Source organism: Pelodiscus sinensis, chromosome 12 (genome assembly GCF_052426305.1).
Source record: "Pelodiscus sinensis isolate ZL-2025 chromosome 12, ASM5242630v1, whole genome shotgun sequence".
In the NCBI taxonomy this organism is placed as follows: Eukaryota; Metazoa; Chordata; order Testudines; family Trionychidae; genus Pelodiscus; species Pelodiscus sinensis.
Window position 1 is genome coordinate 22,253,397 of NC_143063.1, and position 72,089 is coordinate 22,325,485.

Sequence of the window (72,089 nt, forward strand, 5' to 3'; positions counted from 1 at the left end):
CTCCCTGGGGCCAATCTTGGCTACCAAGTGAATCCAAAGGTTCTATCCTATATTGAAAACATTTTACAAGAAGGCAAAATTATTGCATTCTCCAGCAAGAATACCTACAGCCAATGGGAAAACTGAGGCCTGTGGATGGGGGGGGGGGGGGGGGGGGGGGGGGGGGGGGGGGGGGGGGGGGGGGCAAAGGGAGCAATTGCCCCGGGGTCCTATGATTCAAAGGGATCCGGGGCTCCAGCCACTTATGCTGCTGCCCCGGGCCTTTAAATCACTGCTGAAACACTGTGTGGGAGTGGAGGGAGGGCACACTGCCTTCAGCCCTGCTTCTTCCACTCTCAGGCCTGTGTCTTCTGGGAGCATGGAGCCACCATCAGCACCCCATCTTGCCCAGGAGCCCACAGAGACTGTCAGCTCTGCTGGGAAAACTATAGCAGTAGATATTTCCCACCTACCCTTGTTCTAACAAAATGTACCACATTACCCCCCATCGTTCCATTCAACTCAAATGGAACTACTCCTGTAAAATAAGGCTGGTGTGTGCACAATTGGGCTTGACATGCGGAGTGGACCAGGAGTTGGATTTGTCCTCTCTGACTAATAGGATCATGACTGAAAAATAATGGTGCACAATGCTCATAAGCAGACCAAATGTCAAAATGCTCTTGTAGAAAAAATACGTTGATGGAGCTTAAGTAATCTCATGATGCTCCATGCAAATAAGAAACTGGATGTGTAGGTTGGCAGACTGAGACGTTGATGTTGCTTGCTGGGCATTTTTTAAGTCGCCCCGTTCGGTCTTTTGCTTATGAATATTTCAAAAGCCTCACCCTCCCATCCTGCCAAGGCACACCAGCCTGACTCCAGGACTGATTCTCCATAGGAATAACTTCAGGTTTGATCCCAAGGACCTCTTTCTCATTTACTTTGGCCTAATTCTTACCTTAAGGCCCCTTTACACTGCTGGAGTCTGGGTTTTCATAAAGTAACGGGGCCTTAGTGTAAATACGAATCAAGCTTCATGGCACCAAGATTTTCTGCTACTGCTCAAGCAGTTTTTAATGATCACTCACTTAATATGAGAATGCTGTTGAACTCATAGTAACTAAATAATTGTTGGTAGCAAACATTACAAGGCACTTCAGAATTTTGTCATGAATGGAAACTGATACCAACTGGTAGCTTTAGCACAGATGGGGCTGAGTCCTCTAATCTTCCCTCTTATCCAATTCTAGGTCTGTTTACTTGGAAATCAAACACAGCATAGCAAAAGTGCCACCAAGCCCTTCTGATCTGATCACCACCCTGAGCCATAGATTCACAGGTTTGGTTTGAATGTCTTAACATGAACTCACAAAGTTCCTTCCCTCACTCCCTGCCATTGCTGTTTCCTTAGACACCATCTGACAAAGCCCCAATGGTCAACTGGCTCCTGGTCAACTCTTTGCACAGAAGCTGAATTGTCTACTTGGGCCAGTGAAAAATGAGTCTTTTTTTTTCTCTGCCTGATTGGTAAATAAGGAGGGTCCATATAGGAATAATTGCGTTAGTTTTAGAAGAGCATGAAAAAACTCACCAATCCCAACTCTGAGCCCTAGTCAAACTAATCAGGATCGATGTCCCAATATCCGAGTGGTGCTCTGGTAAAGTCCCATCTTTTGGTACATTAGCGATATAAAAACACTGACTCAAAAGGTAAGAAAAACAAACTTCTCCAGTACAAATTAAGTTCTAAAAACTAAAGTGATTTAAATGGTATAAATCACAGTAAGAATATGTAAATTTGGCCATAACTTCAGCAGTTTTGCATATAGCATTACACGCCACCTGCATGATTAATGAAGGAAATGCTTCCCAATTATGGATTGCTGAAGGTGCAGGGATAGCTGCATGCATATAATTATAGACCCAACTGAACAGATGGAAATTTTGCAACATCAAACCCATCTCTTATTATTTGCTGTTCCTTGCTCTGTAAATTCTAAGAGACCATGGAGTGCTATACATCTTGATATATAATTTCTAAGCAAAACATAACGAAGATAAGATAAAGCTTTGGACATGACAGAGTGACTTATCAGAGCGATGTCATTGGTGATAATCTGAAAAGGATCCAGAAAGCAATGAAACAAGGGACAGATGCTGCTTTTACAATCAGCAGTAAAGCATAGCTGCAGGGTTATGATTGTAATGACATTTCCAGATATACTGTATAATTGGTATTTAAGGCCAAAGTTAGGCTAAAAGAGCCTGGCTCCACCATTGCATTGTCATTCAAACATGCAAGTTTCCCTCCCTCTCCCACTCCATTAGATAATTTCTGCACAAATAGAAACAACTCAGACACCTTTCCAAAAATCTGAATGTCAGCCCTTTGCCTAGCAGCATGATCACAGAAGAGAGGAACTGAAGAGACTTGTGATTGGACCCCAAAGCCAGCCTCATGGGCCTAACCAATAATGCTAAAGTTGGGTCTGCCTGGTTCTAAAGCCAGGTAAAAGTGTCCTCTGTGTTAAAGTGAATGTATGTTTCACATGTTTTGTAAAAGGGTGGTAAGTTTTGACCCTGTTATGAAATATGCCTGCTGAAAGCGTTCAGTTTGCTGAATCACTCGTAGTGCTGTGTCACACACCTATATGTCTAAACTAAACCTAAGGGACAGCTAAAAATTGCATGAAGAAAGAAATTAAAATAGGAGGCAAAGGAACATTTTAGGCAGATGATAGGCCAGGCAGTTTCAACGAAACAGGGTTGCCAGATGGTTTCAACAAAAATACCGGACATCCTTGACATATTACAATCTATCTTTGGAAAATACCGGACATTTATATTTTCTCAATTTGTTTCCTGAACAGAAAGCTCAAATACTGGACTGTTCAGTTCAAAACGGGACACCTGGCAACCCTAAGGCCAGCTCTTCAGCTGGTGCAAATCGATGCAGTTGAAGATGTGGCCATAGTCTTAACTAGCTTCCAATGAACTCAAATGGGAGTTTTTCAGTTGACTCTAATCCATGTTGGATCAGAGCTTTTCTCCTCAGCATGCTGTTTGCTAACACAATTTATCTCTCTAAAATAATAAATGCTGTCATTTTTTCTGATTTGCTATCTCATTTGAATCTTTTTGCTTAGTATTTATTTTTTATATTTACTCAATAGGTCAAATATTTTCTATTCAAACATTTTTGGAGTGGAAAATAGGGTGGAAAATGGATTTTTTCAGTAAATGAATTTTTTGGGAGGATTCTTTTCATTAAATATTTTGGGGTTTTTGCCAAACCTTGCCTCCCTTTTTAAAATCAGGGTTGGTTTTTTTTTGAGTTGTGGTTGTGATAACACTGGCTGCAAATCTAGCTTTGGTCAATAGTTTGGGTCACACTTGATAGTGAAGTTTCATTTAGAGATGCTTTTTAAACGGGTTAATAAATAAACAGCTAATAGATGTTCTAAGTATTGTACCGGCATGAATTATAAGTGCATCAGTAAAAGGTGGAATAGAGGACGGTTAAACATAGCTATAAGCACCTTGTTAGACTCTGTCTATACCAATTGATTAACAATTAATATATCATTTATTAGCCCTTTATAAACTACTTACAAATGGAACCTCACTATGTAGTGCACAGTATGAAGTACTAGACTCTGTCTTTAAAACTTACCTGGCTCACATATGTCTAAGTAACTGATACCATCCAGGAAAGAAAATGAAATCACAGCATGAGAGGAATCAGTTCAGACTTGATCTGTACTGATTTGCTGTGCCAAGTCTACGTTTATACTCAGAGACTCTCTGATTCTTTGACCCATGGTCTTGAACCCCTGAAAAAATGATGGCTTAGACAATGTGAAGTTTGCCCTCCTCCTGCAGAACTCCATCATCTCTTCATCATCTTTATTACCACAGCTTCACCATCTTTTCCCCTTGTCCTCGTTTTATATTGATAGTGGAGTAGCTTCACGTGGATGAAATTTACAATTTTGCAGAAAGCTATTACAAGGCATATGCACTCTTTAAATGAGATGTATGCAGTATATCAGCCCTTGTACTGATCCTCTGCATTCATCCTCTGCAATTTTAGTACTTAAGCCTTTGACTTTTTACAGTGACTCTTGCTGCTCTAAAAACTGTAGCATAATGAGGAATAATCATAGAGTATGATAGCTCTATGTTAGTTTAAGGTTTAAGAGTTATAATATGTCAGCTGGTATTATTAGAATATCTATGTTGTAGGTTATTGAACAGAATATGATTAAAATACAATAATTTCAAGAGAGCCAATGTTTATGTACATTTAAAGGTTCAATGAAAAGTAAATTAAGAAATGATTTTTCAATGTTCACTGGATTAGAATCAGAGATACATAATTCCCCAGCTGCATCGTTGTCTTGAAATATTTCTGCAGTTTGTTACAAAGATGAATATCAAGTTCTTTGTTTAACAGCAGCTTGAAAAATGAGCTTAGATTTTATTTCCCATCCTAGACAAATTATGCCTTTTATCACATATTTTAAATGATAAGCTCTATTAATAACCCAAAGTCACCTCACAAACAGCTACAAGCTGGTACTAAAAATACAACATAATTGATTACACTTTCTTCTTTTTATAAGAAAGGTAAAGACATTAAGTAATTTTGCCCAAGTGTTTCTAATTTTCTAGCATTTGCAGGTTCCTTTACAAAGTCTTTTCTTTTTACACATTTTTTTCACATTTTCCAGTTCAGGATATCACTGGTGCCAGAAAAGGGAAATTGACACCAACCTGTTGTTTTCACATAAGAGCAGTTATAAATATAATAATCCATACCACACCTAGAGGCCCGCGGCCCAATCCTCCTACTGGATTCCTGAGGGCAAATCCATAAGCCCCACTGAGGTCTACATAAGCTCCGGGGTCAGCCTGCACAGAGCTAGTTACAGGATTGTGGCCTAAAATGGAAAATCAAGGTTGTATGCATGACACTCAAACACCAATGTGAAATGAATCAATTCACTGACTATTGTGGTTCCTATCCAATCCTAGTTGAACAAACTGAAGTTACATCATTTTTGTACCAGTGCCGAATTTGTTCTGATAGATGTAGTTGTTCTTGATGAGGGCTCTGTACAATTCTTCATATGTTGTGTCTAATAATTAAAATATATGCCGCTAAGTACTCTGCTCTCCTAGCTGTACCTGGGGAAAGTATGGCTTGGAGCTTTCTCTTGTGAATGGCAGAACTCTGAGCTTTTCCTATGTGCAATATTGTGTGAGGTACTTATGCTATGGACAGACAGTTCTCCTCCCCTCCCCCTGCCACACAGTGTGTCTAGAAATTCACTTTTTTTTCCTTCTGAGAACGAAACTGGCTGGTTAGGGAGAGATTTGTGGGGATTCATGACGTGATTTTTCACAGAGGCCATTTTATGTTGTTTTGTTCCCTCTATCACTGTCAAGCTAAAGCACGGTGTAACAACTCCACACTGGACCTGAAGGGGTTAATGAGTGCCTGTGGGCTTTATCAGCCTTAGCCTTCTTCTCCTGCAGTAGGTGTCAAGCCTGCAAGGAGGAGTTAAAAGAGCTGAAGGTGACTTGGAAGGGGGCTGACTGGGAAGGAAAGCAGAGTGTTGGCTCCACCTCAGCAGGGGAAAACTGACTTGCTGAATGTTCTGCGCTTTGGGACTAATGGGGGAAAGGGACCAGGTGAAGGAGAACTGGCTATGACCCTGCTGCTGGCCTAAGCTACAAATCCACCTCCAAGGAGGAAGCTGGTTGGAAAGGTGAAATTTGCCCCCTCCGCCCCTCTGACTTTCAAAAGATCCTAAATTATTGTCAAGAGACCAAAATATGTACAAAGTCCCCTAGTGTTAAGTAGTGGAATAGCAGCCATCCGAAGTCTTTGTCCTTTATACAAATTACAGCAACATACTGCTATAATAGTCAAATGTTAGCTTTTTGAGGAAAACTCTTAAGATCCAAATATTTCAGGAGCTTACTAGCCCCTGGATGCCCGGATGGCTGGTTATTGTTATTTTTTTCTTAAATAGCTAAAGTGTAGGGATTCCAAGATACCCTCTTGCACCTTAGTAATGGGCTCTGGCCGGGGGAGAGGAAAATGGGACAGACTGTTTAAAATAGAGCCCAGCTGCTGTCACAGAGCTTGGGAGTGGCTTTGAGGAAGCACCTCAGTAGCTATCTGAGAAGAAGCTTAGGGGCGCCATGTATCCATGGCAACATTCCCAGATCAGTGGAAGGTACTGACAAGAAAGGAAAGGCAAGTACATGTCAGAGAAGTATTTAGGGACTGAAAGAAAAGTCCTTAGCTGGATAAATAAGGTTCTTGGGCTTAGAGATGGTGGATGTGGGTTTCATTATTGCTTTCCAAACCAAGAGGAGAAGTACAATGAAAGACTGAAAGAAGACAGGAATGATAAATCTGATTGGGGTCAACAGCCTGGCACAAAAGCCATGAGACTTTGGGGTTTCCTGTGGGTTGGACTGAAAGGGATGGGACTCTAGATAACTTGGCCAGACAGCTGAGTCACAAGGGAGAAGTAGACCGCTCCAGGACTGAAACAACTGTCAACAAGGGATATAGAGGAGAGGATGCTATGCCAGCCTAGCTGCAACAGTCAAAGTAACATGCTTACCAGTGCCCATGAAGACTATGTGATTTCAGTTACCTTGGAGGAGGGGATCTTTACTTTATTAAACAGTTTTACATGCTCCTTTTTCTGCCCTAGTGAAACGTTTTGGTGTTTTGCCCAGAAGGGGCTGGAGTTTGTCCCATTCTCTCACTTGAATTTTTATAACAACCTTTTCCATGTAACAATGATATTCAAGTCACCTCTCTTGGGGGACTCCAACATGTGCTTGGGATTGTGGTATTTCCAGTGAATTTATCTGATCTATAAAGGCATATATTTGCAACATGTGTCCCCTGTAGCTGAACAATCGCTAACTGAGGCATAGCTGGGAAAAAATAACATCTTTAGAGATGAGCCCAACTTGCACATTTTCAAATCCAGGTCTGAATTTGAAACATTCAAATTCAGGAGTTTTCAGATTTGATACTTTTGTGTAAAGAGCACTTTGAATCTTTATCTAGATACCTAGTTCACAAAGTTTTTCACAGACCTAAAATTTTGATCCTGGGTTTTGATAGGGCTTTCAAAGTTTATTTGTTGGGTTGGGTTCTCTAGCATCCCCAAATTTAGGCCAGAAATAAGGTTCTAATCTGGATTCAAATCTGTATTAAATATTGTTTCTTCCCTGTATAAAACTGATTATAGAAAGTACTATGCCCATTTCAAGTTAGTTTCTTATATCTGACTATGTTTTTAAGCTAGCCCTTGGAGAGATAATATTTCTCCTTTGTAATGATTTTACTATTGAAAAAGTTCATTTTGGAAGACGCCTGAAAAACAATGGGGCCACTTGGGGAATTATTTTCTTCCTGAAGAATCTATCACTCTGTGGTAGCAGAGTCACTGAGATGTGTTATTTTGCTACATCCTATATCAATCTCTGTTTGATTATTATGTTATTGAGTTGCTTGTACCTTGAGAGATTAAAACACAGCTAGGTGAGTGAGAAGCAGAGAGCTACTGTGCACTTTGAATACAAGTCAGACATCAAAATAGTTTCTGAAGTATAGAACTACTGAGCTTTCGCTTTGTCACATGAGCAGAAGTTGCCTTAGGCAAAGAGGAAAGGAGCTATTTATTAAATCTGCTGCGGCTCTTTGCACTACCTGAAGAATCATACATTGTATGGAGCTATGGTTCAAACCCATCTTCTGCCTAAGGGCTATCAGATGTGGCGCTGAAGTGAAGAGAAAGGTTTTTCCCATTGTGAGTCTTTGTAAGCTGCGAACCTGCTGCTTGGTGCAGTAAGTCAATGGTTGGGCTGATTTAGAGCAGGACAGAGCTTTATTAATTTAGGACGATGGCAAGATTCTTCTTTCACTTTTCTCTAATTTAAGGAGGGCTGTTCTGTTCCAGGAAAATTTAGCAGAATGAGAATGAGTTGCTAATGAGCAAGGATGAAGCATCTCTCTGAAAAAAATTCTTTCTGCACAAAGCTATTCAAATCAGGGATCAGGTTAATTTAGCTTTAGAAATTTAGAAATCCCTACAATATTCTTCCCCCTCCACATTTCACTGTGATTAATTGTGGCTCTGCCATAGTATTCATACGCCATACTACTTCTGACAACTTTCTTCTCTTCTTCCCTAGGTGTAACTTCTCTTTGCAGTACCTTAAAAAGCAAGCCTCCCCCTACTCGGAGAAGAGAGCCGCAAGGAGCAGACAGCTGTTTTGAGGAGCCTGGGGATGCTGGCAGGAGGCAGGGAGCCTGCCTCAGGGTTCTGCAGGGCTGCTGGCTGGGCACCACATACGTAAGTGCCCCTCGGGCACAGCCTGCCTTTAGCACTCTCTCTCTCCCCTCAACTCCCTTCCCCAGGCCACCCCCACTCCTGCCCCAGGTCACCACCCAAATTCTCTGTACCACCCTCCCTCCTCCTCCAGGTCACAACTACCTCTCAGAACCTGCAGCCCCTCTGACATTCCTCCCGCAGGCCAGAATCCTCTCCTGCACCCCTACTCCCTCCCAGGCCCTGCATCCCAAGAACCTGCCCCAGATCACAACACCCTCCTTTACCAAAACACTGTCTCAGACTCCACACCCTCTCCTGCACCACAGTCCCCCACCCTGAGCTCCCTTCTACACTCAAAATCTGTCCCAGACTCTCCTGCTCCTACATAGAAAAATGGCCACTTACCAAAATCTTGGAGTGCCCTCTCCCCCTCCCAAAAAAACCCCTAGTGCCCACTCCTGGTATGTACAGACTGCTGCTGGGTTTTCTTGCTCTGCTTTATCTATCTGATTCTTGTCTTCCCCTTTATCTTTTTCACACAAAAACACACTCACCAGGTTGGAACAGTACCCAGTGGAATCCTCTGCCCACATAAGGCTAGTTCCTGGACAGATGCTATTAGGCCTTGTTTTAGAGGAGTCCCTTTTAACTTTCCCTTCCAACTCTCTTATGAGAGGAGTGCATTCTTACCTGAGTTTCAAAAAAACCTAACAAGGCTTAAACCAGCTCATAATAATATCAAAAGGCGTGATGTCAGAACAGAAGGTCTTAAATGAAGTAATGTAGACTATCTACAGACTTTTTAATTGCTACTAATTCATAATCTCCTATTAAGAGGTTACATTTTGCTCTTGTAACAATTTTGTTATGTTATTAAGTGTAATACTGGCAATTGGTACTATAAATATAATTGGTATCTCCTAAAAGCATGTTCACAATTTGGTTATTAACAAAATCTCCCCAACCTCTCCCACCCCCCAAAAAGCCATACCAAATAGAAGAAAAATAAATAAAAACCTATGAAAATCAAAAGTATATGACTTGAAAAGATAGAGCCTGTTTAAAGCTTCAGACTTCATTAGACAGATGTCCTCCAGGCAAACATCCTAGCATTACTTATTGTCATAGTTTAATATTAGACTCCTCAGTCTAATTCACAAATGGTTTCTGCATAAATCTCCCTACATTATAAATGTTATAGTCATGAATATCAGTAGCAAGGATAGCCAAATTCATTCAGAATTTGAACCTACTCAATTGTAGTGAGGCTAGAAGTTCATAACCAAACCACATAGGCCTGGTCTATACTAGACCCGGCAGGTCGGCTTAAGATATGCAACTCCAGCTACATAAAATGTGTAGCTAGATTCAGCTTGCCTTAAGCGGAGCCCTGGCAGTGTCCAAACAGTGGGAAGTTGACGTGAGCACATGCTCCTGTCAGCTTTCCTTACTCCTTGGAGACTGAGGAGATGCCAGTGGGGGCTGCTCTGAGCATTTGATTTATATGTCTATATTAGACCCACTAAATCGAACGCTAGACGATCAACCTCTGGAGGGTATAAGTATAGACATTCCCTTAGAGACAAAGAAAAACAGAGCAGATGAAGCGGGCTGTGTCCGTGAAAGCTCATGATACCATCTACATGTTTTGTTAATCTATAAAGTGCTACCAGACCATTTGTTATATTTGATCAGGTACTCATAATCCAAGCTCACCTACCAAATGAGGCTCTTGTCAGTGAACTTGCATAAAACACTCTGAAGCACAGGGAACACATCCCTCAACTCTTAGGCCAGTGATTAGGGTATTTTCCTTGGATACCCCTAGTTCAAGTTTCCCACCACTTGAGAGGTGGACATGCCACCTCTCAGGTGAGTGCTATAACGAATTAACTTTGGGATATTCTGGTGCTGGGCTTCCTTAGTCTGTTGGAACTGTTCTACTGCAGCTAAATAGTGAAAGAGTCATTGGACGAGAAAGAAAGAGCAAGCATGAGAATAACTTTGCAGCCTGGTGATTAGAGCACTGGCTGACAGGAGGAAGACCCAGGATCCATTTTCCCTGGTCCAATGACCCTTTAACTATTTATCCACAATCAAGCACCTTTACAGGGAGAGACTGATGGAGCCAGGATGATCTGACATGCCGATATTATCAGGATCATCCCCATATTAGGGCTTTGTCTCCTTGAGACATCTATACACCCACTCCCAGCAAAAAATAGTGTCCAGGTCACAAGTGTGAAAAATTGACAATCCTATAGGGAGCCCCCTATGAGAACAGCCCATAGCTTAGTGGTTATAGCACCCACCTAAGAAGTGGTAGTGCTCTGTTCATATCACTGAAGGGAAAAGACTAGGCAGGAGAGTACCCTATCCAGGGGGCTAAAAGTTATAGGGGAAGTTCACCTGCACAGCTGGATAAAACAGAGGAGGCACTTAACATCACAAGAGGGTTTATAGTTGAGAATCACAAGCAGCGGAAGGCACCTCCCTGTAGTTTGGATTTAGATGCTTATCTTGTATCCAGATAAACACAGACCCTTGCTGCCTCCCATTGCCTGGTTTGGGCAGGGAGGGTGTCTCAATTCCTGGCTTGTGTGAATTCCACTGGGAGATGCCCCTCCCTCTGATTGTTGCATAGGGAGCCCAGGTGTGGAACTCAGGCTTTAGGAATCCCAGTGACATTCAACCTCATCACACCTAAGCTTTGACAATGCAGTTAAACACACGTGGTTGGTCCGTGTCCACTGACTTGGGCTCAGGCTATGAGACTGTTTAGATGTTTGGTCTAGGGGCCCTCCATACTCACAAGGTCCAGTCAGAGCCCAAACGAATATACTGCAGTTAAACTGCCCTGTAGCCTGAGCCCCATGAGCCCAAGTCAAACGTGGGTGTTTATTTGCAGTGTAGACATGCCTGCAGTGAATCTGGTCCTTAGTGGCGCTTATCTTAGTTTCCCATCTGTAATGTGGGAGGTAAATACATTAAAGATTCTGAAGTGCTGAGAAACTATAGCAATGGGGTCCAGAGAAGTTCTTAAGACAGACGCCTCAAATGAGCTAGTTCTGTTGACTTCAATGGAGTTAGACCAGCAGAGATTCTGACCCTGTGTATGAGGTGTGTACTTGTGTGTGTGTGTGTGTGTGTGTAACATTTCATTTACTTAGGGATTTAGGGTGGTTGCATTTTTTAGTGTTTTTTTTGTGTGGGAGGGAGAAGGTATTATTTCTTATCTTACAAAATGTCATGGGGTGAAATCCTGGCCCCATCAAAGTCAACGGGCAATGATCCTGTTTTAGATTGAATTAGTTGTCCAAACAATGGCTGTACACTACACATGAAATGGTTCATGAACTTGATCTAGATTTGTTTACCTGATACAGAGAGGGAGAAGTTCTGTGACCCTCAAGTTGCACAAGGTGCTCTCAGCTCTGATAAAGAGGGAATGGCTACAGTTTTCATAGGGGAGCGAGCGCGTCTCCCAGGGTGACTTGTCTCTAGTCACAAGAAACATTTTGCCTTGAGGGGGTCCAGCCCTCCAGCAGTGAGGTGTTTCCTTGAAGCATTCACCATCTCTGCAGCTAGGGAGGAGGCTGGTGCATCACCTGAGGGTGAGCATTTCCCAGCTCCTGCCTGCCCACAGAGTGACAACTTTGGAATTCCTTGCCTGTCAGGACACTGGATTTTACTAAGAGCCCAGAAAAGCTTTGTTTTAAATTTCATATTTATCACTGTGCATAATGAAAACGTATTTTACTAAGGTAATAAAGGAATAATATATACAGTAGCCAAATATAAAACTAATCTGAACAACTGGCACAGTAACAAAAGAGGTCTTTTTCTCAACATGGTTAACAGGGATATTAAATGCAAACAGGTTATCTCTTCTAGTGCATCTATTAGAGTCATTCCCATTCTTTGCTAAGTGCCTACCTATGAGACTCTGTGTGTGTGCAATAAAACACATACTTTATTAAGCATTTTTTCTATTTTGCTATGTCAGTCTAAATTCACTTTGAAGGCAGGGATGATGGAATTGTTCAATATATGGTGTGCAGAGGGTTATGACCTTTACAATCAACCTCAGAACACTATTGTCTCTTTACTTCTGGGACAGCTGAAATGAATTATAAAGTGGCCTCATAAATCCATAATATTTTGCTAAAGCTGAGGCATCTGATTTATGCAACATTTAAGAGGTTTTTTTTTCTCATTTCCAATTTCTTTTATTTATATAAACCTCAGTTTTGGTATTCATACTTCTGACCTCAGTGATGAAAATTGAAGAAGGGTAGTCTTTTAAAAATGATATCCTAATAATGGCCCTGATCCTCATGCATTGAGTCAGTGCACGTAAGTGAGCAGTTTGTCTGAGTTCAACACAGATCTTGTGTAAGGTTATAGATGTCTGTAGGCTCAGGGTCTTAAATTTGCAGAGTTATGTCACTGAGGGGGCTATTGCAAGCTTGGGAGTACTCTTATTTATGCTGGGGGAAGTGCAAGGATGATATAAGGCCAGCTTTGGTCCCCTGCCTTCCTGCACAAGGTGAATCTCAGGTAAGATGGAGAATTGGAGGGCCAAAAATCTATTACTGCTCCCCCTCCGGTAAAACAAATGATAACATGCAATATCAAGACAGCAAAGAAAAAATGTTCACAATGCTGGGGTAATAAGCAAGTGTCTGGTAGTGCAGACTATTTAATTATTGTAAAGAGCCAAAGCACAAGCCTCACTCAATAGGACATCTCAGCTGGTTTCCTGGGGATGACAGTTCTTTCTTGACACCACATCACTGTGTGCCTTAATCAGCTCGAGACACAGACAGCAAGGGTGTGTCTAGACTGCCAAGATTTTGCGCAAAAGCAAACTTGCCAGCTGTCTACACTGGTTGCTTGACTTTGCGCAAGAGAACTGACTTTGTAATGTACAAAATCAGTGCTTCTTGCACAAATACTTTCACACTCCCACTCAGGAAAAAGCCCTCTTGCGCAAGAATACTTGCGCAAGAGGGCCAGCGTAGTCAGGGAAGAACTGTTTTGTGCAAAAAAGCCCCGATGGCTAAAATGGCGATCAGGGCTTTCTGACTCAAAATCGCGTCTAGACTGGCCATGGATGCTTTTTCGCAAAAGCATCTGTGCCAATCTAGACGCGCTTTTGCGGAAATACTTTTAATGGAAAAACCTTTCCGTTAAAAGTATTTCCGCAAAATCATGCCAGTCTAGACGCAGTCCAAGAGTTTAAGCTCTTTGCTGATTCGAGGCCTTAAGCTGAAGTCATGGAAAATGTGGCACTACTAAAGCTGCTCCTCTCTTAGACCTCAGCGGAGGTTGTGCTTGCCTAAGCATCCGCCCATTACTATGCTGGTTAGTTCATGTGCCCCTCTGTATGCTGAGGTGAAAGCCTGGAAGAAGAAGAGGCAGATGTGACCACGTCTCCAGCCACTGTCACTACCTCAGCTATAACTATTGGAGGTTTTGTCTCAAGACTGTGCCTTTACTAGCAGCAGTGAAAGCCTGCATCAGGGTGGCTGTCCCTAGCTCCAGGCCTGGGCTGGCGTTCAGGTCTGAGTAAATTTGGTGCTGAGTCCTTCAGAAAATAACACCTGGTCTGAAGTATTAAATTGAGAGGATAAGTCCAGGGAGTAAAAGTAATACTGGGCTAGGCTACGAGCAGCAGGGAAGTGTTTGTTCTGTGCTTTGCTTATTTCAGCACCCCGTGTCTGTGACACTGTCTGACACTGCTTGATTAAGACACAGACACTGTGGTGTTGTCAGGAAAGAATAAAGAGGCCTCTCAGTGCCCATGGTCACTCACAAATATTCAGCAGGGAAACTTCTAACCTCCAGTTTAGACCAGAGCAATAGAGCCCTGCAAATCCACACATATCTGCTTTATATGGGTGGGTATCTGTATCCACAGATGTGGATGCAGATATGAAATGCTCATTTTTGCGTAACTGTCTATACATTTTGTATCCACGCAGGCCTTTCCAGCACAGTGCTCTACCTCCACCATGCAATCTTATGGTCCAGCCTACCCTTACACAGTCAGAAATAGCCTTTTTTTAAAATATGGACGTTGCCTCTTGCCCCACACACAAGTTCCAAAGGCTAGTTTTTATTGGGAGATCTGATGTGCTGCATTTTGTTCTCCAAAAAGAAAAGGCGAGTAAGGGTTCGGTAAAGAGTGATCACAGAACCCCGTGCTACGTTGGCACCTAAGAAAAGGACTCAATGGGCAGGGAAATCAAGCTACCCACTTATCTTTCGAGGTGGTGCCTTCATAAGAGGGAGGAGGCATTTTTGTCAGGGTGTTGCAAAGAAGTGTCTGCTTCTTCTGCAAATAACGACAAGTCTTTAGTCTCACCAGCTCTCCACCTGGCACTTCTTGCAAGCACTGAATTCACATTTCCTCACTTTTTTTGTTGGAGCTGTGCAACCAGCACCTCAAACTACACTTAGAAATTGGTTTGGCTGCTGACATTATTCAATATATTGAGGTTTATTTCTGCTCGTTTTGAGTGGTTGGAAAGGGCTTGGCTTTTTAGTTAGTTTACTTTCAGGACAAAACTTGGACAGGACATCCCCCGCCTACTTCTTTATATTCCTCTCACCTTTGCAAAATGGTATGAAATATGAGTCTCTCCTCTCACTTAAGGTTGCGTAATTGCAGGCTCTGTCATCACAACCTTCAGCTGAATGAGGATTCAGAATGCGTACACATTTGCATGTCCTCAGTATCTGAGTAGCTATCTGACCAAAGTCTGTGTGTTCTGACTGTGACGGGTTTCATAGACTATAAAGCAAGAAGGAACCAATGAGTTCATCTAGTCTGTCCTCCAATGTAACACGGGTCATTTAACTTTCCTGAATTAATTCCTGTTTGGATGGATCGTTCTCTCTGCCTCACTGCCCTCATGTTAGGGCTGCAACTAGTGGGAAATGTTCTTCTCTTCCCACTTCTGACTCTTCCCTGCACATCCTGTCAGTGCCAGGTGTTTTCTCTCCCCTTACTTTTCTCCTGACCTATGGAGAGTTGGAGAGCCCAGAGGCATTCTGCTTCCCCTACCATCTAGCATAGCTCCTCTTCATGACCCTTGAGATCCAGGGATCCATTTTCGCCAGTCCACTTCAGTTCTTCTCACCCCAACTCCTTTATAAAATACTTGGTGGGTAATTCACCTTTTCCTCCTGCTCTGTACAATAGAGCTGATTACTGCCAGGGTCAGGTGGTTATCTGAGCTAATTAATATTTCCAGGAGCAGTAGGAAATATGTACAAACCTCATCTCCTTGGTTTTAATTACAATATCGGTGCAATCAAATTCCTTGTGGATATACCTCCCGCATCGGCTCCAAACAATTTTTGACTTGTTCATTAACGGTATCACCAATGTCTTTAACTCATGTTCTGCTGTCATTACAATATAATTACTCTAATGCATCTTTTCTGAGCAACATCCTCCAAAGCCAAAAGCCACTGAACATCCTATGTAATTAGGGACTAGAGATATTAACATACAGTATCAGCTTATGTCAACAATACTCCTCTGGCTCCAGCGTTTTATATATGTAGGCAATCTGGCACAAATCTACTCTGCCATGTTCTCTTGTTGTAATAAAATATTTACCGCAACACTCAAAGAGCCCAGTGGAGCTTGAGATACCATTGTTCTGCGTGCTTTACACCCCTGTAAAAGTCATGGTCTGCTCTGAAGGGCTTACAATCTGGAACCAACAAGAAATGAATGGCAGGAAATGGCGGACAAGGAAATGACCCAGGTTAAGAATTGCCCAGCTTTGCTAGTTTCATGGACTGTGTTTTTAAGCAGGGTAGAGGTAAGGGAAAAGGAGTCAGAAAAAAGGAAAGAAGCAGAGGGTGAACAGTAACAGCTTTGTCCTCTGGCTAGCCATGATCAGCAGTCTGGGTTTTGGTAGACATCACAGCAGAGGAGTCGTGAGGAAGGATTAGAAGAAATACCAGGTAGTAACTGTTCAGATTACACCAGAGAGGATATCTCTGTGCAGTATGGGAGAATCATGGAGGTGTTTAAGGGGAAAGCTGACTGGTGAATGGTAAAAGCTGGTCATATGAGTGGAGCAAAGGCCAAGGTCAATGCCCAAATTGATACCAAATCAACTAGGTAGGATGAGGTTAAGTTATGAAGAGCCTTAAAGGTAATGACAAGAAGCTTTTGTTGAATGCAAGCTCAGAGAGGGATGCAAGCTGGTGTCTGAGGGAGCTCAGAGAGGGATGAAAACAAGCCAAGATGGACTGTTTGAACTGAAGCTTTTTTCTCCCCTCTCTTCCTACAGAATTAAGGAATAAAGGAAACATTTTGACTGTGTAACGATAAGCATGGGCTGAGATTTTCAAAGGAAGTTAGGGAATTTAAATAAAAATTATGTGCCTAACTCCCTTAGGTGCCTTGGAAAATGCTAGCCAGGATCATTATGTACATCTTGTAAACATGAATGTGTAGGACATTATGGAGTATATATTTGGGCTATTTTGGAATTTGACAAAAAATCATTAAGTCTTACCATTTAAAGAAAGTCGTACATTTAAAATTGTAAAATTATTTTTAAATGTACAAAAATGTGCTGCTCTGGATGCTTCTGGGAACACTTGCAATAATCCTAGTAGTCCCTGTAAGTGGAACATGTCCTATTATGAACTGAAAAAAGGAGTAAAAACAGGTAGGATCATATTTATGGCCTTTACAAAATGCAGCTGGGGCTTATACTCTCCTCTGCAGGAAGGCATAGAAAGATGAATTGAGGAGGACCCCTGGGTTGTTTTGCCTCAGAAAGCTACTAAGGAAGAGCAAGAAAACCAGGATGAGGTTGTCCCTGGAGCAGCTTTAGAGGAATTGGCCTCTAAGAGCATGTCTACACCAGGGACTTGTTTCAAAATAATTCCCCTTCTTTCAAAATAACAAGCAGAGCGTCCACAAAGCAAGCTTATTATTTTGAAATAAAGGGCTGGTTATTTTGAAATAATAGCTCTTGCTTTCCTTGGGGAATAACAGGAGTTATTAATTCAAAATAAGTTATTTAGAAATAATTCCCTAATGCAGACATGCCCTAAGTGACTAGCTGCTAGCCTGGTGACCCTTCCACAAGGCCCTCCCAGACTAGGCAAAATAAAACTCCTGGATTGTAATGAATAAAACATCACTCCATCATAATTAATAAATGCAACATTTTGATCAGGGTCAATCAGCAAAATCTCACCTTTTCCCAGACATCACCAGCCTTTCTCCAAAAGGCCAAAGTAAAGAGTTGGGCTATAGATTGTGCTCTGAACACCTGACAGATCAAGGTCTGTTTAGGACAGTCATCCTGCCTCTAGGCCTTTAGGGACAACTAAGTGTCCCAGCTGATGTTAGCTGTCAGATTCAGATACTATATCTATACTGCAGCCGGTGGTGTGATTTGCAGTTTGTTTAAATATACCTGTACTAGCTTTAATCTACCTAGCTTGCTAAAAATAGTAATGAGGACATGGAAGCTTGGTATATCAGAGTTACCTGTGTAATCCTGCACTCCCCGTCCTACCAGATATGTACTTGCTTGTGCATTCCATATGGAAGCCTATGCTATAGCATCCTCGCTATTTTTAGTGCACCAGCTAGAGTAGAGTGAGACCACTACAAGAGCTCCAAATTGCACCCCCTAGCCCCCAATTTTAGATGTACTTAAAGTTTAGGAGCATTGGGATGTAGGACTTTGCTGTGAATCTATCCCTGATTTCAAGGAGCGCCCATTGTATCTACTGCAGACAGCAGGGAGTTTCAACATGTAAAAGGGAAATACTGTTCTATTATAACATCACATTGGCATTGTCAGATGATTCATGGGCTCTAGAGATCACAGACATTACTAGCTCAGCACATCTTTCCCAATCATCATTTGTCATGTGTGAAAACCTCCCATGGTCCTGAAATGGATTTGTTTTCTGTATTAGCTGCCGGAAATATAACCAACTTCTTACTGGAGAGCAAAATAAAAACAGCATTTTATTGTTTTATTGAATATTTAACTATTTATTTTGGAAAACGGCATCTTGTCGCTAGGAGAAAACATGTCCACTTAAAAATACAGCTGCCTCCTTTCCTGAGAAAAGCTGTCAACACCCAATGTCATCTTCTGCATCTTGAGTGAAATATTTGCAAGTCCCAGTTCCATTTTAATATCCAAGGCTCTTTCCCATCTGTATGCAGCTGCAGAAGAGTAGTTTTTGCCTCATTTAGAAGAGCCAAATGATGGATTTCTCTCTCCAAAAAGCTGAACAAAGCAAAGCCATGGACTTTTCTATCCATTTTTCCTAGGACACTGCCATTCCCCATGTATATTTGCCCAATACTCATATCCTCATAAAGTGCTGATACCTGATTTGTCTTACTAAGGATTACACCTGTTCCAATCAGCCATTTTTCCATTTTATTCTCTCTGCATAGCTACTCTGTCATGTAAGATTGCCTAGATTACTTATTTGTGTTAACCTCACTGTAATAAGGACTAAAGACCTGGGAACAGCCAGCCCTGTTTACTAATCAGATCCATCTGGGAATCTCTGCAAAGAGCCACAGGAAGGAGTGAAGGGGAAAGGTAACTTGGAACTACAACAAGAAGCTGCAGGAAAGGACAGCTTTTGCAGTAGTCCCTGAAGAAGGGATACTCCAGGTGGGAAGCCCTGTGGGTCACATGGAAGCCTGTGAGCCACATGGAAGCCTGTGCCATGGCATCCTCATTACTACTTTTGTGTGTTGGTGGTGGTTTGGACCAAACAATGTAACCTGGAGGGAAGGGCTAAAGACTGATTTGGGCATGGCTGAAAATTCCCCAAGCTGGTGAGGAAAGTTGCCACCATACACTCGCTTCTGGTAAACATACTGAACATGATTTCATCACATAACCTCCAGCAAGGAACATGTTGTCATTTGCTGAGTTTGCCATTTGGCTTCTCACAGTAACTCTGAGACAGCACACTAGGGCCCAGTGTCATTTCCTTCCTCTAAGTAGACTCATTGCAGCCAGAGCGATAATGCTAGTGATACAATACATAATACTCTTTTCTATGAATGGGTACCAAATCAATGTTCAGCCTTTGCCAGTGGGCAGGGTGTGTTCAGAGCTCACAGGAAAACAATAGTTCCATTCCTCTGCAGTTTTTCAAGGTTTCAAATTTAGTTTTGCATGTGCCTTTGAATGAGGTGGGACACTCATCCTGAACAAAACTGACCCTTCAAACACTCCTGCATAATGGAATATGTTGAAATGTCTATTTTCAAAGGAAAAATCTGAGGTTTTAGGCAAAGGTTCTGAAAAGTCAGAGAGAGAGTGTGTCTGGCCTGGTAGTTAGGCATCATGCTTGGTTCAGAGCCCTACTCTGCCTGATTCAGAGCAAAGGTTTCCTATCCCTGATTACTCTGCTCAGAAAACACCAGGCCTTGAACCTAGCCAGTAAGCTGATCATGAGACTTTAGCATTAGCATCTTCCCTTTGACCCAAAATTTGTTTGGACAAAATCTTCTGCAAGCCGTTTTGGCATTGACAGAATATAATTTCAGCAGAAATTTTCTGCCCTATTCTAGGTGAGTTCCTCCCTATGCTGGCCCCAGCCTCATCCACCTGCAACGTGCCTGTCATTGCTAATGATCTCATTGGCCTTGCATTCCAAAAGCCAGATGTAGTAATGGAGAGGTAGCAGTGTTAGTCTGATCTTGCTAAAACAAAAGGAAAAACTATGTAGCACTTTAAAGACTAACAAGATGGTTTAATAGGTGATGAGCTTTCATGGGCTAGACCCACTCATCACCTATTAAACCATCTTGTTAGTCTTAAAAGCCAGAAGGGCTGAATTGTACGACCCTAGTGCAAGAGCATAGAGGAGTCAGAGGAGCAACTTGCTCTATCTGTTACCTCTACTCTTACACAGCCACCAGTATTAGGCACAATCTATCCCTTAATTTCTAATGACTACTGCATCATTCAATCATAATTGATTAATGCCAAATTATTAGAGTGCTAATCACCTCTATCACATGTGTATTTGGAGTGCCGTAATTCTATTCTTAACAAAAGCTGTATTAAACCCTCATTACATACAGACTGGTGAATGTTAATCTGCAGCACTGTTGGCCTTTTCCCTATCTACACGGGGGGAATGTGTAAAATTCAAAGCAGAAGTAGCTGTATTTCACAGTACAATAGGGAAGAGCTTAGTCTTTCCGCAGCTATTAACCCAGATGCAATGAAACATTGTTTTTATGGGTACTAGGGAGAGTTCTCAATAACTACAACTACATAATATTTCCAGTGTTTCTGTCAAGAGGAAGGATTACAGCTGTGAAGATGCAGAGAGATTTAGTGTAATAGAATCACAAAGCTTTGCACTCTGTACCCCCAATGATTTAACATAACGTACATCTGCTTTATCACATATCCATGCTCTATACCAGAGAATGTCATGGTTCCAGAGCGGAATTTTTGAATGTTACAGAATATATAATAACTCCAGCATGAAAGAAATACTGCCACCAATACAATGAAACACCTGTCTCCATCACATCTCACAGGCCAAATAGGCATATCCTGGTCATACCTGGATGACAGACCTCTGAGGTGCAGCACGGCATAATGCTGAAGGCTCTGCACACAGTATCCTTTCCTACAAACATCTTCTGAGCTTATTCCCAAATCAATGGTGGGAGACAGAATGTGGGAGTCATTACTCTGGTGGATATGACACCTTAGTGATGAGATGAGGGAGTGTAGTATTTTGTGTCTAGCGTAGTTGATCACCGTCTACCTTTCCACTTACATCCCCCTGGCATAGTCAATTGAGTGTTGTTTTTTTCTTTCTGTCTTAAAGCTGTTTAACTGGTTTCTGCATTTCATCCCCTTTATAGCTGCCTTTCTGCAGGTTAAGATGTGTGAGTGCATGCTATACATGTAGATACACAAAGTACACTTTGGCTTCTGTAGTCTGCAAAGCAAATTTGGTTTTTCTCATATTGAAAGGTGTAATGTAAATATAAGCTATTACTCTTATTAGCTGAGAATTCATTGCTAGAGCCCTGCATAGATAGAAAATTTGTATCCACATATGCATCCATATCTGCCAAAATGAGCTGTGGATATCTGCAGGTAGCACAGATATAAACTGGATATCTATGGAGCTACTTATTGCATGTCAAGGTGTAATCCACAAATCCTGTGACTGTTCTGCAGGTTAATTCATGTTACTTCATTTTCGGAGTCTAGACTAGTATGAAATGTATGTGTACCTTCCTTGTTATATCTTTTCACCTTTTTACTGACAATTCAGTATTATTGTGAGGATGATTTGTATTCCCGTATTGCCTAGGGCCTCTAACCAAGACCAAGGTGCCACTGTGCTACTATAAAAAAAACCCTCATTGTAATAGACAATTTCTCCCCAAAAAACTTTCAGTCTAACTAGACAAGACAGACACAGGGGATTTAAGGGTGTTCTTTTCCTTGGCACAAAATAACCATAAGAAAATCAAATTCCATCATACTGAGAATTACGACGAGTGATTTATTCTACTAACTGGGGCATAAATCCTGATGTGTTAGTGGGAAACCCCAAGCCCATCAGAAAAGTCATAGATGAAATCCCAACCCCACTGAAGTAAGAATAACACTCTCATTAACTTCAATTTCACCTCTCATGCCTATTGCTGTGGTGTCCATAATGCTAGCCACTAGTGGAGTGTGGCTATTTTCTATAGTGGCTACTTCTTCAGAATTGGTTGGATGCCAAGGCCCTATTGCAGGGCTACTCAACTTTGGAAGCCCTGGGGGGCCACAATGATACTCACAGCACATGGCGAGGGCTGCAACTTAAGTGTGGTTGCATATACATGCAAATATATATGCAAATAGCTTCTTTCACACTGACGGGCATGAATACAAAGCACTTCCCACAATGCCCCGGTGCTCCCGGCACCTCCTCCCTAGTGGCTAGAAATGCCGACACCCTGTACCCATCTGTTCCAGCAGCTCGCTCGCTTGCGTCTTTCAATGCTCACCCTGTCTAGGAGACACCTCGCCGCAAAGGATCCCACCCGCAAGCTGCATGTTGAGCCCTGTGTAAACCCAAACTGCACATCGGGCCACAAACAAATGGGCCACAGGCTGCATGTGGCCCATGGGTCATGTATTGAGTAGCCCTGCCCTATTGTATGAAGCAGGGACACCACACCTGCTCTATGGTGGCTTGTCTTCTGTCTCACAGAATTGCCTGGGACTGGATTGTGTGCCATGGGTCCAAGAGCTGTGCAGATCCACACGTCCAAACAGAAACGCAGATATATGGCCTGTAGGCTGCAGAAGCAACCATGGTAAGGGTGATTCCTGTCATCCCTCTGGATTAGATAGCATGGTGTGGGCAGAAAATTATCTGACCTCAGGTCTGCATACCTCTCCCTCACCAAACCATTTTTTCTAGGAAGGCAAGGATGGGAGTGAGGCAATCAGAGTGTAACTCAGGGGCAATGTCTATACTGTCTACGTCTACACTCGTGGCTTCTTGTGCAAGAACATCTTGCTCAAGGGTTCTTGTGCAAGAAAACGTCCACTCTGCCATGTGCACGCTGTGCTTTTGCACAAGAGCTCCCATGGCAGTGTGGACGCTCTCTTGTGCAAGAAAGCTCCAATGGCCATTTTAGCCATAGGGCTTTCTTGCACAAGAAATCCCTGCCAAGCATCCACACTGCCCTCTTGCACAAGAGCTCCTGTGCAAGAGGGCTTACACCTGTTAAAAAAGAGTGTAGCTCTTGCGCAAGAAGCCCTCTCTTACCACGCCGTACTGTAAATGTCCTTGCGCAAGAGAGGGTGGGCAGTGTAGACGCTCTGTGGATTCTTGCGCAAGAACAGCCATAATTGCGCAAGAAGCCACGAGTGTAGACATAGCATCCCTGTTTTGTGCAAACAATATGCAAATGAGGCAAAGGGTGGAATATCGCTGTGCCTCATTTGCATAATTAATGAGGCTCCATTTTTGCGCAAGAGGCTTTTGCGCAAGACCCATTCTTCCTGGAAAAAAATGCAGAACTGCTCTTGTGCAAGAGGGGGTTTTTGCGCAAAAGCCTCTTGCGCAAAAACGGAGCCTCGTTAATTATGCAAAAGAGGTGCGGCACTATTCCATGCTTATGTTCTTATGAATATTTTTTGCACAAGAGGCTATAGTGCAGAGACATAGCCTGAAAGTACTGCTCAATTAGAAATTACAACTCAAATTTTCTCCTCTTCTGATATTAATGATCTTACCGTGGAACACGCTGTCAGTTGATTGTATAAAATACTCCCCCACTCCCTACAGACAGAAGCCTTGGATAACGTTACCCTTGTCTTTTAGAATTTATTCAGTGCAAATTAAAATGTAAACTGTCATTACTTCCAAAGTTGTCAGGTGTGTTTTGTGTGTTTCCAGGCTATTTGAAAGTGATATAATAGAGGTTTAAATGTTACCCATTTCTGTGCCTCTCAGTTCATCATTAGATTAACTCTCTTTAGTATTTTGCAGCACAAGCAGAAGCACCTCACTGAGAGTACCATTGCCACAGTGAAAAGACAAATAAGCTCTTCACTGTAATGTGCTAAAAATATATAGCTGAGGCAGCTTCAGTCTCAAGCCATGTGATAAAATAGATCATGTTGACTGAGCAGCTCAGCAGCTGCTTTTTGGACTCTTTCACTTTGGCAATGCTTGTCTTTCTGTATCTTTGAGCATAGCCAACCCCAGGAGTTTGAAAATCAGAAAATGAACCAAAAATAGAATCAGAAAATTGATATTAAAGCCATGAGAATGGTTGAAACTGACTTATGATTGGGTGTGTGTGTGTGTGTGTATGGGGGGGGGAATCAATCTTTTGATTTTTTAAACACATAGGAGACTGTCTTCCCTATACTAGACCTGCCTTGTTCTTCCAGCCCTGTTTGATAAGTCTTATCTCACCCCAAGTGAAAGGTACCACAGCCTAATGCTACGCTTTTTTAGAAAGGATTTTTATAAGGCGCTAGTCACCATGGTATCTAGGCCTCAATTCTGCATACATTCATGCACATGCTTATCTTTACTCCTATGAGGAGTCTCACTGAAGTCAATGGAACTACTCATGTACTTATGGTAAATACATGTGTACATTTTTTCAGCATCATCGTCCAAGTGCTGAGATTAAGAATGGACTAAGCATGTGGTTTGGGTGCTATTCCTGACTAGGCTATTCAACTCCTGTATCACCTTAGCTAAGTCACTTAACCAATCTGTAGATCAGGTTTTCTTTCTTTAAAACAGGATTATTATTTACTTTTGGAAAGTGCTTTGCAGCACAAAAATGAGAAAGTGCAACGTATTATTGTAACTGCATTTCCTGAGAGGAGCTAAGCTGGAGGTAAGCATACCCAGCATCTTGCAGAAACCAAACTTACCATGCTGCAATAGGACAAGCAGGAGGGCTTTTTGGAAAGTAGTACAGTTTGCCATTTAGATTTTCTCATGCACAAGTTTGGCTTGGAGTTGAACATTTCTTCACTTTTTTGTGTGTGAAACAAAATGTTTGAATTCCACTGAATATTGTGAATTTACTTTCCATTATTTTTTGAGGCATCACTAAAAATGCTTTCAGATAAAACACCTTGTCAAAAGAGGAATGTGCGTCCCAGATAAAGGAAGTTTTTCATCTTTTATTAAACATTTAAAATGACTAAAAGATACCACCTTAGAGGGGTCTCATTTGAAGAGGCAAACTGATATATTTTATTAATTAGTCCATTAAAAAACTCATGCAGGTGTAAATAAGTGTAGGTCATTAAATCTTAATGTACAGTGTCAAAATGAAGCTTTAGACCACACGTTCTTTAGTACATGTTAATTCATGACTCTAAAAACTGATTAAAAATAGAACTAATACCAAAGATGTTTCTATTTTGGCTGAGAATATGTGTAATAGTAGAGGCAATAATCCTGGCCAGTACTTGCTTTATACATGAGCCTCAGGACTATACCGGGCCCAGAAGGTGGTCGCTGAGAGCACCCGAGACTCAACCTCCCCTCCATGGGCCAGTCCTGCTGCAGCCAGCAAGAATTATTTAAGTAGTAATTTCTGAAGTTGATACTCAAGAGCTCCTGATACCCGTTGTTTTTGTTAATGTTCCAAGGCAAAGCCAGAGGTGGTGAAAAATCACCCCACCCACTCAGTGGCTGTAATAATCTGTGCTTTTGGCACTGATTTTTATGAGAGAAGGAGCAGACACATTGCGTAAAATGTTATAGCAGGATCTTCCATTATTAGTGTCTAATACAGTAGGTTTAAAAAATTCTAGATGGTACAATTATAGACAGGGCTACTTGCCCTATCTACTGTGAAGGTTACTTAACACTTCGCATTATAAGACCCTGTTTTCAGTTGTCTTTAGCTTTACCAAACTAAAATCCCCCCTCCCCAAGCCAGACGTAGGGCTATTAAGTCCCTTTAAATGATGCAAAGTCTCACAGTGGTGTAAAGGGGACAGTGGGCATATAACAGAGCTGAGCAAAATATAGCCCATGAGCTGGATGTGGCCCTGCCAAGCTGCTGGATCTGGCCCATGAATGTGGCAGGGAGCCTCAGTCAGGCTCCATAGGTGCCCTGCTCCCCACTCCCCTGCTCAGAAAAGTGGCTGCGGGACTGTTTGTCTTTGAATACCTGTGAGCCCGGGGGAGGGGGAAGAGGCTTCACATGCTACCTCCCACAATCTCATTGGCCAGAGTCCAGCCAAGGAAGCTGCCTGTTTGAAGAACAGGCAGCATGTGCGAAACACTTTTTCCCCACCCCTCAGGCGCACAGTGACTCACAGATGCACATGGTCCCTGTAGCCTGGGCAGGGACAGGCCAAGCAAGGAGCCTTCCTGAGAAACCTACTGGGCTGATGTCTGGGAGTCACCCAGGTAAGCCTCCCACACAGAGCCTTCCTCTGGCACCCTAGCCCCTCCCTCCCTCCAATCCTCTCTTTCCCACTCCTGCCCCCCAACCCACCTAAACCAAACCCTCTGCCCCGCTCCTGCACCCATACTTCACTCCCAGCCCCTGCTCCCCAATACCCTGACTCAGGTCACAATCTCCTCCTGGCCCACGGTCACAACCCAAACCCCTGCACCCCAGTCTGCAGGACACAACCGCCTCTTGCCCTAGGGCACACCCATAGTTCCCTGCAAGATGTGTGCCTGCACAGCCACGCACAAAAAATTCTAGGCCTGTCCATCTCCTTCACAGATATGCAGAGCAGCACTCCCCAATCACTTTCCTGCTAGAAGGTGAGCGGCGTGGTGGTGGGTTTGGTGGATGCCACGCGACTCAGCTGGCGGGACCATATGTCGGGTGGCTGCCCCATGTATTGGGGATGGAGAAAGGGCACAGTGAAGCTGTCTGTACTGGGGCAGCCTCACTACCGCCCCGGTTCCAGCTCCAGCTGGTTCCACACGGCCGGGGCTGGGGCCACGTGATGGGTGACTGCTCCTGCGCCAAGGCCGGGGCTGGGGCCGGGGCTGGAGCTGCATGGTGGGTGGCTGCTCCTGCGCCAGGGCTGGGACTGGGGCCACGTGGTGGGTGGCTGCTCCTACGCTAGGGTCGGGGCTGGGGCCATGTGGTGGGTGGCTGCTCCGGCAGCCAAAGGGGTGGCTGCGCTGGTGCCTGGGGCCGCATGGTGAGCAGCTGCTATAGCAGCCAGGGCCAGGACCACACGGCATGGGGTTGCTCTGGTGGCCGGCTGCTTATCCATTTATTTCTTTTGTTTCTCTTATTTTGTTTTACTGTTTAACTAATTGTGCTATAATTTGAAAAAAATAGAATGAAACCCTCAGAAACCAGTATTAGTACACAGTATTAGTACGGTATTAGTGCGCTAAATGACATCATGCTGTTTGTAGTGGCAGAAATTTCTTTAAACTATGTGGGGGCTGAGCCACCAGGAGGCTTGCAGCTGGTGGGTGTTCCCTGCTTCTGCTCATTGAATTTTCGTTCCTGCTATTTCTGTGCTTAGTGCGGTGTCGTGGAAGCAATTTTAAATAATAATTTAGAAAATAATTTAGAAAAAAGTGTGCTTGGGTAGTAAAGCAAACTGCCAGTGTATGTCAACTTCTGCATAGCTATCTCTCTAGATATCTATCAATTGTCTTATATTATGTTCAATAATGTAGCATCTAGGATTCTGAAAAAAATATTGACTCCGCTGATGAAGTCAATAGCAAACTGCCATTAACTTTAGTGCGGTCTAAGTTCCATACCTGATATGAAATGGCCTACAGGTGGACGTGGCTTTGGGGATAGACTGTTTATTCAAAGTGGCAATTTCTACATGGTTCATTATTATTTTTCTTCCTGTACAGCTGGTGCTAATGCCAGGCTTTTACATCGGTAAGGTGCTGCATCTCTCTTTCGATGTTGACTCCCGCAGCAACATGCCCCAGGCTCCCAGCACCACTGCAAAGGGGGCAAAGGAGCGCCTTTCCCTGGCTGTGCCAGTGGCTCTCCATGCAATTTGTGCAGCATTATGCAGTGCGGCCATGTGAAGGAGAAGGCTGGGAAAGGCATTTCCTGCACAGAGACACATAGCACCTCCAGATACAATGGCATGACGCTGGCCCTGGAGACACAGGGCATCCTCTTATCTGCTGGCCAGGAGCTGCACATGACACCAGTGGATGCCCTAGAACCATTTGATACTCCAGTGGTACAAAGGTACCCTGAAGGCAGTGATCTCACTTCTGTACTTGGGTCTTACCCCCAGTGTAGGTAGGGGGTGCTCTGTCTTATTTAGAGCCAATGAAATGGCTCTGTGGTGCCTCGCACAAAGCTCCCAGGATATGGGCATTCTGGAGGGACACTAGAGCAGTGCTATGCTGTGCTTATTCTTGGCTTACTATGACTTCTGTGGAACTGTGGGCAGTGCGGACTTAGAGCAGCCTCGAGGCTGATCTCACATACAACAGCAGCTGGACTTGCTTCTGTCAAGATGGGAACTACAGAAGGCACAAGGGCTTAGATACATCTTTCACTTTTCCAGCATTCCTGCATTGATGCACTGTGGTCATGACTTGGTATCCTAATACAAGTTGAGAGATGCTATTGTTCAAACTTTTCTGCTGGAGCTCAGACTCTTGCTATTGCTAGCAAACCCTCCAACATCCTTTTGGTGTTTTGAATTCTGACAGTAATCATAGGACTGGAAGGAAGCCCGAGAGATCATCTAGTCCAGCTGGGAAAGGGTCTGGGAGAGGGCTGTAAACAGAGGAAGTTGGCTACTTAAAATTTTGCAACATTAATTTTCTTTTTATTTTACTTCATATTAAATAAACACTTAAAGTTATGCACCTTGTTAATTATCCCTTGTTTTAGCATTCTTTCTTCCATAACATCCGCACAAGCGCACATGCCCTCGGTAGTGGTGCACAGGACAAAACAAACTCTGCTCATGGATGGAAAATCTTATAGGGAACACTGATCACAACCCAAACCCCTGCTACCCAGTCCCCTGTTCCAGGTCACAACCCCCACTGCCCAAAGTCACAGCCCAAACCTCTGCTTCCCTTCCTGGACCCTACTCCCTGCCCCAAGTCACAATCCACTTCCTGTCCTACATCACAATCCAAACCCATGCACCTCCTCCTAGATCCTGCACTCCAGTCTCCTGCCTCAGTCACAACTCCCTCCTTCACCCAAACTCCCTCCCAGACCCCACACTTCCTGCACTGCAAGCTCTCTTCTGCACCCAACGTCTATCCCAGACCCCTCACCTTCTCCATTAATATTATGGAAGAGTGCAGATCGTGATCACTTTCAGAATTTTTGGAGTGGCTCCCTCCATCAAAAATTATTACCCATCTCTGGTGTCTGAGGATCTTACCCAGTGTGTTTGTCAGATTCAGAGTTCAGCCCAGGCACATAAAATTCCATCAAACACACTCTAGTTATTCACACAGCTGAGGAACTGGCAAATTTCATTCCTGCTTCTGGCCTCCCTGCCTTCCCCTTTCTTGCCCAGGCATGTCCTAATAGTTTCCTGACAGTATCTAAGATAAGGAAGGGAATATTGGGACATCTCTGGGGCAAAGAAAGGTCAGCAATTGTTATACCTCTTGCAAGGCCTAATATATTAATAGATTTTAATCACATTGCTGTCGTACCTCGGTGTTTTCGTACCTCGGTACCTTCGGTGGTCTGGACTGTCAGTGTCAGCGTCGTCTGGTCAGGGTTGTCCTGGCGCGCTCCTGACAGGATCTCTACTCCATTGTTAAACTTTCGGCTGCGTGCGTAACAATGGGTACTCCCTTTATCTAGAGTGTTAGACCCCGTGCACTTGGGTCAACACAAGAGATCTCTGAGAGGCCCCGGAAACGACAGATGCAGGCAAGGTTTGAAATCAATCGAGCAGGTTTATTGTCAAATGCGAAGCTCTACCAGTTGGTAACAGAGATCAGTACAATGTTACACCACTGGGCACTATGGCCCACGTTGACAAGGTACCAACACCGGGCAGGCCTATTGCCATATAACAAATATTAACAGCAGTTAGTCAAAGTTAAGCTACTGTGCACTCTGTAAGTTTAGGCAATGACACCTGCCGTTCAGGCGCCTAGTGCGCCCCCCCCCCCCAAGGTCGGCCGGAGAGCACCCTCTGCGGTGTCCTTTTATAGACAGGTACAAACAACTTACATCATTTCTTTACGCACCAGGTTACCACCCTCTGTTGCCTAGTTACCACCCCTTACCTTATGGAAGGGGGACTTACTTACTATCCTTCATGCTGTCAATTCTGACCTGGTCCTGAACCTAGGTCGGTATGTGCATTAGTTTTTAGGGAGTTTTTGTACCAAGACATTTCTTATTAAGATGTTCCATTACTCCCCTTTGGCTTACAGTGCCTCCCTGTGTCCTTCCTTGCTCGACCTAACTTACACAATCGCACAGTTATCAATAGGGCCTCTTTCTTGGCTCCTGTTACTGAACCAAAGTCTTGCTCACTAGATTGTAGGTCTGTTGCTGTTTTCATGTTACAGGCCTCTATTTAGGCCTGCTGACTCCATGTTACTGACCCTCAACTTACTACAATTGCGTTGGCACCCCCACCCTCTGCTCTGCCTCCCAACCCTGTTGGACCCAATCCTCTGGTCCCCTGCCCTGCCTCCCAGCCCTGCTGGACCCAGTCCCCCAGCCAATGGTCTCCCCACCACAATCCTCGGTCTCTCTCCTTCCACTCCACCTGCTGTTCCAGCCGGCTGTGCCACTCTGCCTTCCACCTGCCCTGCTCTGCCTCCTGGCCCACAGCTCCAGCCAGCTGTGCCACTCAGTCTGCCTGTTCCCCCACCAGGCTGCCTCCTCTCCCCTCCCCTCCCAGCTTCTGTTCCCACAGCCTCATCCGTGGAGTGACTGCGCCTGCCCCCCGCCCTCGGATCGAGTGTGCAGGTGCACAGACTGCATAGGGCACCAAAATAAATCTAGTTGGCTTCCCCTGTATTAAATTCTAGCCTGCAAATTAACCTTCAGGATTCACTCTGACCTAACTGTACTTCAGATAAGATACTTACAGAACAGTTTCAGTTCATTCTAAAGTAAGCCAAACAAAACTATAGGAAACACAGAAGTACTTCCAGACCTGAACATCCACAAAGCTGCCTTCTTCTCCTTTTTCTGTGAAAACACCGATAGTAAGGCTTTGTGGATAATGAGGACATTCATCGTGCAGCTTAAACTGAAATGTGTAAGTCAGAGCCAGAATAAATAGAGAATTGTACTAAGTGCCATCATTAGGGATGTTGCTGCAATGCTACAGTGGTGCCTCTATTTACAATTATTCTCAGGGCCATTTGGTGACCCCAAAATACAAACACGTGACAACTGCCATTTTGATGTAAAAACTGGATCTTTCAAGAACCATTTTTTAAAACAAAGTTTTCTCTCAAAAATAGGTTATTTTTGCATGCAAATTTCACTCAAAAAAGCTAATTTCTAATTTCACTCAAAAAAGCTCCAACAAAATTTGGATATCAAGTGAAATTCAAATTTGGACTTTGCCAAAGTCTACAGGGAATTAGATTCTAAGTTTTGGTTTCACACATTTAAACTTCAGGTACTTGAAACTGATAATGGATATTCAATCACTTACATAAACCAAACATGCTACACCTACAACCACATACGCCTGTATATATACTTTATATACAAACTCATTTCTTCCTTTGTGTTTAACAATTGCTCCTTAGTAAAAAGACTGACAAGGTATGATGTTTTATTACAGACATAGTACATTAACTATATTCGCTCTTGCGCAGATGACAGTGTAGCATGCAAACTACTGTGCATGGTCTATACACATGGCCAGAGTTATTACAGTTACACAGGAGAAATAATTGTTCCCATTGTACATGTTCTTTGGAAGTGTATGGCACATAGACAATCAAGCATGACATGAGAAAATTCATCAAAGGATATTTAAGGATACCTTTGGGAGCCACTGAGTTTTCTGATGCTTCTACAGAAAGAGAACTAATTGCATCTGCATAATGCTACCATTTCAGATGGTTTATTTTCCAGTGCTTTTATCTTTTTTCAGTGTATTAAATATTTATTATACATAGAGGAATTGGTAAAGGATGTCAGATAATTAAAGATTAATCAATCAGAAATGATTGAGTGGTTTAAATAACTACAATACTTTTCCATTTTAGTTACACATTTATTTATATTGATACTATGTTATGATCAGAATGCATGGTTGCTCCAGCCATCTCAGGGTCCAATTGTTTCAGGTATTGTTGTACAGACATCTAGTAAAAGACAGTTACTACCTCAAACAGCTTATAATAGTATCACAACTCCCATGTGACATTTAATTATATGAACAGTCTTACATCTGCTTTTTGATATACTTTCATTTAAAATGTAGAGTTAATGTAAAAATGAAATCACTGATAACTGTTCCATTATATATTGTAATATTTATAGTTATAAACACGATGGATATTAATACAGGTACAAAGATTTCCTTTGAAATTGTGTAAACACCATACCCAACTGAATACATCCTTAGTGAGATGAGAAAAAATCAGTGGAGTTAATTGAGTAATAAAACACACCAGGTGGTGTGATTATTGTGTGTTGAACACACCCAGTGAGAATTAAGAGAAACAAGTTATGGCTGAATTCCTTCAATCCCCAGGTAATTGGTATGCCTCACATTAACAGTATAAATTGTTTCTTCGTACTTACTAAAAAGTTAATGATAATGGGATAAATATGTAATTTCCTACCCAAAGGTGATGCATTTTCTTGAACAGAGATTTTGTCTTTGATATTTATGCTGTTATGTGGTGGGGTTTTTTTTTGTTTGGACTTTTTTTTTTAAAGTTTTCTTCTTTTCCTCCCAGGAAACATAATAAATTCTGACAAATTTGAGGGGTCTCATTGAACATTCTTTTTCTTTTTGGGCAGTTTTGGAGAGTGTATAGTATGTACTAGGTTAATTCTGTTTTATTAATATTTTCTCATATCTATATTAGGTTCAGTTCTGAAACAAATATTTACCACAACTCATGGAATGACTAATACAACACACGTGTATTATGGATCTAGTCTTTCTATCACAAAAACCTCCATGAAAGAAGAATCAGGGCTTGTATAGTATTATTCATGTCACTTTTGAGAAAGTTTCTAGGCACTTGAATTTTCTTGGTGCTAAGCAATCTGGCCTCAGCCAAGAAAATGCTTAAAGATTTGTTTAACTTTAGGCAGGTGAGGAGTTCCAGTGTGGTCAATAGTCTTCCTCATGTGTTTAAGGGGTTTGTCTGATCAGAGCCAGGAAGTTTGAAAAATACTTGTTTTTTTTTTCATTTTGTTTTGAAACACATAAACTGTAAAATAACTACTCATCCATCTCTCTGGGGTGATACAAGGGATGTGCTGCAATCAGCAATCTTGTCCATCCAGATTTGACATTGCTTGGCACTCATTTAGGCATCTTTTGATAGTTCATAAAAAAATTCTGGAGTAGAACTTGCTGGAATATATGATCTCATTTTACTGTTCACTAAAGATTCTTTTAGGCAAAGTGATTTATTGATTAATGATACACTGGAAACAGGTGATCCTATCACTGATCTATAGCCATAATCAGTATGCATCTCCTCTCGTTTACGCTTATGCCTTATACAAAGTGCATTTATGTTAGTTAGATCACACTCCAAATCAGGAGTAATTCCCTTGGGATGAATGACATGCACTGACGTAAGTGAGAGGAGGACCAGGCCCACTGTTCACAATGCTATGTGAATAAGTGCACTGGAATTAAAGGAGCAGGGGGTACGGTAGCACTGCTCGCTTGAAGTGGTTTCCATTAGATACAGGGTTGACAGTTTAATTCAATGGCTTTCCATATAAAATATAAAAAATTGTTCCACTGCCACTGCTTGTGGATGTGTCAGACTAGAGCATCATCCTAAAATTTCTAAATATCTTAATGATTCACCATTGGAACTGTCAAAGGGTTTGTAACAGCATTAGGCTGTGGCTCGGAGAGCAATTCTTTTAAAGAGTTTGACACTGAATATAGCTCTGGTGAATGATGCCCTCAATGCAAACCTATTAATGTGACAAAGCTTGTCCCAGAGCCTTTTACAAGGAATAAGCCTCAATACAAAGATGACAAGAGGCATTAGTGTCGGAACCTTTATATCATGGCAATGTCCCAGGAAGATCTAAACCCAAATCACCTTGTTAGTAGTACATTTGATCTAACTGTGGACCCTGAGGTCTGATTTCCCTATGCTCTTGCACAGTGGTGTAAATCAGGAATAACTACTGAAGTCAGTCAAATCATAGCAGTGTAAGATTCATGGTTTGTCGGAGAAGAAACAGGCCTTCATGTTACAATATCTTGGTCTGTTGTAATTTTTATTTATCTCATTGTCCAGAGCAACTTTCAAAATGGAAATTTTTGTTTCAGTGTGATAACAACGTGTGGTAACAACTTTAGGATGGGTCTTTACAGACACTATAGTATTGGATTAGCCATACAGATCACTGGTCTGTCTACTCACCTATTCTTTTAGTCTCTTACAATCCACAACCTCGTATTATTAACTTGATTGTAAATTATACCTTCTGGCTACGTCTACACTGGCCCCTTTTCCGGAAGGGGCATGTAAATTTCACTAGTCGTCGTAGGGAAATCCGCGGGGGATTTAAATATCCCCCGCGGCATTTAAATAAAAATGTCCACCGCTTTTTTCCGGCTTTTAAAAAAGCCGGAAAAGAGCGTCTAGACTGGCCCCGATCCTCCGGAAAAAGTGCCCGGAAAAAGCGGTGGTTCAAAGTAGGAATAAGAGATCCTCCGGAAAAGGGCTTTATTCCGGAGGATTGCGCCAGTCTAGACGCTTTTTTCCGGCTTTTCCCCAAGCCGGAAAAAAAGCGGCAGCCATGTTTATTTAAATCCCGCGGGGGATATTTAAATCCCCCGTGGATTTCCCTATTCCCAAGTTCAAAATTAGCATGCCCCTTCCGAAGAAGGGGCCAGTGTAGATGTAGCCCTGATGTATATAAAGTGAGGGCAGGAGAGCAGCAGCTCTTGACACCTCACAGGGGAGACCAGGTGAGGCAAGTGACCTGGATTCAGGTAGACCTTGATGTTGCCCCTTGTTCCTCCTCCCCTTATAGTCTCCTAGGAAGGCATGGAGGAAAATCACTGCTCGCCACCTCTCTTCCCTATGTTCCTCTGCTAGGGAAATCTGAGAACTGTCCCTCCCTATGTGTCCCTCTCCACTCCTTGGGAAGTTTGCAGAACTCCCCTGTCAGCTGGCACCTTGCACCACTGTACTCCCACCGCTCCCCTACTCATGGTACCTTGGATGGTCAGTGGGTGGTCCGTCCCTGCTGCCTTTGCTTTTTAGCCTTTCTGCAGTAAACCACCCTACTGCTGGTATGAAATGGATTAGCTTCAGTAAGGCAAAGAAATGACATCAGCCTGCAGCATCTGAGGTTCTGGCCCATAGTCTTTGTGGTCACTCCTCATATGTAAATCTCATTGCACATCTCACAACCTCTGTTAGCTTTTTCTGAGCTTTTACAAATCTCTATTCTATTTCCTTAAGGCTTATTGACTAGCAATTGGGGATAGTATTCCAGAAAGGATCTGCTACGATTGCGCAGAATAATGAATGAACTATACCACACAACTATTGAGTTGCAGTATCACACATGGGAATAAAACAGCAAGAACTTCTTTATGTTGTACCAATCAAATGAAAAACTCTTACTCTTGCTACTTAAAATAAAATGTTTCAAGATGAGCATGCGGTCAGCTAAAAAAGCTTCTGGGAATTCATTTTCTGTGGTTTTGGTCCATTTTTTTGTTTTGTTGTTGTGATCAACAAATAAATTAACCCCTAAAAAAAATAAGTTTCCTATTGTGTCATATTTCTCTGTTATAATGCCTGTAGGACAGAGCATTGGAACTAAGTATGGATTAAATAACAATGGATAACATTTTAAATTCTTTGCTTCGCCATCAATGCCCATTTCTCTGTAATCTAAATGTGAGGTCACTGATATGGTACATGCATAAACATCTAGGTTTAATTAAATAAAATGATATTCTGGAAAGGCAGCCTGGCTAATCATTGATTAACTGAGCAATTAACACTCTTGTTCAGATCATTGCTCTTTCCTGTTATGCTTCACGCTACTCCATGAGGCACTTCAACCTAGAAGAAAAAGATTCAAAGTGCCTCTTAGTTATAAACTAAGGACATGTATGATCACAGGTTGCCTTTTTAACCTCCTGTTGCTAGAATGCTTTCAAGCCTATTTACTGGATTTTCCCTGGTCAATTAAAAAGGTAATTAAAAAAACCAACTTTTCTTCATCCTTCATTGGTCACCTTTAATTGTACGTTTGAGTGACAGACCCCCCAGCAGTGTTTTAAATTTAAGAACAACTCTATGGGTATGTCTGCACCCCAACGTTATTTCAGAATAAATTATTTTGGAATAATAACTCATGAAATAACAACTTCCAAATAATGCATCCACACTACAAATTCCCATCAAAATAGCACAGATCTATATCGAAATAGCACGTCCATACCCATTGGAGCCTGAATCACATTTAAAGCACCCCTGGAAGCACTCTGGGCAGGGAATCAAGACAGCAGTCACTTCTTGTAGCTGCTGCCTGAGGCTATCTGAGGCCTAAAGGGATTCCCCTCTAAAGCCATGTCTCGGACTCCTTACTTTGCCTACCTCCTTGCGGGACAGCAAACACCACACTGTGTGCTCTGGTTGCCCTTGCAGATGCCACAGCACTCTCAACATGGAGCCAGCCCTGCTGCAAAGCAGTCACTGGCTCTTAGACTTCATGCTGCACTTCCTGGTGCTGTTTATGCAGGCTGCCCTCGTAGAACTGCTTGAGGATGATGACCAGCCTGGAATGGGGGATCGCCTCACCCAGGCCTGGGAGCTCCTCATACACCACAGTCCTTCACTTCTCCCCCTGCACACCGTGCACTGCTACTACTGGCAATGAGAAACCAGTGCCGACTGGTGGAACCGGATTGTCTTGGAGAGGTGGGACGACCAGCAGTGGCTCCAGAACTTCCGTATGTGGAAGGACACCTTCCTGGAGTGCTGTGAGTGGCTCATCCCTCCCCTCCTGTGACACGACACCTGCATGCGACCCGCTCTACCCCTTCAGAAATGTGTTGCCATTGCTGTTTGGAAGCTTGCCACACTGGACAGCTACTGCTCTGTCAGGAACCAGCTTGGTGTGGGGAGATCGACTGTTGGAGCCATCCAGGTATGACGCTCTTACTATTGTCCCAGGATGGTGGGCTATCACTGGAAGAGGTTCCTTAGGGAGGGGTGTGTGTGGAATCTCCCTCCCTGGAGGTTTTCCAGTCCTGCTTTCACACAGCCCCACTGGGGATCGAGTAGTTGGGATTGCTCCTGCTGTGGGAAGGCTTGAGCTCAGTGAACTCCTGGGGGCTCTGGCACACTGTAATTCTATGCACCTATGTTTTTACAGGTGAGGGCCACCAACATCATCCTGCTGCGCAGGGTCATCATCCTGGATGATGTGGACCCCATCGGCTCTCGTTTTGCTGCCATGGGCTTCTCCAACTGTGGAAGAGCCATTAATGGCATCCATATTCCCATCTGGGTGCCTGACAATATCAATAGGAAGGGGTAACTTTTCAATGGTTTTGCAGGCCCTTGTGGATTACCCGGGCTGCTTCACCGACATTAACATTGAGTGGTTGGGGAAGGTACACAACTCCCACGTGTTTAGGAACTCCAAACTGCTCCAGAAGATGCACACTGGCACTTTTCCCCCTAACTTTACCATCAGGGTTGGGGACGTGGCATGGCTATGTGCATCGTGGGTGACGTAGCCTATCCCTTGATCCTCTGCCTGATGATGCGATACACAAGACTCCTGGGCCCTACCAAGGAATGGTTCAATACCAGGCTCAGCAGGTGCTGCATCATGATGGAGGGCACCTTCTGCTGCTTCAAAGGGAGGTGCCAGTGTCTCCTCACCTGCCTGGACCTCGGCACCCACAGGTAGTCTGTGCCCTCCACAACCTGTGTGAGAACCAGAGGGAGATGTTTCTGCCAGGGTGGGGGGCAGAGGCCGAGCAGCTCGTAAGGGCTTTTGAACAGCGTTCACAGCTGCCATCCGGCAAGCCCATCAGGGGGCTGTGTGCATCCAGGAAGCTGTGAGGGAGAGTTTCAGCCAAGGCCAGCTATGAGACTCTACCCCAGGCCTCCCTGCAAGGGGCCTCTGCATTGCCCCTCTGTGTCTTTTCTCTCCCACCCCTACCTTCTCTGTCATCCCTTCCCACCTTTCCCCCTTACCCTCCCGTGCAGATAAAATTAACCAGACTTTTTGTTTTGGAACAATAAACGGTGTGATATTTATTTGGGGAATATATAACTGGTGAGGAACTGGAGAAAGAACCTGGGAGGGTGAAGGAAGGGGGAGGAGGAAGAAGAGGGGCTAAGGGGTGGGGCTGGGACTGGTGCCTGCCATGGGTGGTTTCACCTTCTTGTGTGGAAGGTGGAGAAGTCATGGGAGCAGGGGCAGGGTGGGTGCTAGGGGGAATTGGAAGGGAGCGGGTACTGGAGGGGCTTGGGAGGGAGTGGCTGCTGGGAGGGTGGCTGCTGGACTGCTCCATGGCAGCAACCATGCACTCAGTGGTGTTGGAGTAAGCCACACACATCACCTCGTCCTGCTAGAACAGCTGCTGTCAGATGGTGAGCGCAGGTCCCGGTCAGTACACTGCTTCTGGAGGTCCTCCTCAAAGTTCCTGTTGAGGTGACGGAAGCACCTGAGGTGTTCCCTTGCCAGGTCATCCTGGGGTTGCCTCCACTAGCGGGTGTCACAGGGTTGGGAGGATGGCACGGCTGGCTCTGGGGACATATGGGAAATGTTAATCAAAGAAATAACGTGTTAAAATATTACATTCACAACTATTTATTTTTGTAGAAAAATCTCAACACTTTGCTCTCCTTAAACACAAATCCCCAAACTTCCCATGTAGACCATAGCAATGTAATTTCTCAGAGTATTTTAATTAAATTAATGACACTACACATGTGTCAAATATTGAGCAATTTTATTTACATCGCTGTCTCCTTATAACATGAGATTAATATCCACAATCACGTCTTCCTAATCAGTATATTTCTCTTTCCAGTTTCCCAAGATCTTGGGGAATTTTCACTGTCTTTGATCTTTGTCAATTCAGAATAAATACATGATGGCTGATAAGTATTTCAGTTAAAACAAAATGTTCTGCCATTTGAACAAAAGCTCAAGCAGGAGAAATAAAGGGTGAAATGCTGCTCATGTTACTTACCTGACTGGTCTCTTGGAACATAATTCATAGACTTCAGGGCCAAAAGAGATCACCAGAATTATCTGTCTGACTTTCTGCATAGCACAGGTCAGAGGACTACCCTTGCAAGTAAGGTCTAAGAAGAAGATCCATATCTTTGGAAATCACCAGAAAACAGCCAAAATATTAAGGATACTAGCCCCAAATCTTTTTTCCCTTAGTATGTACTTATGGAATGTCTTGCAACTTACATGAAATTATTTACAGCCTTAGGGCTAAACACAATCATTTGCAGAGCATATATTTCTAAAAGGAAGGGACTGGGACTTTTTAAGGGGCAAAAGCAGTTTACAGTGGAGTGGATGATGCAGGATCAAATGCCCTCTGCATATGTGGCAACACCTCTGAAGTCAAAGGTGTTGCACCGGAGTAACCAAGAAAAGAATTCCTCTCCGTCTCTACACCCAAGTCTTCAATGGTCAATTGGGGAGAGTCCCTTTTCTTTCAAAAGTAAGCAGAGCCAGAAAAATGTCTGAGACTGAATGAAAACACATTGGATGGACAAAAGTTTAGGTACAAAAACGCCCACTGAAACTGATTGGGTGTGGGATGCTTAACTCAGACACTTATGAAAAAGCTTTGCCATTGTATTCTGTACATTCAAGGAACTGTGTATGTAAGCATTGGCCAGATAACCACAGCCACTGTAGTTACTATTGTACAATTTAGGCATGATTGATTTTTGAAAACTTTTAATATTAAGATATATAATATGCTTGCCTATACATCAAAAGTAGAATTTCTTATAAATATACAAAATAATTCTGACACCATTAGGGACATAACCCCCATGAAATGCAAAGTAACCATGAAAACAATTGATTTAGCACATACTAGTATTACAAAAACCTGTGTCATCTTTTCCTCTCGGCAATGATTAACAATAGCTTCTTATCCCGGGAGGCCAGATTCTGCTACGTTTAGTCATGGGGAGTAGTTCCTGGCTGCATGAGAAGCCCTAAGAGTGTCAGCAATTACTCCTCATGTAATACGGTTCTACTCAATACGTTTAAGAGTGGTGGAATCTAGCCCCATGTCAGCAGACTATGTCAGACTGGAAATGCAGATTGAGAATGATTTTTAGAAGTCTGTATTCATGACCTTATTGGAACTAGGGACATTATGATGATTGATGTCCAAGAAGAGGGCACAGTGCTAGTTTCATGGCTTCACAGGGCAGGTGTCTTTAATGAGTTGGATGGTATCATCAAAAGAAATTACTGTATCCAGTCTCATGGCTTGCACAAATGTGCCCTGAAAGATGTTTGACATCAGTGGATGAGTTGTGGGCCAGAATGAAGTGTAATCACCCCAAACTTGGTTAGGATATTGAAAAGGTGTATTAGGGAGGTTCATGCTTCAGTGAGGCGCACCTGAAAAATCATGATAGAAAGTGAAGGCAAAGTAGGAAAAAGCCTAACATGAAACAAAAATTGGAAAGTATCAGTCAAGCACTTGGGAATAATCCAGGCACAAAATGGCTCTGGTATACAGCTCTTTCTAATGTTGCCTCTCTATGGGAAAAGAATGGTTTTAAATGTAGTGTGGGTCGGAAACCAAAATGTGTGAAATTGTTCAATTTTACTTGCAGAAAGGTTCAACTGATGACATTTGATAGCAAATTCAAATGAATACATTAGACAAGTTCTATATTAAAAGTGACACTTAAATTGTAAAGTTAAATGGCATTCACCCCTTCCTGACTATAAGAAAAGTGTCTATAATTAATTAAATAGTAATTAGATTGCACACCTATTTAATATTTGATGTGGAAATGGAAACTATGCTGACTAATCAATATCAAGACCTTATGAACTACAGTAAAAGCTTAAGAAATTTTGGAGTTTTACATACTGTAGCGTTTAAATAGCCCTATTGCCCTGATGGTCCATTGGTTCAATACTTTTCATTAACTAGGAAAGGCTCAATGCTTTTCATTAACTAGAAAGGGATTGTAACATTTTTTAAGGTGTGGGAAGAAGGTCTATAGCTTTGAAATAGCCAGAAATCAGCCAAAATATTAAGGATACTGGGCATATATTATGAATATCTTCTGAGGTACCCGACAGCCCACTATTATGTCATCTGAAGAAGTGGGTTGTGCCCACCAAAGCCTATGACACCATCTGCATGTTTTGTTATTCTTTAAGGTGCTGCTAGACTATTTGTTGTTTTTTAAGTGTTTCCAGTTACAGACTAACTTGGCTACCCCTCTGAAACTTTAGCCCACTATTAGTCATCTACAATACTTGAGCAACTTTGAACTCGGTGATCAAGGGTAAATCAGGTATCTTTAATCATGGAAGTAAGTAGTATCACCAGTCTTTCTGAGAATTACCTGTGGTCAGTAGTTATTGTAATACCCTATTAATCCCTCTTTAATATATACAGAAATAATCCTTATTAGACTTGGCCAAAGAACATACAAAAGGTTTCTCAAATATTTTCATGATCAGAATAATACATTTGGAACAAGATTTTCAGAAGTGATTAGTGAATGTGTATGTGCCTACCCTGAGAGATCTTCAAGGGACTTTATTTTCAGAAAATACTGTGCATCCAAACAGCCATTAAAAGGTGCCTCAAGCTCTGAACCCAAGTCACTTGTCATTTTTAAAATCTTGGTCTTGTTTCATAATTATTTGACATATTCATTGTTCATAAGTTGAGACCTTCCACAGATTTATGAAGAGACACACAAATATTTTTGTGATTTTTAGCACTCTTTACATTACATATATTCTCCTTCTGGAACTCCTTTTCTAGGCCTTTGTGCAGGAAGGAATTCACCTGATCCATTAAAAATAGCACCAACAAAATGTAGCCCATCATGGCTTATAAAAGAAAACGCTGCAATTATAACAACGCTCAATAAAATTTGAGAACTAAAATATGGAAGAAATCACATCTTGGATTAGACTATCCAAAGACTGGTTAGAGGGGTATTGTCCATAGCTGTAAGTATCTTGACGAAGTACAAATAAATAGATGAGCAATAGAAATAGATTTATATCCTATTCATTTTCAGGTCAGTTATATGGGTAATGACTATGGAATGTGGTTTGAGCTACTATTTTGTGGTTATTCTGTTGCTCATTGTACTGATTAATTTTTAACAAGCTTTACTTCAATACAACCCTTTTCACTTGAAACATGCCACAAGAAGGAAATAGTAGAACGAATTGGGGAACATAAATGTATTGTTTCTGAGGAATCATTGCTACTTACTTGAGCAAAATGTGTCATGATGAAGCAATAATGATTATTTTGAATCAATGTTGTGTTTCTTGCTCTGCCATTGGGAATATAAGACAGCTGAATGCCATGAAACAATAAAATAATTATAGTCATTCTGTAAGTACTTTACTTTCCAGAAAATTCCACTGCATTCTAAGAAATTCAGTTCTTATTAGACGTATTTGAATTACAATTTAAAAAACTGGTATGATTTACTTGGTAGAATATAATTTTCCATCATGTCAGAGCCTACTGAGAATTTTTAATTAGCTGATCATTAACCCAAGGGACGCTACTGACTCTGATAACACTATTAGTGTCTGTTGGGTCAATGCAGATGTTCTGCATGTGCTATAAATCCATAAGCTAAAACCTCTTATGAATCTACTTATAACCTGTTATGAAGGCTGGCTAAAATTCTATCCCTAGGGATTTCTAAGTTGTTGTTTTGACTTTAATTAAATTCTATTATGCATAAAAAGTGAAACCCTCAAGTAACCTTAAATGCAGGAATGGATGGGCGAACTGGATAGCTGAGGGGACTGGTAATGGACTATGGAGATTTTCACATGGTTTAAATCTGTTCTAGGTCAGCAGTAACTGAAGTCAAGCAGGTTAAATGAAATGAGTTTGCAGATTTATTTTGCACTGAACAGGAGTCCAAAAGCCCCATCACAAGCTGCACCATATTGGCAGTCCTAGCAGAAAGGTCCAAAGGAGATCAGATTACACTCTCACTCCTTGAAACGGCCTCTCCAGGTCTGAACTGATATTTAGTGAAAGGGAAACTTGTGCTGCTATCTAGTCTTTATCCATTCTGCTGGTAAATAAACACCAGCACTCATTTTCAAGGGCTTTTAAACTGGCACTTTACCCACTGCATTTACACACATTTTTTCATATAAGCAAATGAGCACAAAAGGGTGAATTGAGTCAATCTGTCACAGCCATACTGGTGTGTGCCATCAGAATCCATCACATGCTACAGTTTGTGATCTCATTTGAATGACAGGCCTCCAAGAAATGCCATTTGTTCTAGGAGATGTTACAAGTGTATTATACAGCTGTACACATGTACATAGTTACTTAACTGATACACTGCCAGTAGATGACACTTAATATACAGCATTCATCCTGAGTTTTTGTAGGGCCCATATAACTTTTCTTTGTGAGCACTGTGAATGGCTTCTTTGTGCTGCTCTTTATGCAGTGCTCTTACCAGAGGATGTGGTGTCAGCAATTCAGATAATACTCTTCTCAGTGAATTGCTGCTGAACCAAGCCAGAGAATAGTGATGAGCAGTGAGGTGTTTTGTCTCAAAACCGAGGTTTTGATTAGAGCTGTGAAAAAGTGGCATCATTTTTTAATTAGAGAGACAAGGTAGGCAAAGGAATAGATTTTATTGGACTAACCTCTGTTAGTGAGAGTTGTGAGGCTTTTGAATTTACACAGAACTATTTTTTCAGGTCGTACATTTTTGTATCATAATTTTCATTATTTCATTTCAAGTCATTTTGTCAACATTGGTTTCTATGGTATTCTTTACTTCCTACCCCAAAATTGTTATTGCTGTACTGTATTATACCGTTACCACAGTCATAGGGAATTAAAGATGTATTATTAATAGTTGTATGCAGTATTGTTATAGCTGTGTTGGTTCCAGGAGATTGGAAAGACAAGGTGGGTGAGGCATTACCCTTTGTTGGACCAACTTCTGTAGGTTCGAGATAAGATATACTTAAGATACACTCTTGATATTTTCATCTGCCAGACAGATGACCTATACTCCCTGATAGATTTCTACCATAACTTCAACAACCACTATTAAACTTTCTCTAGAACACTACCACCCAAGCATCAACTTCTTGAATACCATAATCAGCTGTAACAATGGAATCACAGACACACAAATATACAAAGAAACCCACACATCCCCACACCTATTTTCAGAGATCAAGTAACAGTATTAATGGGCCATTTCATCTTGAAGTGTCCATTGAAATATGTGTTACCTACTCTTATTCTAAACTATCTGTTTCGCCTTCTATTTAGCTTTGACAATGAGTACATTCCCTAGGCCTGAAGAACTCTGTAAGCTTGAAGGCTTTTCTCTCTACCAATAGTATTCCAATTAAATATATTACCTCAACCACCTTGTTCCTCAAGGACCAATTGTGTCATTTTTTACTGTGGGCTAGGGAAAGTAAGATACAGCAGAAGCAATGGCACTATATAGATCTATTGAAAGAACATTTAATATATATATATAATTTACAATAAAAATATTCCTTTTCTGTATTACATATGTATTAGCACTTCCTGGTCCTATCTAAAATTTTACTTTCTCTATTTTATGTACATGATGTGCATAATATTTCTGAACACTAGAGAGATTTCCTTTAAATATGTGACTGAATGAGAGATTTGGAACTTCCAGATCTTCCCCTCAAATGCTGTCTCAAACAAAGACCCTAATCTGGATTTTTGAGCCTTGCCAGACGATAGCAATTATTTTCATACAATACTTCCACTCTTAACATGACAGCATGTAACAAATCCCAGCTGCATAGATACATCTGGCCAACATAAGGTCAAGCTTCTCTTGATACATCTGCTCTATTCAAAGTTAAACCCACAAGTGATCTATGTGAGCTTCTTTAGATTAAGAAATATTTCCAATTCATTTGTCTGTCCCTGGGTGTTCCCATGATTATTATTTTGTTACTGTACTGCTATTGAATCCCAGGCGTGGACCAGAACTCCTATGTGCTAGCTAGGTGCTGGACCAAAACAGGATAAAAAGATAGATCCTGATGCAAATAACTTGGCTTACCTGATATTCTAGCCCATGGAGAACCCGAACACCATTTTCACTGGCAAAGTTTGTTTTTTAAGAAGCAGCTTTTATAAAACATAATACAGGAAAGCAGAAAAGCATCTAAATTAATCCTGTTTTTAGTTGATTGGGTTATTATAATAGTATTATTAACCTAAAATGACTGAACGGCTTTCTTCCCTTCATCTTTCAACATCAACAAAAACCACATTTTCTATGGACTCTGAGACCTCAACTGCCAAAGTTGTATCTCAATGCAAATTTTAATGGTCACGTTATAAATCCTGAACCTGGGGTTTATAACTCCAGCAGATCTTTACTATAGCTATGCAGATAGTACTTCTGTAATAAAACACATCTTTGATATTAAATTGTAAAAGGCATTACACGCACATTAAATAAATGTTTTAAAGCTCTTTCTTATAAGTGGCAGATGTTATAAATAGTAATCCATAAAATCCTTTTGAATTCTAAAAATGGAGTATTCCATAAAGCTTTCATATAAATCTTTACTAGAACTGTGGCATATTGCACAGTGATTATGGTAAATCTCTAAGGCTATGTCTACACAGCAACGTTAGTTTGAAATAACTCATGTTATTCCAAAATAGCATAGTGTGCATCTACACTACAAGTTTTTATTTTGAAATAATGTCTGACTCATGGTAACCCTCATTTCATGAGGAGTAAGGAAAGTTGACGCAAGAGTGTTCTTCCTTTGACTTCCTGCTGTGTATATAGCGCCAAAAGTAGAGTTAAGCTATTTTGACTTCAGCTACGCAATTGACATAGCTGAAGTTGCGTATCTTAATTTGACTTTAGCCCTGCTGTGTAGATGTGCCCTAATAGTATTAAACTATTAGAGTTAACTGAAACAACATTTGATAGTGTAAAATAATTATTTTTGGTAGTAGCAACTTCTTTTTCATCCACATCATTTCACTGTGCCTATTTTAAGGTAAGCAAATATATACGATGTACGTTTTGAATCGCTGCAATTTTTGTTCCACAAGCAGAAGCTTATGTAAATTTCCACACATGCTTTTGCATGAAATGATGTGCAACATCTGCCCTTCATTTACGCAACAGAATGTAATGTAGTCATCATAAGAAAGAGAGTCAACAACAGTGACCATATCCTTTTTATCCTCAGAGTATCTATAAAAACCAAATAAAATAAAATATAAGTTACTAGAAGACTAAACAGTTTTGAAAATATTGTCCCAGTGGATCTTGGAGTTTAGTGGTTCAGTAGTGTTTAAGGATGAAGACAAGAGCCAGCTACACTAAACTGCTTCAATAAAAGATAATTAGCCCCTCGGGCTTGCAGTTGCAAACTGCCAACAATTTCATGTGCACCAGGAGATGATGCTTTCAACCATTTAAGGGTTAAATGAATACTACAAGAGTATTTACATACAGTGATGATACTATTTGGGAATGTACATGTGAGAGCAAATGTTGTGCTCCATTGTGGCTTCAAAAACAGATTGTAAACACAGTAAAGAGTATCTATTTTTCTGCCCATGCACACATACCTCCCATAAAGGGTATGGCAGAATAAATAAAAATATGAAAAACTTGTTTACATTTTATTTAGAGTGTCGTTATTCATACTAGTCTCGCTAGTCCTTCCCCACATGCAGAGAGGCTCAGTGACTATGATCAGGACCCAGCTGTGCATCCAAAAGACCAGGCCAGACCTCCAAACTGGACCAGACCCATATCCCTCTCCAGAACAGACTGGACCTGATCCTCATCTCTCCCCAGAACAGGGACACTGGTGATTGTGGGAGGACGGTGAACTGGCGGTCTCCACGAGAGGTGCTGCTGTGGATGGAGAAGGGGGGACTGTGTTACCCCAGAGTCTCAGTAACAAGCAGAATTTTTGAATTAATTTAGAATTTAGGATAAGGGATCTGATTGATGTTTAATGCTCTGGTTACCAGAAGGGAGGCCCCTGACACTGTATCTGATCACTGGTGATTTCTCCCCAAAAGAAACACGCTTGGAGTCCAGATTAAAGTTCACTAATATATTGTAAGAATTTAAATTGACAAGTGCATGAACAAAAACAAGAACAAGAACCAACAAATCCAACCCGCACCCCAAAACAGAAGAGAAGAAAGACAGAAAGATCCCCAATACAGGTAAGGTATTTATATGTTACAAAAGTCTCCGTGTTGCCGATGGTGGTACTGGTGCTTGCGACCTTCTACTTCTGGGCTCAGGTTAACCCTCAGGGAGGAACCACACGTGATCCCTTGCAGATGGATCAATTGTCCTCAGTAGAATCCTAGGCTGTTTCCACAGGAGCCAAGGCTGATGATAAATGGTGGTATAGTTCTGGTACGATTCTCAGTGGGCCTTCACCACAATGGAGTGTTTCAGGGATGATGACAAGGCGGGTAGAGATCAAACACTCTGCTTGGTGTATCCCAGATCACCAGTGCTGAGCCTTCACCAGAGCATGGTGTGGGAACCCTCTATAGTTGTGAATGATCCCTATGCCTTTTCCTTCTGTGGCACTGTCAGGTTGGAACGCTACTCTTGAAGGATAACCGTCATAGGATCCTGATCCTTCGATACAGGGAAGTGGGCCCTCGATGGGGTAGACACTCCCTCTCTGACACACGCTGTCCTCACAGACACAGAGGGAACACTGACCACACCCTTCCTTGGTGTGCAGTGCTTTTGTAGAACCTTTGTCGAGAAAAACTTGTGTAGGGTGGTGTGCACAATTTCGGGCTGGGTGCAAAGGATCTGCGTGCCTCGTGGAAGCCTCTTTGTGCCTTCTGCACAGCTTTCGCATGCCATGTGCATAAGTTGGTAAAGAGCGCAAAGACTTCTGGCAGGAAACAAGTCCAGATCTTTCCACCGAGTTCTGATGGTAATCTCCATTTTGTTTTCCAGTCACTGATGACAATTGCCATCTTAAGTGTGTACCTTACCCAAATTCTGTACACAGCAATTGCACTATAACCATTATGAACAGATCAACATTATAACATTAGAGTCCCTCTAACAACTGGGTTGCCAGTTGTTGTGTGGGGCCCCGGCTGAGGGGACTTGCTTGGATCAGGCAGCATCCATTCACAGGGTGGTGGTGCCACCTCCTGCCCCACATTTCCTGGAACCCTCAGGCTCTTCAGCTCCCACATTCAAATACTGGTGGGGCTGGAGCTGACATAAGTTCATGGGCAGGAGTGAAGGTGGTTTCATTGCAGCAACCTCCATCAGTGCTGTCCCTGGCCCAGCAGGGGGCCCATAGAGCAGGGAGGAGGGTGCCATGGGGCAGCCCTTCTGTCTGTGGTGAAAAGCAGCCAGACTCCCCTGGGACTGCTGTCGAGCTTTCCCTTCCCCCCTCCCCACCTCACCCCACACCACCAAGTGGTACAAGCCTCTCGGGGAAGGAGGTGGGGCTGGAGCAGACAGAGTGGCTCAGCAGGGCTTCTCTCTGCTCTGGCCTGGCTGAGAGGAACAGGGGAGTCGGGGGGGAGGGGCAGGTACGGGGCCAGGGCAGCCCAAGGCACACAGCACACAACTGTGTTGGGCATGCAAAAATTTGGTGCCCAAAATTTTTCTGTGCCCCTCACAGCTGCATATTTTGCATATAGGATGGCCCTATATAGACCCTATATTACATCTTCCCCACCCCAATTTTTCACACCTGCTATCTGGTTGCCTTAACTGAAATATGAACACTGCTTTCCTTCAGCCTACTGGGTTTTCATTAATGGTTTCCAAACAATATATCGATGAGAACTTTCTCTGCTTAGTCTCAGAGGGTATGTCTACACTTGTTCCCTAGTTCGAGCTAGGGATGCAAATGTAGGAGACCGAAATTGCTAATGAAGCAGGCATTTAAAGGGATTTTTTGAGGAGTAATGTTAGTTCGAACCACGGGATTTGGTCCGGACTAACGCGTCCAGGAGCGCACTTCCTGGTTCGAATCAGCTGTCGAGCAGAGTAACACACTGGCGAGATCATACTAATGAAGCACGGGATATTTAAATCCCCGTTTCATTAGCAATTTCATTCGCCTACATTTGCATCCCTAGCTCGAATTAGGGAGCAAGTGTAGATGTACCCAGATTTAATAATACTGGGTAAAACATTTACATATTTTCAGCTACAAATCAGATTCTAAGTCATATTCCATTGCTAGTGCCTACAGCTGAGGTACATGGAAAAGAGGAGGTGCAAAACCTGGAATTTTAAAATTGTGGGTTCAAGATTAGTTGTCTAGTTCAGACTTTTTCAATGTATACCTCAAGATATTTGAACAGTTACATTCTTTTGCTATTTAGCCATTATTAAAAGAATGGTGAAAATTGTTCAGTGATCCCTGAAACTGGACTCTACAGCCATTTATTTATGTCCTCCCCACGGACAACTCTTCACATGGAGGCCGCAAGACTGGACCGTTGAGGTAGAGCAGCTACACCATGTGAAGTGGAATGCAGTTATAGAGGTTAGCATTATATTGGCTTTTGCTAATTTATTGCTCATTAAAGCGACAGATTTAAGTGTGGTGTGCCTGCTCTTTATGCTGTTAACAGAGGCCAGGCATGTAGGGATAGTTTGCTGTACACTTGGTAAAAGGCAAGTGAATTAATTACTCCAGTGGCTATATTGCTTTTATACATTCAGGGGTACATATAGGCTATGTCTATACTGCAGCCTTCTTTCGCAAAAGCTTATGCAAATGAAGCAAGGAGTACAATATCGCCATACCTCATTTGCATAATTAATTAGCAGACATTTTTGCACAACAGGCTTTTGCTCAAAAAGAAGCTGTGTAGACGGCTCCCTTTTGCGCAAAAAACCCCTTATTCAAGCGCTGTTCTTCCTCATTTTTTCAGGAAGAATGGCTCTTGCACAAGAGGGGGTTTTTGCACAAAAAGGAGCCGTCTACACAGCTCCGTTTTGTGCAAAAGCCTCTTGCGCAAAAACGGCTGATAATTAATTATGCAAATGAAGTGCAGCGATATTGTACTCCACGTGTCATTTGCATAAGCTTTTGTGGAAGAAGGCTTCAGTATAGATGTAGCCCTAGACTGTGGCGCTATTTTGGGATACCAGAAGTATTCCAAAATAGCAACACTGCATTTTTAAATGCACCTGCTATCTCCAGAAATAGTGGGCACACTATTCTAGCATCCCTATAACCCTCATTCCATGAGGGTTAAGGTATTTGTTGGAACGGTGCCTTATTTTGAAATTTGGCACTGTCCACATACAGCCAAATTTCAAAATAAACTCTTTCTACCTAGACTCGGAATAGGCAACACAATTTGCGTAGTGCAAATTGCGTAGCTTATTTCAACAGATGGGTGCTGGCTAGACACAAGCCAGACTAGTTTCTTCCTTCAGTTAGCTCAACTTGACCCCAGTTAGTTCAGTGGAATTGCACAGATGTGTTGACCAGACATACCAATATTACCAAGACCATCCCAATATTAGGGGCTTTGTCTTATATAAACAATTATTACTGCTCCCTCGCAGACCTCAAAAAAGAAAGTGTCCCAATTTTTCATCCTTGCTGTTTGGTCACTATATGAACAGAGATAACTGAATTGAGATTTTGGCCCCATATTTTTTTTCAGTTCCTCCTGGATTTAACTAAAAGAAAATTCTCTTCTGAATTGCATGTGTGTAAAATGGGAGTATGCACACAGAGCTACCTTCCTAGATTGTATACAAAGAGCAGAATTGGCCCTGACTACTCAACAATAGAGATGACTCTTGACCTGGAGGGCCATTTTGTGCATTCCATTTTTTGCCTTATTCATTAACGAGCTGGAGTTACCCAGTGTTGCTCGGGTAACCGGAGGAACAAAATGTAGAAAAAGTCCATTATCTTTTTTTGAATGGTAGCAAAGTTGCACTGATTTCTATAGGGATTAAAATATAGGTCCACGTCATCCCTGGAGGGGGGGGTGTGACCCTGGATGGAGGGGAGGTTACACACAGGAGGGGCGCTCCAGCTTGCGCCCGGGGCTGCAGGTGCTGCGAGGGGCAGGGCGGGTGCCTGAGCCGGTGCGCATGTGGAGGTCGGGCACTGCATGCCAGCGGGAGGGGGAGGGGAGGGCGAAGAGGGTTGCTTATGTAACCTCATGGGTGGGAGGGGATGAGTCCCAGATGGTGCTGGGGGCCTCAGGCGGCGGGCCTGGGACTTAGGGTGGGCGGGGTGGCTCCTGCAGTACAACGCGGCAAGTTACTTTTTGATTTTTACAGCTTGAGTTTGGGCCCGATTGGGTCCAAAGTACCTTAAAACCTTCTCCTGGATGGAAGGTTATCCCATGCAAAGTTTGGTTGCGGTAGGTCTTATAGTGTCCAAGTTTTTAGCGCACAAACTTACAAACATTCTTCTTTATATATTAGATAAGAGTGCATGAGAGAGATGAGTGCTGCTTTAGAGATTGGTGTGAATCCCATTGTGGATGAATTTGACCTTAAAAGGACAAGGGCTGAGGACATTAAAATCAATCCGTGACATTTCTGACAAAGATTTCCTTCCTTCCTAACTGCAGGAAGGAAAATTTTGGCAACATGATGCCATTGTTGTGAAGGAGATTGAAATGGACAGCTGAGTGTGGCTCATGTCATAGGTGGTGGAACAAAGGGTGCTGGGGATGCTGCAGCACTCCCAGGCTCCTGGCCTAGCACCCAGGGACTAGATACCACCCTGTGCTCCGGGAGCTCTGCTGTCAGCTCTGTACCTGAGGTCCCGGCTGCTGTCTCACATGTCCAGGCCTCTGCTGCTGGCTTCAGGCCTGGGGTCCTGGCTGCCAGACCCTGCATGCTGGAAGGCCCTGCTTTGGCCCGGTGTGCTGGGGGCTGTGCTATTAGCTCTGTGCCCCAAGTCCAGGCTGGTGGCCCTGCATGCCAGGGCTTTGATCCTGGGCTCAGCTGGGGTGGAGGCGGAGGTGAGGGCAAAAGTGCATGTGGGGGGATTCAGCACCCCCAGTCTTAAAACTATTCCCGCACCACTGGCTCATGCTGACAATTACACTGAGAGATAAAAACACCTGCAATTTGCTCTGGACAACAAAGTACAGGTCATATTATAAAATAAAGAAGAAACAAAACAAGTATTCCCAGAGAGTTGGGAGGATACAAAGCTGGTGACTTTTGCTCTATAAATTCTTTCTCATGAAGAGATTACCAGTAGGAAAAAACTAAGAAGAGATATTGTTGCACATTGTTCAGAATTAAATCGACACACCATTCAAATGATATAATGGAGAGAATGCCAGGCTATAAGAAATTGACTTTGTATTTTCTGTCTTTTGTCCCAAATTGAAAATATTTTGTCTGAAGTTAGGAAATATATATAGAAGTTATTACAATGAGACCTTCCCCAAATTACTGCTACTATGGTGGAGGGAAAGAGTCCCGACTTATTGAAATTAAACAAAGATAGACACTGTTGAAAATTATTATATGCAGGCATTATTATGGTTGGGAAAATAAATCCCTATTCCAGAAATGAGATTGACATTAAGAGAAATAGGATAATTTACTGCCTGCCCATATTAAATTAACAACTGAACAATCAGGAAAGATAGACCAAGTAGGAATAATTTATATTATTAGTATATTTGTAATACACACTACCTCAGTTCTACTTTATTCTCTCCTTACAAATACCTGACAGTTCCTTTTATACTTAACTCAGATATAATGTATGTTGTCAACAATGTTGCTTATTCTTTTGTTTTCCATCATCATTCATTTCCTATTAGCCCAGAGTCATGTGAGTGTGTAAAATGTTGGGCAAATGCCAGAACAACTGTGTCATAGAATGACAACTCATACCATCAGATTCTTGGAAGCCTACTTAAGTTCATGACTGCCAATATGTTCTGGGGCCTAAACCAACTCTCATGGGATGACTTTTTACTGCCTTCATAGAAATGTGGATTGGGCCCATAGTGCTGAGTATAAATCAGGAAAATAAATAAAACAGTAACTCTTCAAGACGTGGAATCGGGGCTATAAACTTGTGGCAAGACATACTTATATGCACATACAAAAATGTGCTAAGAGGATCGCTTTAGTTAACACAATACTACAAATATCTACATTTAACATGACAAATCATGTGTAGGATTTTTAACAGAAGAGGCAGCCTTTGGAGAGGGACAACCAGCAGGAGAGTGCTCTCTGCCTTGGTCTCTGAATAGAGACAATATTTCTGGGAGACTTACTCTCTTGACACGGGGCATTGATTTGGGGGTGAGATTTTTGCAAGAAAGAAAAGAGCACGCACTAATTGTGATCACCTCTGTGCAGGTATATGTGTGTAAATAAATCACATTTAGAATACACCTCGGCTACAACTAGACTGGCCCCAAATTCCGGAAAAGAGATGCAAAGCAGGTAAGTCAGCATAGGGAAATCCGCAGGGGATTTAAATATCCCCCATGGATTTAAATAAACATGTCCACCGCTTTTTTTCTTGAAAGTAGGAATAAGAGATCCTCCAGAAAAGGGCTTTATTCCGGAGGATCGCGCCAGTCTAGACGCTTTTTTTCCAGCTTTTCCCCAAGCCGGAAAAAAAGCGGCGGACATGTTTATTTAAATCCGCGGGGGATATTAGCTATGATCAAGTCATAGTCACAGGGACCAGCCAGCCCTGGGGATATGATCACACATGTTCTTAGCTACAGTATCCCAGATGCATACATTAAAAAAAGAAGCTAGGTTTTGGAGAATGCACTTTAGAGATACCTGAAATACAGACCCTGGATGCTGCTTCCTTTTCCACACAGCAACGGCAAAAACTGAAACTGCTTTTCAGGAGTTTGCTCTAGATATGAATAACTGATGACAAGGGTTGGTGGAGGTGAACTTGAATCATCCCTTAGATCATATATTGAAGTATTCATCTGAGATACCAAATCACTCTTTTCTGCACTTTTCTCCTTGAAACATACTACAGACTAATTGTAGACTATTCCACCATTTGTCAATGGAGAGCAAGTTTCTGAGAGCAGAGGAAACAGTTTTTTCTCCCTCTCATCAGTCATTCTCTCCTATTGATTTCTTCTTTTCCCAAGGAGAATGTATTCATAGAATCAAAGCAAATGATTAGTTTTGTAAAATCTCTCAGATTGCAGAATTAAAATCCAATTGGGAGGCAGAATGAGGAAAATTGAGTGCTAGCAAGTAATTATAAAAACATTCTCAGTGAAGAATTGTCATTTTTCTTTAAGGAAAATACTCCCAATGTTGTGCCTCTTTAATACGTCTGAAAGCAGGTACCTTCCCAACCTGTTCTAAAAGCAAGTTCACAAACTGTTTAGAATAAAAAGAAAGCTACCCTCTTTCTTGAATTTTGACTTAATTAACAAAGGAAATAGCAATAAAATAATAATGTTCAGTTCATGCTTTTTCCTCAGGCTCAGTTAACCTAAGTGAGGTTAATAATTAGTTTGGTTCCATGAATTAGAAGAATTCACTTAACCCTTTTCCAGCAGAATCAGTGCATGCTACCAGGCCAGAGAGTTATTGACAAACCCTGCCAGCTTGTAACTGTTTCATACCCTAGTAAGGAGAAAATGAGCCTATTTTCTGTAACAGAAAACAAAAATGAGGATTGCTTGACAGCTGGATCTCCAGAGGCACAGTTATGACTTCTCTAAATTAAGCTAGAGTTGACTATAATAAGAATATGGGGGTAGAGGGAGACAAGCTCAAAAGTTAATAATCATATCAGAACAGAACATAGTTGAACAGGGAGGCAAGAAAAGGAAATTGTTTGCCTATTTGATCAGAAAGGAGGAAAGCAATAAAGTCATTAGCTTAACTATGGGGCTAGACAATTTAATGAACCATCACTGGGAAAACTACATTAGACAGTTAGAAGATATTAAAAAATGCATATGAACTCTAGTGTAATATTGATTCAAATAATGTTTTCCAGGGCCAAGGAGATCGAAGGGGTCTTTTTTGATCAGTAAAAAAAATACAGAATGTTTAATAGAAGAAGGCTTCACTACAGATAAAGCTTAAAAATTCTCTTCAGCAGAGGCAAGAGGCTTCTCACTCTAAAGAATCTTCCTGCCGTTCTTCCTGAAAAGTAATAGGTGTAATGGCATTGCGCAAGAGGGTTTTTCTTGTGCAAGAAGGGGCAGTGTAGACGCTCCTTCTTGCTCAAGAGCCTCTTCTGAAAAAAATGGTGGCTCATTAGGTATGCAAATGAGGCTCAGTGATATTCCAAGCTTAGCCTCATTTGCATATTACTAGCGCAAGAAGCCGCAAGTGTAGACATAGCCTTATAGGGGGAATGCGAGTAAACCTTATTAGACCTTTTTCTAGTTATTCTTTTACAAATACTTCACTCTGCTGCCCCTGCCTTATGGGTACAGGAAATCTCAGATGAAGTAGCACTGGAACTGGTGTGGTGAAAAGCAGGATACAAGGCAGTTGTGCAAATGTAACCCACATACCTATGCTACGTCTACACTCCAGGCTTCTTGCACAAGAACTGTTTTGCACAAGAGCGTCCATGGCAGTGGACACTCTCTTGCGCAAGAAAGCTCTGATGGCCATTTCAGCCATACGGGTTTCTTGTGCAAGAAACACCTGTTGCCCATCCACACTGCCTTCTTGCGCAAGAGCTCTTGCGCAAGAGGGCTTATTCCTCATGTGGAGAGGAATAACTCTTGTGCAAGAAGCCCTCTGTTCTGACACTTTTCTGTAGATTTACTTGAGCAAGAATGCGCGTGCAGTGTAGACGCTCTGCAAATTTTTGCACAATAACGGCCATTTTTGCGCAAGAAGCCTGCAGTGTAGAAATAGCCTTAGTGTGGTTCACTGACTAATGCAGTGGCACCTAGACCACAGCAACAGCTAAGCTCAAGAGACCTCTACAGCACAGGCTGGGAGCCAGCTGGCTTTTAGCTCAGAGGGTAGAGGCTCCTATAGTAAGCTTCAGAGATCTCAGGTTCAAATCTACCTGGTGGTGGTTATACAATAAGTGCATGTTATACACTGTACCTTCCTTCTGGTTCAGCACATGCTGTCCTGTAGGAGTGGAAGAACAAGGGCTATGCTTCCATAGCCATGACTACTTGTTGATTGCCCACTGTCTTCTATGGAGCAAGTGTGCAGCAGTGGCTATGTTATTGCTCCCTGTTCTGGGAGAGGAGGATTTCTTCTTCCTCAGACCCCGTGGAGAATCCCAGTGTATTACAGAGCGCAGGCTCAAAAACTTCTGTCAGAAAGGGAAAGGGACACTAACCTCAGAAGACATGCATTCATTGTGGATCATGGGAATATTAATATTTTACAATCTCACCGAGCTTTACACATTTTATATAAGCGATGGGCAAAGTTTGCTCCAGGAGAGGAAACCAGATTGCTGACCCCAGCAGCAAGAACTCTGCTTTGAATTATGGAGAAAGGGACAGCTTTCTGTGTTGGAGAGGCCCATATTGGGCTTGATCCAAAGTCTACTGCTGGCAATAAAAAAAAAAAATCCTTTGAACTTAAATGAAATTTGCATAAGGCCCTTAAAAAAGTTCCTGAGTAGTACTGCTATGAGTCAGACAGGGAGCAGACAGGAGCACAGACCCAGAAGAAAGGCCTGGGGAGTTCCTACAAATAGTTCTGACCTCCTGTTGGCATCTCTTGATGGAACAATTCAGGAGAAAAGTCTACAAGATAACCTCACAGTTCTCCTCCCCATTGGTCCTATTGTCCTGCATAGGATCATATTGCATCAAGCACTGACATAACCAGGTCCACAGACTGTGAATAGTATTGATTAGGGACCGTTAAATTGTTTTGGAAAGATGAATAAAAAAGAGGCTAGCAGAAGTTACTGCAATTATTTCTGTTATTATGACTAATCCTGTTTCATCAAACTCCCTCACCCCAATTTTATAAAAACAGCATTTAGCTACACCTATCTGTGCCACTGAGCAACACAGATGTTTATTTAGGTTAATGTATCAGGAAGATTGCCCCTACGCAACAATCTTGTGGAAAACAAATCCTCCAGAAACTAGGCTATGACGACAGAGATCCCCAGTCCTTCTGAGCTGTAACCAGAGTGTGTACAGAACTAGAAAGGCAAAGTCAGGTCTGTACTTGCCATCTCTACAAATGTACTAGTTTTCAGGTAATTTAATTTTTTTTAACTGCTCTTCCCCTGAGTCAGAACCTGTCTCCAGCCATGGATGCTGCAGCTTAAAGACTGAACATAAGATGGAGTTAACTCTAATATTATCAGCTTGCGGTTCTTTATTCATTAAGAAGTCCTGTGTCTTGCAAATCTTTGTTGACCAATTTGGGACACTTAGAGTATGTCTAGACTACACCTCTCTGTCGACAGAGATGTAGATTAGGCATGTTGAAATTGCTAATGAAGCGGAGATTTAAATATCCCATGCTTCATTAGCATAAACATGGCCGCCACTTTTTTCCAAAACAGAGCTTTTTCGGAAACCCCCCTCCAGAAGTCTAAATGCGAATCTGTCAAAAAATACACCTTTTATCTGAGGTTTACAGGATCTTTTGGAAAAGGGTGTATTTTTCGACAGATCCATGTCTAGACTGCCATTTAAAAAAAGCTCCGTTTAGAAAAAAGGCAGCGGCCATGTTTATGCTAATGAAGCGTGGGATATTTAAATCCCCGCTTCATTTGAAATTTCGACGTGCCTAATCTATATCTCTCTGTCGACAGAGAGGTGTAGTCTAGACACAGACTCCGAGGCAGAGAGACTTAATTTGAGAATACATAATATTATTTTCTGCCAGTACATACAATTTTATAGGTAGCATATAAGAACATATCTAATGTCTTCTACTACAATAAATGGCAGGGGAGTGAGATACTGTTCACTGACCAAAGGCAAGAACCAAGAACTCGCCCATCAGCTACTCTGTAAGTGTATTTATCAGTAGGGTTTTTCTGAGGATTTGAAGTGTGTCTTATCCAGATATGCAGAGAGCAATTTTTACTAGTTTTCATAAAACAGATTTTGTGATCTAATAATTCTAAGTAGCTTTTAATTTCATCATCTAGTACAAGCCGGGAGGAAATTAGTCACTCCTCCACCAAGGTAATTTTGCACCCATGTCACACAACTCTTACATTTATGTATCAGAATATTAAGATTTGAAGACCTACACTCTCAAGCTGGAGATCTTTAGAAATACACGCTAGTCAGAGGAGCATCCATCAATCATGAGCTTTTGTTTAGAAAGCAAAAAGCTTTTAGCATTTGTAATTACAATTAAATATTTTTAATTGGGGGTAAAATAATTGACTAAAATGCCATTTTAGAGATCTGAAATAATTTGCAGAGTAACTATGTAGAATTACAGCCCTGGTTTTTAAAAAAGAACTTTCCCACTTTCTTTCCAACAAGCTTCAACAAAAACCAGTCTGCTACCCCTTGAAGTGCCTTGTAAATGAGTTGATATTTGATAAATGAAATGAATATTGACAGATATAAGGTTATAGATGCTGAGTTTAAAAGCAATATATATGTACATAGTAGCCAATGGATACCAGTAAAGTACAAGAATGAAAACTGAGGCAAAGCAGACATCTTTTAAAATGTCAAGGAAATCAGACACATTACTTATAATTCTAACTAGTCTCTAGGAGTACGTTTAGACTACATCCCTCTGTTGGCAGAGGTATGTAAATGAGGCACTTTGAAAATGAGAATGAAGCGGGGATTTAAATATCCCGTGCTTCATTTGCATAATCTCATCATGACAGTCTAGATGCAATTCTTTCGAAAATGGAAGCCTTTTTCGAAAGATCCCATACTCCTCTTTAGAAAAAGCCTGCTGTTTTAGAAAGAACCGCATCTAGACTGTGGTTTTACTTTCGAAATGGCGCTTGTTCGAAAGAGTGCCATGATGCGATTATGCAAATGAAGTGTGATATTTAAATCCCTGCTTCATTTGCACTTTCGAAGTGCCTCATTTACATCCCTCTGCCAACAGAGAAATGTCGTCTAGACACAGAATAGGGGTGTATCTACATTAGGAAATTATTTTGAAATAACTAAATTCAAAATAACAACTCCTGAAATAACAAAATTGAAATAGCTTCTCCCCTCCATGGAAGATCCTCAAAATTATTCAACTTAATTTCAGATCATTGCTTATAAAACACAGAGCAAGATGTGTATTCAGTTTTGTGATTATCCCTCAGTTTAGATAGGTGAGTCACAATTTCTGCATGAAGTCAGGATCATGTGAGCAGACTCATAAAAATGGATGACATGATCACATCTGGAATTTACACAGGATCCTATTCAATAAAGCATATTCTGCCCTCACTGTAATAACATCCTCCAGAGCTTTAAAGTCTTTCAAGTGGAATAAAGATGTTACTATAATGACAGTGAATGTAATGAGATTATATGTAGTTGAGAGCCAAGGTAAATGGCCTTACATTGAAAACAATGTTACAACAGAGATTCGTATAATGAAGACAAAGGGTATTATCAACACCATTTTGCTACATTCCCTTAGCAGAGTAATGCCACAGCAGGACATGCGACATGGCATAGATTCCATGCTCCTTGAAATATTTCTCATTTGACAAACTTTACAAGTTCTTAAAGATCAAGAAATAACCTAAAAAGGGGGATACTTCCAATGAGCATAAGATCCTTGGGAAAGGTCTGTATCAGCAATATGCAACCTCTCTTAAAAATTTAGTTCTGAGTAACGCTGAGCTAAGTTACACAAAGGACCCCATGTGATGGGAAATGTGCACTGTCACATGACAAATACCAAGACAAGTTAAACTAGTCACTTGGGACCAAAGCAAAGTGCATGCATAAGTGCATGCAAATGCAGCTGTGTGTCACTGATAAATTCCCACTGACTTCTAGGTCGCTTGGGTTCTCTTCCCTCAATTTAGAGCTCTCGGTGCTAGATTTATGAAGAGCAGAGGCCAAGTTACTCAAAACTGTGTAATGTTTAACTAAAGATTTTACCCTTTAATTGAAATACAATATTGAAATGGACACTACACTGATCACTTCCTTTGCCCCAGCGTGTGTAACGTTCATATAAAATGGTGATCCAGAAAAGTATCATTGAAGTAATGGTACCTGAGTCACAACATTTTTTGGATGTTTTTAGGAAGCCATGAAGTTATACATATGAACAAAAGTACGGTAGTTTTCTTCTATATCACTAGAAAACAGCACAGTAGAAGTCTGCTCAAAGTTCTGAGTGATTAAATTATGATTAGCTAGACAAGTCAAATACTGATGATGTCCCAAAGACATACCATCAGTTGACGTATTTCTATAAAGAACTTGAGGAGCTAAGCATAAAGTTTCATTGACAGTTATTTAGAGGTAATTTACTCTGATTATTTATTACACCTATTTGAATCAATACACATTTAAACTGAGATTTCTCAAAGCAGTAATGGGATTTTAATGGTTATTGGGTGTCCAAATCCCCTAGATATCTTTAAAAATCTCATCCTTAATGAACTGACCATTATGTTTGTCAGGACCACATTTTCACAACTATCAATTTCATGCACTAAGAATACATGCACTAAAATATCCCTGATAGATGTACATAGATATTGGGTAGTTGTGAGTAAAAATGGCTAGTTAGGTCTCTGGATTTGTGTATAGCCATTTTCCCACGGAATTCATCTGGGGGCCTCTGATTTTAGTGAAGTGGACCTCAATATCCCTAGCAAAGTATTTAATCAGAAAACAAGTCGTTATAGTTTCTGGAACTCTTGTATTAATTAACTGAAATAAAAATGCAAGCAGAAAGAGTAAAATAAGCAAAGGTCTGTAGAGGAGCATGCGTAGTATATGAGGGGTTATTTATTAAATGCTTTTAAAATTAATTAATATACAAAAGTTTTTCATTTCTGCATGTCATCATAATGGCTACGTAAAATCATTTGATCATGAAAGGGAAGAGATAAATAGAAATTTAGTCTCAACTGATTATCATCTTATGATGCTTCTTATGATTACAGATGATCATGGAATTAAAACCTCCTCCAAAATAGGCCAAGAATTATTCAGGAAGACCACAGGATTTCACAGAAAACCAAAGTATCTTCACCCCATCATCAAGCGACAGTTGTATTGCTTTGACATATGAAAAGCTAGTGCAGCTTTGGAGTCTAATGAGGAAATACTTTTGGCATCAGTGTTTATTAAAACCTGTAGCTATGTCTACACCACAAGGTTTTTGCACAAAAAACAGGGGAGAGTCCATACCTCAAGCATGTTTTTGCGCAAGAAAATTTACAGTAAAATGGCAGAACAGAGGGCTTTTTATGGTAGAGTTATTCCTTTCCCCACGAGGAATAACTCCTTTTTGCACTACAACTCTTGCACAAAAAGACACGTGTGGACGCTCCACAGGGGTTTCTTGCGCAAAAAGAGCCTATCAGAAGAAGCACAGGTTCTCAGATGGCCATTCTGTTAATGGCACTTAGAGCTTACTTGAGCAACAGCATCCATGCAGTGTGGACGCTCTCTTGAACAAAAGCTCCCTTCTCATCATAGTTAGCCTACCTTTTTCTGAAGTCTTCCTGTTAATAAAATCATAGCTTTTCCTATAAATTCTTGCATATTTTTGTCTGGACAGTCTTTAAAAAGAGAAAAAAAGAATTCTAGAGCAGTGCCTTTCTTTCAATTATGAAAGAGGGTTTTCCCTGCCTGTAGTAAAATGACATTAACTCTGAGGCTTTTCTCTGAATAATAATAAACAAAGGACAAAGGACAAAGGACAATGGTAGAGATAGGTAAGTCTAAAAAAAGTCATTTCTTGTGATAATTCTTAGGAACATGATGTGTTGAATAAATATTTCACATTACATAAATATATTTCCTTTTGAGGGTGTGTTTATACAGCCAAGTTATTTCAGAATAACAGCTGTTATTCCGAAATAACTATGCGAGTATTTACACAGCAATCCTGTTACTTCAAAATATTTTTGAAATAACAGACAACTTATTCTGACTTCTGTAAACCTTGTTCTGTGAAGAATAATGCCTATTCCAAAATAGTTATTTCAGGATAGGCGCTGTGTTGATGTTACCTTTCTGCTATTTTGAAATAGCCCCTCACCAGGGCCATTCTAAATTATTCCTCCTGGGCTCTAAATCGAGATAGCATGTCTACATTAGGAAAGCCTGCCTTGGATTAATTTTGAGGCTTTCTTGCAGTGTAGATGTTCTATTTCGAAATAAGTTATTTCGGAATAACTATTCTGGAATAGCTTATTCAGAAATAACTGTGCTGTGTAGACGTAGCCTTTAGAGTGTTAGGGTATGTCTCCACTGCCACCCTAGTTCGAACTAGGGTGGCTAATGTAGGCATTCAAAGTTGCAAATGAAGCCTGGGATTTAAATATCCCAGGCTTCATTTGCATCTTGCCGGGCACCGCCATTTTTAAATCCCCCTTAGTGCGGACTCCGTGCCTGCGGCTATATGCGGCATGGAATAGGTAGTTCGAATTAGGCTCTCTAATTCAAACTACCATTACTCCTTGTGGAACGAGGTGTACTGGTAGTTCGAATTAGAGAGCCTAATTTGAACTACCTACTCCGTGCTGCGTGTAGCCGCGGGCACGGAGTCCACACTAAGGGGGATTTAAAAATGGCGGTGCCCGGCAAGATGCAAATGAAGCCCAGGATATTTAAATCCCGGGCTTCATTTGCAACTTCGAATGCCTACATTAGCCACCCTAGTTCGAACTTATAGATTACCTTGAAGACAATTTTTAAAATATATGTGTAATTTCGTACATGCATATAATTTGCATGTAACATTTTCTGAGTACATCTGCACATCTGAACTGTGTGCAAATAGTAGAAGTGAGTGTGTGTCTGTAAATTATGTCATGGGAAACTGAAACTGATCCTTGCGCAGAGCACCCAGAATAGACCAGTATACATATTACGCTCTCAGAACTTATGTGAGACATAAATGGTGCATAAGGCTTGTGCTCATTCTCTGCACAGTGCTTAATTTCATCCTGTGAGCACAAGCAAGGGTTAGGGCAGAGAAACCAGATTGCTTTCGAATATAGTCTCAATATGGTTTTCTGTAATGCTTATTAGTCTGCTGCAAAGAGATTAAGGCCCAAATGTTCACAATGGGCTCTAATTTTAGAGGCCCAGGTTTTAGCATCTGGCAAAAACAGCTGTGGATGCAGTGCACCTTCAAAAGGCTGATTCTATGTGTCTCAAAGCTGGGCATACAAAACTGGAGGCCATCTCTGAAAATTTGCCTCCAAACTGCTTCTTTGGGTCTCGCAGTTCCAAGTAGTTGAAGTTATGTGGCTGTAGGGATGTTCTACATGTCAGTCTAGTCTCTCTTATTTATAAAGGCAAGCAATTAAAAATGTTTCACTGAATCACAGCATCTTCTCTACTTTCCTCTGTGACCTTGAATATGCCTGGTAAAGGACGCGTGCTTCCAGAGGTCCTAGAATTCAGAAAATGTCCCTGTCAATAAATTTGGAGTGCTCTGTTTGGCTGTCTGTGCTGGGGTTATGTGTAGCTTGTTTGCTTTACTCCTCTTTTCTTTCTGTTGAATTGTTCTATCAATAATGAAGGAGACCAAGTGGATGTTAATATCTTTTATAAGGCCAACTTCTGTTGGTGAAGGAGACAAGCTTTAGAGTTCCACAGAGCCCAGACCTGAAGAAGCGCTCTGTGGAGACTGAAAGCTTGTCCCTTTCATCAATAGAAAATATTCCCTCACTGCCCTCCTCTCTGATATCCTGGGACCAATACAGTTACAACAACAACATAAGCTACCTGTACTGGCCATGCTGCTTCACTCAATTGGCTCCCTCAGAAAACAGCGAAAAGATATGCCATGGTCCTGTTGCCATTACTGAGAACTTCCAAACCAATCTGGCTTATTGGGCTCTCTGTAAAGGGCATAGCCCCTTCCACTAGGGGCAGTAGAAAAAAAAAGAACTAATGGTTCCGAGAAACAGTGAGTCTTTACTTTCACCTCCCTCTCCCATGGGCTTATGAGCATCTTAATTTTCCTCCTTTATCCACAGCTGAGGTGAGGCAAAGTCTTTTTCTCCATGCCTGCATGATCAGGGGAAAGAGGTTGGTGGCTCAGAAGCTACAGAAAAACAAGTGTTCATTCAGACCGATCAGTTTGTTGTTAGTTCTTCCTAAGATCAGAAAGACTGGGCAAGCACAGATGAGTGTGCTCTGTACATCACAGCTGGGGGTTCCCTCAAAGTGTTTTGCTGTATTAAGTGCCCTCAGGAGGGTCCAACAGATCTCTGTTACACGCATGAAAATGAAATGGTGATGATCTCATTCTGAACATTTCTAGCAGTCCTGTTGGATTCTACCTTGGGAACAATTTATCTTTGACTTTCCTATAGGTGCATCACCGACATGTTGTTGGAACATTTTTAAACTCACTTATAAGCGTACTCTGGATCATAAACCAGAATGCTCCCATCACAGTGTTCATACCAGGCAATGGTAAATAGCTCATGCTCTGAAGAGCTTGCATTGCACATTGGAGTTTGTTGTAGATCTAATACAAAAGGAAGCAACAAATCCCAATGGAATCAATATCTCTGCATGAAGATGGGTCTACATTAGCCCTCCAAGAATACAAAAACCCTGCACGATCCTATAGTTTACTTGTCAGAAACTAGGTGTACATAATATCACTTGTCTTTTCTCTATTCCCAATGGACTGAATTTTCTGATTAGAATCAGGCTTCAGTTTTGTAGCTTTAATAGTTGCTAGTTAAGCTAAAAGGTTGACACTTTAAAAAATTATTGTAGCACATTATTCAGGCAAACATATTGAGGGCTACTGAAGTCATAGCAATACAGAATCTATTTTATTTTCTATTCTTTCTGTTTGATTGAAAAGAGGACAATGACTGTTAGATTGGCTATAACCTACTGAGTAATGGCAATTCCATGGTATATCATCTTGCTGAGCTGCCATTAAGACAGACATTATTACATAAGTTCAATTAGTGAAACAAACAAGAGAGAGAGAGAGAGAGAGAAAAACAGAGATGTTCCATATACTTTAGCCAGCCGCTTCTTCACTCTCTTCTGCTGTCAATTATACATATAGTGATATAGTGTTTGAAATGTTAGTTCCAGGATATGAGAGACACAAGACAGGTAAGGTAAGACCTGTTATTGGACCAACTTCTGCTGGTGGAAGATACAAGCTTATGAGTATCACAGAACTCTTTCTCTAATCTGTAGATCAGGCATCTACAATTTTGAAGACTTATTTTAACCAGGATTTCTATGGCCAGAGTAAACTAGCTAAATACAAAGTGGGACAGATTGTTAAGCATACAGGGTTCAGATATGCTGTAGATAACCACTTAAAAAGAAGTGGGCAATTTAGAATTGGCAGGCAAAGTCATAAAACCAGAGTCCGTTAAGTCCATAGTTTTTCGTGTCCAGGAGAGTTATGAATGTAAGTTCTAAGGCTCATCTTTTGAACATATTGGTGCAAGTTTCCATTCATCCAGGAGTGATATAGTGTTTTTGTCTTTTATCATTTTTCTGTGTGAGTTCATTTGAGAGCATAATGATTATCTGGTTTCACCCACGTAGTTGTTGTTGAGGCAGTTGATGCATTGGATCAGGTACGCCACCTGAAGTTCATTCAATAAAAGATATTACTACACCTACCTTATCTCAATCATGCATCTAGTCACTTGGCAGTGGCCTTTTAAGCTTTTTGTTTTCCACTCCTAAATAAAAATTGTTAAAAGTACAGACAGAAAATAACCTGATTATAAGGGAAAAAGTACACTTCACTGACAGGATTAAATTCACTGCTGACCCATTGCCATTTTTTAGAACTGAATTTGAACAAAACTTTTTGTGAGATTCTAAAGTGTTAAACTAAGTTTCCTCCCTTTAGTTTGCTTTCTTTGTTGTTACTCACTTTATAACACAGGAATAGCAATGATACTATTATAGAAAATATCATTTTCCCTTCCAACATATTTTGCTTCTAGATAGCAATCCCACAAGAAAGCCTGTTCTACAAAGATTCTAGCCCAGTTTTGAACAGACTCCAGGAGTAGTCCTGATTATATGCAGACAGGCATCTACAATTTTGAAGACGTATTTTAACCAGGATTTCTATGGCCACAAGGCCATGTTTTTGCTCATATTAAGTTTTAGGAAAACTCATTTGTCAACAAGTTCTAATTGTGGATAAAAATCACAGGTTTGATTAAAACTGACGACAGCCATACTTCATACACATTTGTGGCATCTGATCTTTTCCTTCATCTCTTCCCCGCCTACCCCTCCCTCCCAGCCTCTCTTTTCTTAAGGCTTAATCCAGGCCCCCTGGAAATCAATGTGAGTTTTGCCAGTGACTTCAATGGAACAGGATTTCATTCCTACTTTATACTGATTCCCCTCCTACAACAGCTCTCAGCTTCATTCTCATTCTCCCTACCTCTCTTATTCCTTAGGCTTCAGGGTATATATTAGAGTTGCCAACTTTCTAATTCCACAAAGCTGAAACCTTTGCATGCTCCTACAAGGCTCTGTCCCTTGCCCTGCCCATTATTGGAGACTCCACCGCTGCTCATTCCATTACGCCTCTCCCCCACCCTCACTCACTCATTTTCACCAGGCTGGGACAGGGGGTTGGGATGCAGGAAGTGATGAGGATGTCAGCTGGGGATGCAGGCCAAGAGGTTTGGAGTGTGGGAGGGGGCTGCGGCTGAGGCAAGGGATTGGAGTGTGAAAGGGAGTAAGGGCTTGGGTGGGGTCATAAATGAGGGGTCAATGGCGTAGGAGGGGAATCCAGGTCAGGGCAGAGAGTTGGGGGTTATGGAGAGTGATGGGTGAGGGCTCCAGCTGGTTTGTGCTAAGTGTGCAGGACTCAGGGTTGAGATGGGGGGGTGTGGGCTCTGGGAGGGGATGGGGCAGTAGGTTTGGGCGCAGAAGAAGGTGGAGGGTGTACACCTACCTCCAAGAGGAGATTTGGATCTGGGAAGTGGTTCAGGGCAGGGGAGACGGGGATTGGAGGGCTTTTGGGTTTCTTGGGGAGGTGGTCCCTGGAAGCAGCAACATGTCCCTTGGCTCCTAGGTAGAGGCATGGCCAGGCAGATCCTGACCAATGGCAGCTGCAGAGCTGACACTTGGAATGGGGGCTACACACAGAGCCCCCATGGCCATCCCTTCACCTAGGAGCTGAAGGATATGTTTCCACTTCTGGGAGCCATGCAGAGTGAAGCGGGGAGCTGGGTAGCCCATGCCAATGATACTTTTAATGGCCTGGTCAGAAAAGCTGACTGGAGCTGGTCAGGGTCCCTTTTCAACCTGGCATTCTGGTCAAATGCAGACATGGTAACTCTAGTAAGGATCAAGTCAACTGGTCCACAAAGCCAACTGTCATCTTTATGACTCTCTGAGGATGGGAAGATATGAATGCAATCTTTCCCACATACCAGCCAATCTGGCTGGCATTCAGCTATGGAAATCCAGAGCTATAAAGTTGGCCAATTAGACCAATGCCATGATTTTTTATTTAAAAACTGTAAGAGTTGTCAGTTTTAGTACTGATATCTACATTTTGAATAGCAAATTTGTATGTAGCTGCAATGTGTTAGTTTGTTAGATTTGTTTCCTAAGATACGTCCTTGCTAGTCTTACTTTAATTATTCACGCAGGGTCAGGCTGAGAAGCAATGGGCCACAGTTTGCTTTGTAAGGTGGGAATTTTGCAGAATCTGCATCTCTTTATAGTTTTTTCTTTCTTGCATGCATTGTAGACGTGTACTCATTATTGTTCCAGGAGCTCAGGAAGTTCAAGGGGAGTATGAAGAGTCAATTAAATGTTTAAATCTGAAATATTGCATTACAGTATTTTAAAATAGTTTCTTTGAGCATACACACACACACTCACACAACCCCCCTCATTATGTAAATAATGCATACATTCCCCAAAGGCATGGGTAATCTTGGGCAGGCTTTTGATATCAGAAAGTGAGGTAGCACTTTCAGTTGAATATGAAAGAAAAAGGACTTTCAAACTTACAAAGCACAGTTACGTAGAAAATAACAATTTCTGTTTGCATTTTTCCTCTTTTACTGATATAGGAAGTGAAAGAATTCTCTGAGTGTTGCTGGATAACCTATAAGCAGCACCAAACCCATTTCTTATTGAGTCTTTTCTACCAGTTCCCTAAATTTAAATCAGACCAACCCACCATTCCAGTCTGCACAGCAAGCTGGTGAGAGAGTTCTTACCTTGGTGTTCATACCTGTCTTCCCTTGTCTTTGTATTTCAAAAGCAATCATTGTGATAAACAAGAGCTACAGATGGCAGCTACTGCCTAGGCTATTCCTGGTTACATTGCTGAAGCAAAACAAAAATGATCAATGTTCCAATCTATACGTCTAGCTACAGCATCTTGTCCCAAACACTGCTACAGTAAGTAATTGCTCTTCTTTCTTTGTGCAAGCCATTTACACACCAGATCTTGTTTGGGGTTCCATGGAAGGACACCCTGTGGAAGGGCTGACCCCAGAAAGTGCAATCCTTTCCAGAACTCCTTAATTTGAAGGAGATTATATATCCTACACCATGTCTACAAATGACACTGCTTGCTTTCCTTATTGTGCCCAGCCAACTCTATCTGACAGTTCATGGGAATGTGATCCTGCTTCCTTCCCATTTTCTTTAGAGTAGTTGGTGCCTCCAGGGCTCTGGAAAGCAGCAGTCCCTGCTCTCCAAGCCGAAGGGAATGTGATTGTCCATAGGGGAAGACCCAAAGAGCCAGCTACTGTACCCACCACTCTTCTGTGCACCTGCCAAAGGACAAGGGACAATCTAGCCCTAGATGTGTTTGAACAAGAAGTTCCCCATCCTCAAAGTTTTTTTCACTGCTCCCCAAATCCTTCCTTAAAACTCCAGTGTCATGTCTATAAAAGTCTTCACAATTGTTAGGCAGCCGGTAGCATCTCATGCTGACCTGCATCATCTCTTTGTCTTCTGGGCTCCACCCTTTTTAACTGTAAGCTCTTTTGGGTAGGAACTGTCTCTTTGTTATATGTTTGTATCCCACCTAGCACCACGGGGCTCTAGCCCAGAGGTAGCAGTGTAATACAAATATTAATAATAAATAATGTCACATGTATAAACGTAACACCATTTCATCTGAAGAAGTTGGTTGTACCCATGAAAGCTCATGATTCTATGTATATTTTGGCAGTCTCTAAGATGCCACAGAACTACCTTCTGTTTTTAAAGTTATACACTAATGCAGCTACCCTTCTGAGACTTTATAACTCTTCATTGTTCATCTTAAATTTTATAAACTGTTTCCTTGACTACAGCTAAAACACATTTTAAAAAAATAATCCTATATTTACAATTGTATAGCATATTTTAGTGTCCCCAATTCCCTTACTAAGCATAGTATTACTACCCGTATTTGTCTTGTGATTTCATATATTTTCATGAATCTGCACGTGTAGTCAGGCATTATTCAAGGTAAGCAAGAAGTGGCAGAATCTGGTGCTTTTTAATTTATTAAAATATAAACTTGACCAGCTAACATTTAGTGACTTAAAGTTGGAGTCAAGTTGGTTAAACTGAGTATACATAATCAGGAGGTAATATTCATACTTGAGTCCTAAACTTAATACCCATATTACTTGATTACACGAAAACTTCACAATTTGAATCAATTTAAACCTAAACTTGCTGTGAAAATCTTAGTAGCTACATGCTGGCATTGTCTCAAATACTAATCTTATTGTTCATATACACTTAATTTCATGTATTAGTCTATAATTTTCACAGTATAACAAAACATGATTTATACTGTGGCTAGGTTACAGGAAAAATCTATCATGTTATAGATGATCTGGTTTAAGTGGAGATGGCACAAACCCTTACATTTCCATTTGTAAGCACAAAGGGGCTTAATTACAATAATGCTAGGGTTCTTTCTTTAGTTGACACAGTCAGATGTCAAACAAAAAAAATACTCAGTGGGTTCCATAATCAGTAATGTACTCCTTGTTTTCTTACTTGGAAAATGATACATAAATTGTTCGTGAACTAAAAGTGTTGCTCGTATTGACACTGGAATCATTTAATTCAATAAGCATATTTTCCTTTCCTGGGATTCAAGGTCATGCAATGTGTGTCTTCATTGTTACCATGGTTTCATTTGTTTGTTTTTAGTTGTATGTAGGTACAGTATTTCAGACATGCAGCAGCCAGTTATATTTAAAGATTTTTCTATTATCTGTTCTGGCACAAGCAAGCAAAGAACATTGCTATTTAGCTGACATTCTTTGTGATAGCAAATCAACCAATTCAAGAGACTTTACTTTAAATCCAATAAGTGTATAACCTTTTAGGTGTACGGTAATTGCACTCCATATGTCATTAATTTATTACATGCCATCCATCAAACAATGAGCTGCTATTAGTATTGCAAAGTGTTGCCATCTATTTCTTTCAAGTCTTATAAATAGGAAACTATCAAGGTTAACTAATGTTTAGGAAATACTGTTTCTCATTTCATGACCAAAAATAAGCCCTAGCATCAGAAGATTTAGAGGCACGGAGTTCTGCTCCCTCTTTAGGGAAGAAGGAGAAAGCCAGCTCCGACTAGATTCATTTCTGCAAATTGGGGTTGCTTACCCGTAATTCCTCCTATTGAGCCTTGCTTTGGAGGGAATTTGCTTGTTTTGCGTGTATAAATGACAGTAGATGAAGATGATCACTGTACTCAAGAAGCAGAATAGGAAATGTGCTGAATATGTTCTGGAGGGGGTCAGTAATCCAGACCTTGATTTAGTAAGAAACACAAAACTGAGGGTCAAGAAAGAAGAAAAGTCTTTGTCCTATAAAAAGCAGCACTTGCCCAAGAACAAAGTCTCTATTCAAGGATCTTGTTTTGCCCTGTGTTCCTCACCCAGAGCTTCTGTTCCCTGTGTGAAGTGTATCTGTGGGACTGGCCACAATGATGTTAAGCTGATTTCACAGCAAAACAGGACTGTCCTAGCGGCAGAGGCGTAGACCTGACTTGGCAGGCCTGACCCCTCTAGCAGTGATGCAGAGTTGGCTACAATGATGTGACAGACGGTGGAGCTGGGCTTGCTACAGAGTTGACTCCTATCCGTCCAGCAGAAACAGAACCAGTATCATAGAACTGGACCAGGTACCTGCACATTGGACTGGGGCTGAGCAAAATGGTTCTCTCTGGATTGGAGCAGGCTGGGAGAGGAGACTTAACCCTTGATATACCACAGTGACAAAACTGAACCAGTGAAGTGGTTGGGATTTGTGGTGGGACACAAAGTACTGGACCTTCACAGGTTGACCAAACTCCTGATGCATTGATTTCTCTTTTCTATATATATGTAAATATGTGGAGAGCTTTCATATTTCTTTGATTCCCTCCCCCTTTTCTCCAAATAAAAAAGACACTTCTAGTTCCATGTTCCCAAGGACTCTGAGGGTCTGTCTACACTGCAGTAAAACACGTGGGGCTGGCCCATGTCAGCTGGCTCAGGCTGTGAAGCTACAATAAAGTTGCAGTGGAGATGTTCAGGCTCTGCTAAAATCCAAGCTCTGGGACCCTCCTCCATCACAGGATTCCAAAGCTTGGGCTCCAGCCCGAGCCCCAATGTCTGCTCTGCAATTTTATAGTCCCATG

At 41.8% G+C, this 72,089-nt stretch overlaps 1 long non-coding RNA gene across 1 annotated transcript; it reads left to right on the forward strand.

Annotated features, from left to right (window-relative positions):
- The first annotated feature begins 249 nt into the window (after window positions 1-249).
- LOC142831156 (uncharacterized) lies at window positions 250-29,536 on the forward strand. Its single transcript, XR_016350542.1, has 4 exons — window positions 250-1,509; window positions 8,215-8,375; window positions 26,210-26,318; window positions 27,756-29,536. It is a non-coding gene; the product is annotated as an uncharacterized LOC142831156 (long non-coding RNA).
- The last annotated feature ends 42,553 nt before the right edge of the window (window positions 29,537-72,089 follow it).